The sequence below is a fragment of the Pecten maximus genome, chromosome 14 (assembly GCF_902652985.1).
Source record: "Pecten maximus chromosome 14, xPecMax1.1, whole genome shotgun sequence".
Lineage (NCBI taxonomy): Eukaryota > Metazoa > Mollusca > Bivalvia > Pectinida > Pectinidae > Pecten > Pecten maximus.
Genome location: NC_047028.1, coordinates 33,816,598 through 33,882,279, shown reverse-complemented (window position 1 = coordinate 33,882,279; position 65,682 = coordinate 33,816,598). Strand labels below are relative to the sequence as shown.

Genomic DNA, 65,682 nt, shown 5'->3' with positions numbered 1-65,682 from the left:
GTGGCAGGAAGGATTTCATGTAAAGACTTGTGCGACAAGGAGGAGGGCGAAAGTTATTTCCAACACGAGTATTGTGATCATGGATTCTATTATTACGTCGAGGAAGAATTTCTTGTAGATACTGAGGAAGGAGACCGTGAACCATTTTATGGAAATGAATTATTTTGTGGTGTTTACGTCTTTGCTCTAAGGGAAGCCAGCCTGTTTCAAGATAAAGTTTTACTCTACTTGTGAGTTTAGTTCCGCCAGTAACTATACGCGCTGCCTCTAATTGGAGATTTTCTAGCATGTCAGACTGAGTTTTTGTAAGGTTATCCCAAACAATGTTCCCATATTCAAAAATAGGTCGGATAAGAGTAAATTACAGAGTTTGAAGGGAAGTACGATCTAAAGTGAATTTGAATCTGCGTAAAATATTCAATTTTGGTCAAACCTTGGATATGATCAAGTTGATATGATCAGTCCAACCGCCATTGTTGGACAGAGTCAAACCGAGATGCCTATGTGAACTTACCTCAGAAAGCAAAATATTGTTCATATGTAGAGGGGGATGACTTGGGGAATTAGTCTTTTTGGATATTAATAAGGTTTCTGTTTTAGTAGGATTGAAGTTAACCAACCAATTCACTGACCATTGTTAATTAATTTTGTACGTATCTACTCATAACAAAGTCAAAAAATATTTTTGTTTTATTGACTTAATAAACTAGTCAATTGAAATGGCATGAATTGTTACAAAATACCTCTGGACACATGAAATATTTCTATTTACTTCCAAGAAGTATTACAGATGAGACACACTTTCAATTTAAAATGTTACATAGACTTGTATATACCAATACTAAACTAATAAAGAGTCGTTAGTAGATTAAGAGAGATGTACACTTATTTTGATTGCAGGGAAACCATTTTGTTTTGGTGGCAGGGAAACCATTTTGTTTCGATGGTAGGGAAACCATTTTGTTTCGATGGCAGGGAAACCATTTTGTTTTGATGGCAGGGAAATCATTTTGTTTTGATGGTAGGGAAATCATTTTGTTTTGATGGCAGAGAAACCATTTTGTTTCGATGGTAGGGAAACCATTTTGTTTTGATGGCAGGGAAATCATTTTGTTTTGATGGCAGGAAAACCATTTTGTTTTGATGACAGAAAAAAAACCCATTTTGTTTGATGACAGGGAAACCATTTCGTTTTGATGGCAGGGAAATCATTTCGTTTTGATGGCAGGGAAAACCATTTTGTTTTGATGGCAGGGAAACAATTTTGTTTTGATGGCAGGGCAACCACTTTGTTTTGATGGCAGGGAAATCATTTTGTTTTGATGGCAGGGAAATCATTTTGTTTTGATGGCATGGAAACTATTTCGTTTTTATGGCAGGGAAACCATTTTGTTTTGATGGCAGTGAAACCATTTCGTTTTGATGGCAGGAAAACCATTTTGTTTTGATGGCAGGAAAACCATTTTGTTTTGATGGCAGGGAAACCATTTTTGTTTTTTTTCTGGGAATGCTTCCATGTTAAGTCTGTTTGGTTTCCATCAACACAGAAAAATAGAAGAAGTCTATGGTATTATGGTTCCTCGTCATCCAATGTCTGTTATCATTGGTGTACATGGTATTGATAAGGACTATGAAATCAATTATGTAATATTAGTACTTAAAGAGTTTTCAAATATCATTTTAAATAGAGGAAAACTAGTCCAACAATTGATGTTAGAAAATTTTCTATCATACTTTTAAGATATAAAAAAAATTGTTTGATTTGATTTGAACACATGTTATTGTTCAGACACAATTGGATTGGGCACAAGTTTTTAAAAACTTATAAAAGCCCTCTCGATAGAATATATATTACAGCGATCTTAATAGCGACACGGTTTACTTATAATGATTATAAAGAAAGGAAAGCAAAGAAGAATGACAGGAAGAAAGACAAATCTAGAGATCTAAGAGTAAGATGAATGTTGCTACATTAGGATACTACAAATTAGGGTTAATAAACGACGTACACAATATATACATTTAGATACAATTTGTTTATACAGGAACTGCTTAAGGAAAAGAAATTACAAAATGAAAATGGAGAATTATTAATGTTGTACTGGACAAAATGTAATGCATGTCTTTATCATAAGATTACGACCACAATTGTCTAACAACCGGGTTTAATGATTTTCAACATTTTTCAAGTTCCTAGTTTTTTGGATTTTACTTCCGGAAATAGACGTTGTCCCATGGAGTGTAAAGGTATATGGTCACCCGCTCGACTACGTGCACGTGGGTTTCTCCCGGTTTCTCCAGATTCCTCCCGTCGCACCTCTCGTGCGCTCCCACATTCGGGCCAACAACGTTTAACATAACATATTGTCAAATAACTTAACTGCTCGCAAACAACACTGTGATTTATAACTGGAAATAGCTGCTCACAAACTACACGTTGATTTATAACTGGAAATAGCTGCTCACAAACTACACGTTGATTTATAACTGGAAATAACTGCTCACAAACTACACGGTGATTTATAACTGGAAATAACTGCTCACAAACTACGTGTGTACACGGTGATTTATAACTGGAAATAGCTGCTCACAAACTACACGGTGATTTATAACTGGAAATAACTGCTCACAAACTACACGTTGATTTATAACTGGAAATAACTGCTCACAAACTACACGGTTATTTATAACTTTAAATAACTGCTCACAAACTACTCGGTGATTTATAACTTTAAATAACTGCTCACAAACTACATGTACACGGTGATTTATAACTGGAAATAACTGCTCACAAACTACGTGTGTACACGGTGATTTATAACTGGAAATAACTGCTCACAAACAACACGGTGATTTATAACTGGAAATAGCTGCTCACAAACTACACGGTTATTTATAACTTTAAATAACTGCTCGCAAACAACACGGTGATTTATAACTGGAAATAGCTGCTCACAAACTACACGGTTATTTATAACTGGATATAACTGCTCACAAACTACAGTGTGAGATGGTTAAAGCAGTTAACAACTATCCAGATAAGGAAGGTTACATATGGAATGTTTAAAAAGAATATTAGAAATTTACATTTCTAAATATTTGGAACTCAATTAACGTACACGTAATAAAGTTTAAGTTACTGAGAAACTTCTTTATATTTTCTTGGAAATGTGCATACAAAAGATAAGACGTGCCTAGATGGCCTGAATTTGATTTCACTGTCGGGTGTGAAGGTCATGGGTCACCCGTCAGGCCTCGACGGTTTTCACACTACTGAAACACTTATTACTTACTCGGAAATTTGTGTGTATGGGTAAATATAAACAAGTTAAAAAAGACTTATGGTGGTAATTTTAGACGTGTGACAACTGACTGCAACGTGCCACTGGCGGCTTTAAGGGGGTAAGGGGTTGGTCGTATCGTGAAATACACTAGAATGAAGGATTTTGCATTTACCTGCTAAAAATGTTCCCGGTGAATACCCCCCGGACCCCACGTAATTTGGCACGCCCTCTTATGGAAAATCCTGTATCCATAGACATGGTGTCAGGGCCAGGGGAAACTCGGGGTATATTTCGGGTTGTTTGAGCGTCCATGCAGAACAAGGACCATGCCCATTATTATCATCTTAATTTCCTCCACAAAGAAGAGCATGATAATACAAATACAATCAATGTAACGTAGATAATACGTGACTATTTACAAAGTGATATCAAGCAAACAAAAGTGCATGCGAGTTCACAATATAATGTTATATACATATACATGTAGTTAATTATCGTAGATATAAGTTGAGTAGTATATATGTCTTATATTCCATGTACATAAATATATATATATATATATATATATATGATACTACATGTATTAATTATGTGTACAGATCAAACATTCGTTTTATGGCATATATGGACTCTAATCTAAATTCTTCATGATCAGATTCATTCACCTGATGGTTCATTGGACCACCTAGTAAAATATGTATTAATGAATAATCAGGTAGTGAATGCAGATATGTACTTAGTTCTATACTTGAAATGGATGCTATAATACACCATAGATTATCACGGATATTATCCGTTACAGAACACTGCAAAATAACATGAGTTACAAAATCTGTGTAGAAAAGGCCACAGTGGTGACATAAAAGCTGAACATTACTTACCCGAACAGTTACAATCAATTTCATTATGTATCCAATATTATAAAGAAAATTTGGATGACGCAAAGCTAATTGCCATAAATAATGAGGTTTAAGATCGTCATGTAGCAATAAAAATCGTGTGAAGTCTGCGTCATTAGACATTCTATGCAACCAAGCATTAGTTTCATAATTAGATACAGATTCATAAATCAATGACTTCCAGTGTATTTTGTTTGGAAAGCTACCATCATCAAGAAAAAGTACAATATATTCATATAAGTTATACTTCTTAAGTATTCTAACGATATCGGGTATAAAATCTTTTTGACTACAGTTGCTCACTATGTACATAAAAAATCTCGAAATGAATACTCTGCAGATTAAGTTATTTCTATTCATTCTGCAGATCCTACCTAAATACAAAAGTTTTTTAATATCAATGTACGCTTCTGTAGAGAGCCATCCAATCAAGGAAGTACACATATCAGTTCTTGTTCTTTTCCCAAAACCTTGAATTGACTTTACAATAAAGTGTTGAGCTCTTTCTAGCATCAATAATTCAGTATTTGAAAGTACCCACAGTTCACATCCGTAGAGTGCAGATGGGTATACTTTAATTTTTAAAATTTTAGCAATAGTTAAAGGGTTTAATGCGCATTGATGTACCCCAGAACGTAAAAGGGCCATAGTGCCACTTTTTAATTTAGTGCATGCTTGTTTTGTTAATTCAATGGAATTGTGTTTATCATTTAATAAGATGCCTACATGAGTAATCTCCGAAACAACTGGCAATATGTTATCATAGAGGTAAAGTACAGTTAATGGTTATGGTTCTTTTATTTGAAAATACAACAACTTTACTTTTTGAGGCTGAATACAAAAATCGCCATTTGCGACTGTATGATTCACAAATAGTTAACATTTTATTTAAGCTTGTAATATTTGTGCTTACTAAACATATATCGTCTGCATGGGTTGGAATATTTACAGTTTTATCGATAATCATAGCGCCCCTACCACATCTTTCTACTTCATCTAATAGGTCATTAATAAAAATTAAGTACATTTTGGCTGAGAGAGCCCCTCCTTGTAAGATCCCGCGCTCCATCTTTACTGGGGCGGAGATTAAACCATTAAAAAATACGGAACTGTTTATATCCGTGTACATAAACTTTAAAATATTCCACACTTTACCGGTAAGGCCAATGTCATATAATTTTGCAAGTAGACCGTCGTGCCAAACGGTATCAAACGCCTTTGAGCTGTCTAAAAACGATACATATATATCTGAACCATTTTCCATATTATAATAAATACATTCCTGTAAATTAAAAGCTGTACAAAGGCTACATAAATTCTTCTGGTATGCCGACTGCTGTTTATTTGGGAACACATCAGATTCTATTACATAGCTAATTCTTTTCGCAATAGCCACTTCAAACATTTTAAAAAATACTGGCAAAAGGGTTATTCCCCTATAACTATTAGGGTCATCTTTTGGCTTCCTACGGCCTTTATACATGTACATCGTTACTATAATACCATGTTTCCAACTTTTCGGGATATATTCATGTTTTACAACAAGATTAAATAAGTTTTGTATATGGTTAATTACGGAATGACCTGCATATTTAATATGTTCGTAGACAAGACCTTCGTGACCACCTGCTTTACCTGATTTAAGGTTTTTACAAATTAAATTTATTTCACTAAAAGTAAAATTATCACGTAAAAACAAATTTTCATCAGAATGTATACTAGATTTTAACATTTTGATTCTTTTTTCCATCTTATCTCGAAAATGACAATCAAATTCCTTATCGTCATGGTTTTTAAATATATGTTGAAAATGTAGACGCCACCCATTAATTATATCATGAGGATCTCTGAAAACTTTACCTTCATATTTCAGCTCAGTTTGTTTAGCCCTTGAGGCTGACTTTTTGCTTTTAAAAAGTTGCCAAAAAAGGTTCTGATCAAGATCACCCGATCTATCAATTTCAGCGAATTGATTCTTCATGTAAGATTCAAATGATTTCCTGAGTTGACGTCTAAATTTAGTTTTATATTTTTTATATTCCGAGAATGTTCGACAATCTTGTCTACGCTTTCCGGATTGTATCCACAAGTGTCTTTTGTGCAACATTTCATTATGTAATACCGTAAGACTTTCGTCCCAATAAGGTTTTTGATATTTTTTATACATAGTTTTTGGTATACACTTATCAGCTGCTTCAAGCAAGGCAGAACATATATTGTTATAATAACAATCTATATCATGGCAAGATGGATTTCCAGTAGGTACTCTGATACAATCCAGTAAACGTTTTACATAGCATTGGTAATTGCAAATTGAACCATCGCTTAACGCTTTTTTCCACTTATATTTGTTACACCTTGATGTATTGCCCGTAAAGGATTTGGGTACTCCTACTGAGCAGACAATAGGACAATGTTCTGAAACGTTTCCATCGTCGTCTAAAACTTTACAGTACATGGTAAGATCTATAGAATTTGACTCAATGAGTACATGATCAATTGCAGTAGAGTTATCTGTTTCAGGGTAAAATGTACAAATGGGACCTGTGCATTCAGATTGAACATTTAACGAGATCATGTTAGTTTTATCTAAAAATTGCTGGAATAACCGAGATCGATTGTTATCAGTAAACTGATAGCGGTCACCTCTTACTTTAACATTAAAGTCACCAATAATAAACACTTTACCCTTGTCTGAGTATACATCATATAAAGATTCTAAAATATCAACATGTTCTTGAAAAATTTCAAAAGGCCTCGAAGAAGCAGGCATATAAACTGAGAACCAATATGAGTATTCTCCACTAGCTGACTGTAATTCCAGGCCTACAATTCTAGGACTGTCTATAATAATTTCCTGTACATTAAGGAGCGATTTGTATAACAAGCATACGCCACCTCTAATACTACATTTGTAGCGGAAAGGATCTACTTCATAAACTGGTTTCACAAAACATTTATAACCAGAATGGTTAAAACTATTAAAAAATGACAACTGGTATTCCCTTACCCAGTGTTCTGATAATCCGCAAATATCTATATCATATGTGTCAAGACATTTAAGGAGATAAGGCATACCGGCCATTATCCCTTCACAGTTCCAACACATGGCATTGACTTTGTTACTTTCTGTCATTATGCTCGTTCCAGAAAACCTGTCTCGGCATCCATGGCCTTGCATATATACCCGGTGGCCAAAAGTCGGGATTTTCCAGAATAGCCGAGTCTGAATCAAGGACATTTAACTGTCTACCTTAAAATCTACCTTAATTCTTGCCGACAGTTTATCAACCGATAATAAACCATCTATGAAAAGTGTTTTACTTAATATGTGACCGATAAATGTAACTCAAATTTTTAATCTTCTTCTTAATTGACATCATTACCAATGATGACGTCATGACTGCTCAACAGGTGTCTGACAGGGAGTACCTTGTCTGCTAGACAAACTCCGGGTCTGTTTACGATATTGTGTAAGTGTTTGTATATATGTACGTACGTGTTTGTCATTGTCGGTCACGGATGAGTAATTTCCGTGTACTAATAAAGTTTTGTGAAACAGAGGTAAAACTGCATGAGTTAAAGTGGAGACAACTTAAAGGCCCCAAATATGTTTAAGATAAATCACAAACGACCTTCTTAAAGCCCTGAGGTAAAACCCATAATTTTGTCCTGAACGTGGGCGGGTGTCCCTTTAGTCCGACTGTTCAGGCCGAGATTGAGGTATTAATGATGGCTGAGAGGTCGAGGATGAAGCTTTCTCGATGTCCAGTTATGGCACTGACTGGCAGTCGATCTTCGCGATACAGTAAGTTATATACTATATAATCATATTTATTGGTAATGCTACATGACGTAAGGTTTCCACACAAGGACATTTTATATGTTAGAGATGTTACAGGGATGAGGCCATCAGGGCATATTTTATGAGTATGAAATACTTCCGCGAGTAACAGTAAGTTATAAAGAGATGGGGCCGTATAGAATATTATATAGGTACATCATATTGTAATCTTTTATAGGTACATCATATTGTAATCTATTATAGGTACATTATATTGTAATCTATTATAGGTACATCATATTGTAATCTATGATAGATACATTATATTGTAATATATTATAGGTACATTATATTGTAGTATATTATAGGTATATTATATTATAATATATTATATGTTCATTATATTGTAATATATTATAGGTACATTATATTGTAATATATTATAGGTACATTATATTGTAATATATTATAGGTATATTATATTCTAATCTATTATAGGTAAATTATATTGTAATATACTACAGGTACATCATATTGTAATATATTATAGGTACATCATATTGTAATCTATTATAGGTACATTATATTGTAATATATTATAGGTACATTATATTGTCATATATTATAGGTACATCATATTGTAATATATTATAGGTATATTATATTGTAATCTATTATAGGTACATTATATTGTAATATATTATAGGTACATCATATTGTAATCTATTATAGGTACATTATATTGTAATATATTATAGGTACATTATATTGTCATATATTATAGGTACATCATATTGTAATATATTATAGGTATATTATATTGTAATCTATTATAGGTACATTATATTGTAATATATTATAGGTACATTATATTGTAATATATTATAGGTATATTATAGTGTTATCTATTATATTTACATTATATTGTAATATATTATAGGTATATTATATTGTAATCTATTATAGGTACATTATATTGTAATATATTACAGGTAAATCATATTGTAATATATTATAGGTACATTATATTGTAATATATTATAGGTATATTATATTGTAATCTATTATATGTACATAATATTGTAATATATTACAGGTAAATCATATTGATATATATTATAGGTACATCATATTGTAATATATTATAGGTACATTATATTGTAATCTATTATAGGTACATTATATTGTAATATATTATAGGTACATTATATTGTAATTTATTATAGGTGCCTTATATTGTAATCTATTATAGGGACATTATATTGTAATCTATTATAGGCACATTATATTGTAATTTATTATAGGTACATCATATTGTAATTTATTATAGGTGCATAATATTGAAATCTATAAACGAGTAACAGTATAGACCTATATTTGAGCATTGAACAGTTACTACATGCTAGTATATACAGTTGATATTTTGGGTGACATCAATAGAATGTCGTCCGTTGTTAGAACGTAAAATTACATTCAAATAGGGATTTCCTCATTTGTTTGTTTGTTTGTTTGTTTGTGACACAGGCAAAACTATATTTGAATGTTCAGTTAATCATATAAATGACGTCAGTATGTTCAGAAGAAATAATTTTATTCCTAATGTCAACGTAAACGATAGACAAGCTTATAAAATTGTTTTAACACAAATTCAACTTTATTATATATTTCCCATACGTATGCAGATATTGCTAAATTGCAAACAGTTGTATAATTTCTTATTGTTTGAAATCAAAGCCGTTTTTACACATTGACAAGCCGTTAGTCATTCATAAGTGATGCGCCGTTGAACGAGTATTTCCTCGAAAACGCTAATCTTGTGTATGATTTTATCGACTGAATTTACGTTATTTTCAGAAATTAAGTCGTTGAAAGTAGATCACAAATATTTTAAGAATATTTTGTGTGAAACAGACTCCGTGTCTGAGGCGACAGTACATAATTCGGATAACCAAACAAACATTTTTTGCGCTTGCTAAAAATACAAATGTAGCTACATGTTTTACATATCGAAGAATCTAGAAGGGTGTTTCAAAAACGATTTTTTAGAGTGCTCTACTTAGCACTTCCGCGGTTTTTTTAAATGCCAGTCACGAACTGATTTTTCTTTCATACTGTGCACTTCAAAGAAAAAAAATGTAGTCTATATAGTCTATAGGCCTATAGCTAGTTTCAAAACATTTCGCGGCCATATTTGTAATGACCGCGGTCTTGTGACCTGGCGAGATCTCGCGTGACATGGTATTCTCCCACAGTTCACCATATCCATCTCTAGTTTTAGACGTGATATATTTCTCTGTCAACCCCTAACAGATACTTTCTAGACCGGAAGTACTTCTGGAACTACCTTTTAATTTGAGTGACGTAACTATAGTTCCCTCTCTCTTTACTGTATTGGTGATGCAGATAATGTTTTCTCAATATTTTTCTTAACTCATCTCTTTCGCTAATATATGAAGGGAAAGGACGTGTTCAAGGCGGTCTCGGATAAATAGCAATAACAGTTAACGGCTTTTTATAAAAGTATATTCGCTTCTTGGCCTCCTGTTTAAGGCCAATGAAATTAACTTCAGCAGGGATAGACAAGGGTTTATGAAAGGTTTTACGTAATTTTATAAAAAGAAGAATGGTTTCTTATAACAGCCTGCCATTTCGTTCTATCAGTGAGTCCACTTACCCACTTTTTGATATCACGATTAAATTCCTCTAACATAAAATGTATACCTTGATGAGAGTCAGGTCGTCCACTTCTGCTGATAACTCTACATCGTTTAAACAAATCATAATCAACTGATGGTATGACATGGCAGTATAACTGCGCATGCGTATATCAATCAATTAGTGGATATTTCGAATGGTTTCTGCCAAGTCATACAATTCCTGAAAAGTGACCGTCCTTTTTCAATCAGATTTCCATTATTAGTCCTGATCCCTCGCCGTGAAAATAAAATAAATACCTTCAAGATACCCCAAAGCATTGTTAATCAAGAAATCTATGATGGAATCATGGATTGATAACAGACGTGGCCCCGGGTAAACCTGGACACATTCCCGCATACCTGCTGTATACGTCATATAGATCTATAAGACATACAATTACACACTGTCCAAAGAAAGACAAAAATGGAGACTGCCAATGGGAGAGCTATGCGTAAATTGAAATGGATACATCGACTGATCTCAAACTTATTTTAAACTTTTGGTTAAAACCACGTCCCGCCGGGGCAGAGACCTATATACTAGGGATTCGCAACAAGCTCTTTGGCTTACCAAACGTCACCGCCGAGCGGAAGTTCGGGTAATTTATCCCATAGTGCATTGTTGCTCCTACTGTAACAGTGTTTAGACGCCATATTGAACGTACGCCTGAAACACGGTCAGCTTTATAACAGCTCATAGAAGACTATTGTCCGATAACAAATCACGGGAATCAAACGTAAGTGCAATTATTTTTATGTAAACTGGTGTTCCAAACGTATTCCGTCGTACTTTATGTTCGGAAGACTGCACATGTGACCGTTCTTTTCACGGCGATTACCACGCTGGTTAGCTTATGTATGGTGTTAAAGACGATGCTACATGGTGTTAGTTTACTTGTTAAACTCCTTTTTTTATTTATTGACCAATTTCAAAATGGTTTTCAAATAATTGTTGCTCGATAGTTACTGTATCGCGTTTAGTCACATTTGTTGTGTAATTCATTGTGAATATTTAGTTATTGCCCAGTGAAAATAAGTAAACAAAACAAATTATGGTTATACTGTAAATGGCTGGTGTTAAGGACAGTGCTACATGGTTTCAGTTTATATAATTAACTCCTTTTTTATTTCTTGACCAATTTCAAAATGGTTTTCAAATAATTGTTGCTCGATAGTTACTGTATCGCGTTTAGTCACATTTGTTGTGTAATTCATTGTGAATATTTAGTTATTGCCCAGTGAAAATAAGTAAACAAAACAAATTATGGTTAAACTGTGAATGGCTGGTGTTAAGGACAGTGCTACATGGTTTCAGTTTACATAATTAACTCCTTTTTTATTTATTGACCAATTTCAAAATGGTTTTCAAATAATTGTTGCTCGATAGTTACTGTATCGCGTTTAGTCAAATTTGTTGTGTAATTCATTGTGAATATTTAGTTATTGCCCGGTGAAAATTAGCTAGTAAACAAAACAAGAGAAAAAGATGGCTGGTATACTATCGTCTATTTGTTTTTAACTGGAAGGTGTATATAATCTAAACTATCCATTAATTATATTCAATTCAACTTTAATATCATATTTATAATTAGATTAGTGATTTGATAGCTATAATCTGTAGAATTTTATATAGTATAATCATGACTTCTGTTAACATTGATCTCATGAATAATAAAGCCATTATTGAAAGAAATGCATTAATTGAAACTAATTGAAAAAAGCATAAATCAGTCTAATGTAAATTAAACTAAATATTATACTTTTTGTAAATTATTTAGTGTTTCAAAACAGATATTTGATACAGAATTGCAGGGATTGATCGAGGAATGAGTGTGTTGGAATATAATAGCTATGATATCTTTTGCACATAGCAAAACATTAAATACTGCAGTATATATTTTATTGTATTGTGTGGGAAATTAATAAAATCAAAGGGTTATATATTTTTTTCCCCATTATGACCGACATATATCCCCCCCCCCCAACCTTTGGGGCATTGATCACACCTCACCTTTGATAAAAACATTAACACCTGGTCATGGGGCATCTCCTAATAAACTCAAAGGGGGGTCCATTCAGAACATATGTAGAGTATATACCTGTATGTACCTGTACTTCTGGGTCTACAGAAAAAAATATTGTCATGGTGATCACCTGGGCTCCCCGACTCCATCCAAACCATAGGGACATTGACCACACCTTTATTACCTTTGAGATATACATGAATCAACAAGTGTGTCTCATTGTCAACACCTGTCCTGAGGCTGGCCATGTCCATCTCCCCAAAATACTAGAGTTCACTAAAGGCATGCTGTGCAGTATACAATCTAAATATTTACCTGTACTCTGGAAGACAAAAATCCCTCAGGTGTGTCCCCATTCCCTAATTAAACTTAAATGGGTCCATTCATATTTAGATATATATGTTTTTAGGTTAATTTTGAATTTACGAATCTGTTTAATCAACATTTGGGGTATATGAATTTACTGCAGGGTATTTGAAATTTGAATGTTTCAAATTTAAATCTTATAGAAGCTTCTCTGCCTATTCTATACCATAATGTATCAATACTTATTAAACTTGATTTTTTTTTTCAGAAAGCCAAAGAAGAAAAGATCTACCATTGGTACATGCCCTAAGCACTATCAAAGTTTTCAATACTAAATAATAAAATATTATCAATCTTCAAACATGACAGTGTTTTTTTTTTCATTTTACTTAAGACTTTTGCTATAGCATTTGTCTAATAAACAAGAAATATCACAAAAACAAGATAAAAGGCATAGTTTTAATGCTGGTTTTTATACTGTAAAACTGCTGGTGAAATAAATCAACGAATCACTGGTCTAGTGGTGGGTGCAGATGAGCTCTAAGGCCTATAAGATATATAACATTAAACAACTTCAGATGTGTACAGGAGAGTGTTACATACATGTACATGAAAACTGTTCAATATAAAATTATCTACACTTTTGCAAGCCAAGTATAGATATTAACCTAAATTTGACAACTCTCTAACATTATTAACAGATAATAGTTGGATTAATTTAAAAACAGAATGTCTTTTGTAGTAATATTGTTTTATACATTTTACCCTCAGACCTGTATATAATGGACATATCAAAATAAAATGAAACTGATCCTCGATGTCACCCAAATCACAATTGTTACAGGTTCTATTTCTTTGGGTAATATTATTATGTCTACCTATTTCTATATTTAATTTGTGTGAGGATGCTCCACTTACATTTATACTAGTTGGGTGACACCTGAAGGATGTCACAGAAAGAATGAAGCGTAGTGAGGGGCGATAACTCTGTTTCAGCAGTTTTCATAAAAAAATCGCTCAATATCTAAATTTCAACCAATGAGAAGACTGTGTTAAAGGTTGGGCCGCGGGGCCGAGTGGTTAAGGTGTCCCAACATTTTATCACTAGCTGTCCATCTCAGGGATGCGAGTTCGAAACCGACGTGGGGCAGTTACCTGGTACTGACCGTAGGTCAGTGGTTTTCCTCCGGGTACTCCAGCTTTCCTCCACCACCAAAACCAACACGTCCTTACAAATATTGTAAATGACCCTGGCTTTTAATAGGACGTTAAACAAAAATAAGTAAAACTGTCTTATTGCCAAGGAAATGAAACCCATAAAGTTGAATTTGCTGTCCCATAATACCCCTATTTCATTGAAATCAGACAATATCTAAATTTGGACCAATCAGAGGCCAGGAAATGGCGACCATTTTGGTAAAATGTGAAAATGAGGTGACCAGAGGGACCGGTGTCCCATGATGTACCTACATATCAAATTTCATCAAAATTGGACAATATCTTATTTTGGACCAATCAGAGGCTGGGAAATAGCACAGGGGCTTGGCACGATTTTCCAAATGATAGTCTATATATATATGTATATAGTATCAAGCCCCTGTTGGAAATAGCAGTCATTCTGTTTAAAAAAAGTTAAAGTGAGGTTACAAGAGTAACCGGTGTCCAATGATGTACCTATATACTGTACCAAATTTCATTGCAATCAGACAATATCTAAATTTGGACAAATTTCCTCGAAAAAGATAGGATTAACTCTTTCAGATAGGAATATCCAAGATTTTATGGGAATTGGCTCGCCCCAATATTAATCTTGGAGAAAATTGTTAATAAATCACACTTGCACGAGGAAAATCCCATTTTTGTATGAATTCCCCAGTGGAACACAATGATACAAATGAGAGAAGGAAAATTGTTTGTTTGTTTGACATAGCCATTTCTTTAAATTGATATTTCGAGACTTTCCCCATAGTTTAAAGTCAGTATCAGTGTCTTTGTCAGTGGTCCGTGTCGAGCAAATTGGGAGATTACCAGGTATCTATTTTTTTTATTCGAAAATTTTGCAACTTCTTCAGTAGTGTTGGGAATCACTAATAAGTTCATGATCAATCATCATCATATCGATAATTGATCGATCATGAATAGAACTTTAGGGAAATATCTACAAAAGCATTAATATGAATTGTACATTATAATTACCCAGGTAATTTTATATCAAGAACAGGTGAGCAAGTTATCTCCCTTTTTCTATCACAGATGAAAATTAGGTAATTAGCAAGTTTTAAATTGTCTTATGTGAATTTGAACAATAATTCATGTAAAGGAAGCTTAACCATGCATAATAAAACATGTTTTTATTTTTAAATACCTTTTTTCAACCTTTTATCAGGTAGCAGTGTACACCAGTTTGCCAAGTTTCTGAAAATTAAGTGGCAATTATCTCTTACTCTTATATATATTTGCTTTGTTAGCTTTGTTTATCACCCTTTGAATAGCCAGCTGAGTCAGTTTGAGGCAGGGTCTCCTTGTAGAAGTTAGTGACTACCTCTGAACAACATGCAGGAGACCTGTCTGTCCACATGCCATCCAGGAAATGGTGCAATAATTTATGAAAATGAAGCTTACCAAGCAAAATAAATAATATTTTCTTTTCAAATAAATGATTTAAACTTCTTGTAAGGTAGCAGTGTAGACCAGCTTGTCCGGTTTCTGAAAAATAAGTAGCATCTTTAAGTCTGAGGCTGGGTCTCCTTGTAGTAGTTGGTGACTACCTGACTGAACAACATATAAGAGGCCCATTGCATGCCATCCAGAGCAATAAGGGTAAAATGGTTCTGCCCAAAGACACAACCACGACAGCACATACCGACCTGATTGTCAACTTCCCTTTTCTTCTGCAGGATAACTGTTCAAACTTTTCTATACTTCTTCTATATATATAATACTAATAAACTTTGTGTATTTGGTTTAACGTCCTATTAACAGCCAAGTTCATTTGAGGACGTGCCAGGTTTAGAGGTGGAGGAAAGCCGGAGTACCAGGAGAAACACTACCGGCCTACGATCAGTACCAGTTAACTTCCCCACGTAGGTTTCGAACTAGCAACCCAGAGGTGGAGGGCTAGTGATAAAGTGTCATGACATATCTTAACCACTCGGCCCCTCAATAATAAATAATTAATAAACTATCTTACAGTAAAAATTGTGGAAAATTTGTTTCTTAATATCTAAATGGCTTGAAATTGAGAGAATAGTTCTACTAAATGAAATGAAAACCATATTTCATACAAAGTCTCAAAAACATTTTAATGAAGTTTTTTTTTAAGTAGAACATAGAGGGTAATTACTTGCGGTCTAAGGCTTGCAATTACAGTAACTGTTTAAAACTTTTTAATTCTTATTTGTCACAGTTGCTATTGTAAAAGATGTGATAATTAAAGAAAATGGTGTCATCCCAATATCAAAATATTTGATATTGAGAGACTAGTTCTACAATATGAAATTAAAATCAGATTTTATGTAAAGTTTCAAAATTCTGAATTTGTTTCTTCAGTAGAATATAGAGGGAAATTAAGTGCGGTCTTTGGCCAACAATTTAGAACACCCCTCCTAATGTAAATATATGCATATGGTGGTGTTGGCCTAAAAAAGAAACATATAAACTATTTACATGTACACTAGTCCCTGTGTTACAGTATTTTACCTGTGTGGAGATGACATTATGAAGAAGACTATTTTGTAGAATGGTTATAAATTAAAATCCTGGTCATTGTTTGAATTTGTCGAATAATTTTCTATAATACCTTTATATAATTAAAGTTTAGATTCAAAAGATTTTACTAATTGCTACCTGTGTGCAGATGAAATTTGGGAGAAAAACTATTTTGTAAAATAGTGATAACAAAATATTGGTAATTCTTTAATTTTGACAAGTAGTTTTCTATAATACCTTTTGTAATAAGTTGAAACAGATTAAAAATTCAAAAGATAAAACAAAAATACAACATGGTCCCACACCCTACATTAGTTAATTAAATTAATGTGATATAACAATTGACATAATTTTAGTAAAATTTTGTCAGAACAGGTTTCTCGCACGTGGTTTTCTTTGGCACATGTACATGTAAGCAAAGAGTTGAAATATGTTGATATGGAATTGATAATAAAGCAACTTATAGATATTTGAAAATTGACTAATTCATGAAATTTCAAAGTCAACTATTTTGTAAAATTGTGATAGCTAAAACCTGGTAGCTCTTTGATTTTGTCAAATAATTTTCCATCTTATATTTTTTTTTGTAATAAGTCAAGAAATTAATTTAATTTTAAAAGATAAAAAAAAAAAAAATGCATGACACCCAAAGCAACATAATTTTACTTAATGCAACATAATAATTGACAATATTTTAGCTTAAATTTGTCAGAACAGCTTTCTTGCATATTGTTTTCTTTGGTGCATAAAAGTGAAGGGTTTAAATATATTTGAAAACTTATTTCATATATTTATTAATGCAAAAGATGATATAATTTGACACTGTCCTAAGAACCATCTCAATAAAGGGCAGGTCAGAGACTTTAATTTCAAAATTTAAAGCATTAGAATATAAATATTTCATTAGAAATTTGAAAAAAAACTTCTATTACTGAAAAAGAATTGTTCAATATACCAGAGACATATATACATGTCTCTGAATATACTGCTAGTGTGTACTGAAGTACGTGTACAGTAGTTCCTTGAAAGTTCGTGTCATCGTAAGCTAATATGTATGAGATATGATTCTCGAAACGTCGTTGCTCCTCAACATAAACAAATATCAGCTGATCAAGACATCAAAGCATCAACTAACGACACAGTAATTTCATTAAACAAACAAACAATAAAAATTAAATATTACATATTTAAACGTCGCCTGTCTCTAAAACGTTAATGAACACGTAACATTTACACTAGGCCTACTGCCAGTACTGGAAGCCTACGACTCGGTAGGCTACGAGTTTAGATTTGTTATCGAAAGAATTGAACGCTGGTCTGGGTTGACGATGAATACTGATCCTGGAAAGCAACAAATATGGTCATAGTAGAACAACTATAATCTCCAATGTCACTTTTAATATGACATAATATTAAAAAGTCCTGGTCCTGACGGGAAAATGTAATACAACTCACTTAGAATGCAGCTGAAGCCTGGGGTTAAACGAGTAAGCGGCGTGAAGTCTCCGGTGTTGTTCCATCCGGAACTCCTCGGAGAATCATTTCAGCGATAATACCCGATGAGTTCAGGATGGCGTTATCTATAGTTGTCCTTTATATATGCGGTCAAGCCGACCAAACCAAGTGTGTTAATAATTTCTATTAAATATAAACTTCATACGTCAATTTTAACGGACCTGTTGATGTTAATGCAGGCTTTAAAACACATCATCAAGATGACTCGCGCAAAACAAATATAAAACCAGTTGATTCGTAATGAATGTAATGCTGATAACTATGTATGCCGATCCGGCCCATCTGTTCTACCGTGCTAAACGGAAAGGAAACACCCGGTCTTGCGTCATCAAAACAGGCAGGAAAATACCCCAGTCGAATGGAAAAATACTGAGAAGGTCGAAAAAATAGGCCATTTTCAAAACAATCTTGTAACCGTTCTGCTAAAGATATCGAAAAACTAAACAGACTGTTTTCTTCAGGAAACATTTATCTCTTTGTATGTGCATTGTATATATCTCTGGATTTTTTTCTGAATTTTGAGGGCGATTTAAACAGAACCTCTTAGTCAAAGTGACGATTTTGGCATGTTTGACCCAAAATATCTCATAAATACGAATTTCCACAGGGATACCAGATACATCCAGACCTAGATCGAGCCGAGTTTTACAATGGTTCAACAGCCCATCAAAATTGTATGTGCCATTTTTTCCGCTCCCAAATCGCTACAATAGCCGGCAAAAATCGCGAATTAGCTCATACTATCATTACGTTCCGTAAGGAACGATAACTCTAATGAGTTATCGCCCCTCACTACACTTCATTCTTTATTTAGTTTCTATAGGTTTAAAACTGTACACAGTGGCTATCTATCAGATATCGATATATAATCTACCTTTCGACGAACTAGATATCTGTTAACATGTTTTGTTTTGTAACATCGGTCAATCTCTGCTCAATACTTTTAAAATCATAGTCTACTGGTGAATTAGAATAAAACATGTACTCAATACCTAAAGCGGCTAATTCGTTCTTAATGTCACATATCCACACGTCATTCTCATTTACCATTTCATCAAGACATGTTTTCAATACCAGATTATCCGACTGTTTCACCAATATTTGAACACTCTTAATTTTCTCATAATAGTTATAATCTACTCAATTCACAGTAAACGAAGTCATTGCAAGTTGATTTAGGCACCTTATTAAGTTAAGTATTTTTTTTACAGAATTTCTAATGTACACTTTCGACATCCGGTGCTTTGTGATATCCCCATATTTCCGATGCATAACGTAAAATACTATTTACATACGAATCAAAAATAGAACAATAAGTTTCTACATTCAAGCAATGATTTCTAAGAGAAGTTGTCAGAGAAAATAAAGCTTTTCTGCCTTGTTCTGCAAAATGTTTTTGTGTTTTGTAAAACTTCCCATTGTAGTTGAACAGCATACCCAAGTATTTAAAACTGTCAACAATTTATATATTGTCATTATTATTCATTATTATATTTCCATGGCTCATTATTTCTTTTTTGTCCACAATTTCTAAACATCATGATTTTAGTTATATCAACATTGACCTCCAGATTCCATTTTATGGTATATGCATATAAAGAATCCAACATATTTTGTAAATCTTCTGGGCAGTTAACAAATAAAGCCATGTCGTCGGTATACATTAGCAAGAAAAGATCAAGCATCTGTAATTCAATACTTGGACAGTTGTCATTAATAAAGTGTATTTAGATACAAAGAAAATAACACAGGTGAATATATTTCCCGTTGTAAGAGTCCGGTATAATTAGGGAAGCACTGACTGAAGTCAGTATCACTATCGAAAATATAAGAATCGTCGTCAGTATATTTCTCTATACATCTAGATTTAGATCATCGTCTAATGGCAGAAAATCGGACGACATTTTCCATATGTTTCTATATGAATCTTTAACGGAAAAATGGTGCTTTTTTCGGTTAGACACTACTTAAATATCGTTGCTCACATCTGCCGATATACATTACAGTGCATAGGTATAACTATCGCCAGTGTGAAGTTATCTCGGCCAAACGCGGTGACACATGTGCACAGACAGTCGTCGCCATCTCTTGGCACGGCACATGTCACTAATATAAACAACTCCGATATCCACCTATTGCGCAGCCGCAGCGCTTGGTCTCGCTAGATCTCGTGCTAAATATACCTCCGGTTATGAGAACAATAGGTGAGGTCGTGACTCTGCGAGAAAAGCGGTTGTTGCGAATCCCTAGTATATAGGTCTCTGGCCGGGGGTTTCCCCACAAACTGAACAAAACACGTGCATTTAATAGTGAAATACGTAATAAAACGGCTCTCGTGATCCAACTTCATTCATGCGGTTTGCTGAACAAAACAATTCATTTCGGGACAAATATGTCGCGTTATTTTCTGTTTACTTCCATAATGGTGATCTAGCCAACTTGTTGAAAGTCAGCGAGACATTAATCACGTGATTCACATTACGAATATGGCAGCGAAATATTTTGAAACCCGACGTTAGGTTAGAAAATGAGTGGATTGACCTGTATATGTATGTTGACATGTACATGTATATCTGAATAGTCAGGTACGATGAAAAAAAAAAAAAAAAAAACATACGCTGAAGTGGAAAACAATTTTTTTATTAACAGATTTTAAAAAGGAATGCCGTGTCTAGTTTTGAGAGATACATGTTAAAATTATTAAAAGTTCTACTATATATTTATTCCGTATTGATAACTTGAAAGTTATTTTGATTTAATTAATGTGCTTCCAAACTGAATAAGAAAAACGATACAGGTCCAATTGGCTTTTGTTTCAATCTACACAGAGCGCGAGAGACCAGAGAACCATACCGGATTTCCTCACACCAGTACATCTCTAGACGACTTCGGAAATATAGTTCTGGAAGATTCATTCCAAAGGGAGGTATGTTTGGATGAACACACATTGAAAAATTGGTACTAATAGCCGAAAAGTACCGAAATCAACTTTTCCGAAATAAGCCGAGTAAAGAGCATTTTAGCCTATTTTGAGAGCAGTCACATCAATATATAAGTATTCACATCAGTAAGTAATGTCAAAGTATATTTTATCAATATTAAGTTTCTTTGACTTCATTTTTTTTATTACAATGGATGATTACGAAGAATATATTTTAAATAATTACAGGTCGCAGAAAAGACGAATGTGTACCTGATAGGTAAACAGGATGCGGAGAACGAGGTGTATATAGACCACGCGATTGCGACGGAAGGGAGCAGAGACAAGGCCCTGTTGTATATTGTCGACGAACTAAAGAACGAGGAACGGGTAAATTCAAAATAAACATCTATGTCAATAGTACTCACGACCATCGGTAAATATTCATAAGGTGTTAGAATAGCAACAGGAAATCGACATTTATCAATAAAAACATAACTAGGGCAACATGTTCAGATAGTTTGCTACAGATACAGGTAAGAGAGATAGGGAGGGAGTTTATATTTAAAGCAAATTTATAATGGTATTTGTTTCTCTATTATTCTGGCTGTAAATGAATCTGTCTTGATGGATAATTAGCTCAAATACTTAAACATGTTGACCATTTCTCATTTCAAGGATAGAAACTTTTTGCTGACAGCTGTTGCTTGCGTTAAACACAAAGCATGGCAAGCAAATCCAAATATTGAATATCAATTGTTGCATCGAGTCGATCGAGAAGAAAGATGGAGGGATGAAGTGAATTGCTTCATAAACATTTAAACAATGTGATACTGTAAACGTGGCTATTTTCGCGGGTGGTTAATTTCGCGATTTCGATACATAATCTATACGCGTGGGTGTAATTTTCGCTATTGAGCCACCTTTGTTTGTAGTTAGAGTATACTCAAATTAATATCACAATAATAAAAGTGGGGTGAATTTTCGCGATCAAAAAGGATCCGCGTAATTAGCGTAAATTTCCCCCTCGCGTAAATTTCCACGTTTACAGTATAAAACTAAGACTTAGCAAATATAACCAAACATGTGGATTTGCCATTAGACTATAGGAAAATTACAAGGTTAATAAGACCAGGGTGGTATCCATGTACCCTGCGCTCGATCAAACTTTCCTTACACTTGAAAAAAAATCCCACATACATACTGAAAATAAAATTATAATAGAAGTCTTTCTGAAATTATTGACACATTTTAAATCATGTATCAGATTTATCACCTAAAGTATTTGAGCATGAGTTTCACGAATACGGGACCTTGTGTTCTGGAAGGCAAAGCGTCTTCCGTTTTATCGACGACATCCGCTATGTAGGAGAATTTATTTCGGGTAATATGTGTTACAGGTACAAGTCCTTCTCAGCTGCCTATTGAGTCGGGGCGCAAATCCGTCGGCACATAACGATGAAGGGGAGACACCATTACATATGGCCGTGAAGAACAATTTCAAAGGAGTCTGTAAGAAACTTTTAGAGAACGGTGCCTGGCCAAGCGTCAGAAACAGAAGAGGGCAGCTACCATTCTACACAGCTTTTGATAACAGAAATGATGAAATTGCGTCCATGCTTATACTTCACATGAAGAACTATGAGTAAGTGTTACCTTGAGAAGATAACACGTAATTTGCTTTTCATCCCTGGTTTTACTGAAAGAAACAAAATGTTTTCAATCTATAAAAAGTAGAGAAATCTCGCACATAAACATTATCATTGTTAAGCAACTTTATCTTATACACATATGTTGACATTGAATTTATAAACACGTTTGTTAACCTTGATTTTATATACACGTGTGTTGACATTGATTTTATACACGTGTGTTAACCTTGATTTTATATACACATGTGTTGACATTGATTTGATATGCACGTGTCTTTAAATTGATTTATTTAGATATATGTTGACATCGATTTTATACACAGATATGTTGACATTGATTTTATATACACGTGTGGAAACATTGATTTTATATACACACGTGTGTTGACATTAATTTTATATACACGTGTGTTGACATTGACTTTATATACACGTGTGTTGACATTGATTTTAGATACAGCGTGTGTTGACATTGCTTTTAAATGTAATATAAAAAATTAGGAATTTAATTGAATGCAGGGACTCTTGTATCGTCCCATCCAGATTTTGACATTTATTTCGTGCTCTTGTTGAATATCCTTCTTTGCCTTCTGGGTGTCAACAATTTATATCCTCGGCATCTCCGACGCCGAGTTGGTTCTAGAAGGACGATACAGCTGTGTGATGTCCCTAACTGCACTGACGAGTCCTAGAAGGATGCTACAGCTGTTTGATGTCTTTCAAGTCACAGACGAGTCCTAGAAAGACGATTCAGCTGTGTGATGTCCCTAACATCACTGACGAGACCTTGAAGGACGAAACAGCTGTTTGATGTCCTTAACATCACTGACGAGTCCTAAAAGGACCAAGCAGCTGTTTGATGTCCTTAACATCACTAACGAGTCCTAGAAGGACCAAGCAGCTGTTTGATGTCCCTAAAATCACTAACGAGTCCTTGAAGGACAAACCAGCTGTTTGATGTCCCTAACATCACTGACGAGTCCTAGAAGGATGCTACAGCTGTTTGATGTCTTTCAAGTCACAGACGAGTCCTATAAAGTCGATTCAGCTGTGTGATGTCCCTAACATCACTGACGAGACCTTGAAGGACGAAACAGCTGTTTGATATCCCTAACATCACTGACGAGTCGTAGAAGGACAAAACAGCTGTTTGATGTCCCTAACATCACTGACGAGTCCTAAAAGGACCAAGCAGCTGTTTGATGTCCTTAACATCACTAACGAGTCCTAGAAGGACCAAGCAGCTGTTTGATGTCCCTAAAATCACTAACGAGTCGTTGAAGGACAAAACAGCTGTTTGATGTCCCTAACATCAGCTGTATGATGTGGTTTCATTTTTTCTGTTTTCAATTCTCAATTTATGTTGAGTTATGTGTTTTTAAACCATCCTTGCTTAATATTTCACTTTTAATGAACTGATGATATGAAATTGTTCTTATTTAGGGTACGGGCGATGTTTTCAAGTTCTGGACAAAATAAATCAGAATTCAGCTTCCACGATCTGCTACGATCTGAAAAAATGGAGGTTTGTTAATAACATAAACAAAATATTTTTCACAGTTATATTTTGTTTTGAACAAGCTTCCAAGATAACATTCCGATTTGCATACTGTTACTCTATCTGTCTTTTGCTGCAAAACGCTTCTAGTCTGGATCAGCAGAGCATATTAATGCAATTGTAATTGATTTAATGACTTCAAGTTATGACCCTTTTGATACGATGAAGTAGGCCGGATCAAAAAAATACAGGTAGATTTTAATCTTACTTTGATATATAGGATTTTGCCCGTTTCTGATCTTTAATGGTACAGAAGGCCGTATTTAGTACCCCCCCCCCCCCCCCCCCTCCCCCCCCTTTTTTTTTAGTTTTAGAGAAAATGGGTTTGGCGTAACAAGAAAGTTCAAATTCCTTCTTGCAGGCATTCTTGAACTAAATTTTATCTGGAGGCAGACTTGAACTAAATTTGATCTCGAGGTATCTTAGAACTAAATTTGATCTCGAGGCGTGCTTGAACTAAATTTGATCTCGAGGCAGATTTGAACTAAATTTGATCTCGAGGCAGACTTGAACTAAATTTGATCTCGAGGCATTCAAGAACTAAATTTGATCTCGAGGCATACTTGAACTAGGTTTTTCCCGAGGCATTCTTGAACTAAATTTGATCTCGAGGCATACTTGAACTAAATTTTGTCTCCAGCATTAATGTCTAAAGGGAACTAATTATATAAATATTAAAATCAAACCTTTCAATGCGATTAAGGATTAAAAAACAACGAATGTGTCAATATTACTCCAGGCCCTTAAAGAGCAGTATAGTAGAACCCACTAGAGTGTTTTCCATCGACCTAAATAATTCTTGTTCAATACGGATAGACTGACTTAGTCCAAATTTGGCCAGGTGCATTAATGGGCAATTAGATTTCAATTTTCTATTAAGAGCGATGGTACCAAAAAGATGAAGTGGAAGTTAGTCTTACGAATTCTTCTAATTCTGTAGCATTCTAACAAAGTGGTGAACTGGGGGAAAGGATTGAATTTTATTATAAAGGACCAGCACGATGGGGGCATATTGTCATGATGAAGCTGAGAAACTAAAAAAAGAAACATGTAATAATGTATAGTAAATGTATTGTCTCCTTGGCACAGAAATATTTGTTATATTGCTAAAAAGGAAATCCTTTTCGCGGCAGTCGTTGATATACCCGTGTTAGTGAAGCAGACCTTCATGGCATGTATTCGTGGAGTTTATAACTTAACCGATAATAAAGTTTCGGAGTTAGTTTCTCAATTTCGTTTACAATACTTGATTAGTAGTCCTGGTTTATATGGTAAACTTTTGTTTTTTTCTTCATTGTTCTTAACAGAGGTCTGTGAAGGCAGTACTCTGAATTGTAGATTTGTTTTAGGTAATTTTTTTTCTGTTTCCTAACAGACGTCTCTGAGGTCTTTCTGAACTGAAGATTCGTTTTCGGTTATTTAATTGTTTTCTAACAGAACTCTGTGAGGGTCATTCTGAACTGTAGATTTGACATTTTCTTTCATTATTTCTTTACAGAAAACAGTAATGTCTGTCCTGAACTGTATGATAGATCTGATTGGTACAGACGGGAAAGCTAATGTCTTCTTCCACGTTCTAGAGAGCGATGAAAATGGGCATAGTCCAGTCCATCAGAACTTCGAAATAAAAGACAAATCACCCTTCCAAATAATTGCAAAAAGCGAGAACAAGGTGAGTTTACTAATATATACACAACTCGATATATTGGTTGAGAAAGCCAAACATGACTAATGTATTGAAAAAGTGACCACTATTTAAAATAGCTGTGGTGTATCTACAATGTATCAATGTCTCACAGATGTCTCACAGTGGTCTGACAGAGATAGCTGTGGTGTCTCTATGTATGTCTCACAGAGGTCTGACAGAGGATGGCTGTGGTGTATCTATGTATGTATCACAGAGGTCTGACAGAGGATAGCTGTGGTGTATCTATGTATGTATGTCTCACAGTGGTCTGACAGAGGATGGCTGTGGTGTATCTATGTATGTCTCACAGAGGTCTGACAGAGGATAGCTGTGGTGTATCTATGTATGTATGTATCACAGAGGTCTGACAGAGGATGGCTGTGGTGTTTCTATGTATGTATGTCTCACAGCGGTCTGACAGAGGATAGCTGTGGTGTATCTATGTATGTATGTCTCACAGTGGTCTGACAGAGGATGGCTGTGGTACATCTATGTATGTATGTCTCACAGAGGTCTGACAGAGGATAGCTGTGGTGTTTCTATGTATGTATGTCTCACAGTGGTCTTACAGAGGATAGCTGTGGTGTATCTATGTATGTATGTCTCACAGTGGTCTGACAGAGGATAGCTGTGGTGTTTCTATGTATGTATGTCTCACAGTGGTCTGACAGAGGATGGCTGTGGTGTATCTATGTATGTCTCACAGAGGTCTGACAGAGGATAGTTGTGGTGTATCTATGTATGTATGTCTCACAGTGGTTTGACAGAGGATAGCCGTGGAGTATCTATGTATGTCACGATGTTTGTACAATTTCAATGTTACGATGATTGTACAATTTCAATGTCATGATGTTTGAACATGTTAACGTTACGATGTTTATACAATGTTAATGTTACACGTTTGTAAAATGCTTATGTTACGATGTTTGGACAGTGTTAAAGGAAAGATGTTTGCACAATGTTAATGTTAAAATGTTTGTAAAATGTCAATGTATCGATGTTTGTACAATGTTAATATTACGACGTTTGTAAAATATTGATGTTACAATGTTTGAACAGTGTCAATGTTACGATGTTTGGACAGTGTTAATGTTACGTTGTTTGTGCAATGTCAATGTTACGATGATTATACAATGTTAACGTTACGATGTTTTGACATTTCAGACGATAGTTAACCACGACGTCATGAGACTACTTATACGAAGGAAATGGAAACACTTCGCGAGAATGCGCTTTCTGTGAGTACTGTCTAATACACTCCGTGAGAAAGATATTGAGGACTGCAATTAAGACTGTTTATAGTTACAGCAAAATCCATTAGTTTTACTGACGTCATAATGTGCAATGACAAAATATACCCGGTAGTTAAATTTCAGAGTTCAATTATGTTGACTTTCCTTGGAAGCCGACTTCTACAGGCGACATATAGGCATTACTATGTCGGCGGCGTCGTCAGAACAGAGGTTTCTATGCGATTACCATTGGGCCGATTAAATTCACACCTTTCTTACCAAAAGTGCTTGCTTGGTATTGTTGTTCAGGTACGAAGGTTAAAGGTCAAGGTCACTGTTGCTAAATATTGAAAAAAAGATTTCTTTGTTATTTGAGTTCATTAAACTCATTTTTTATGCATTTTTTTCTCATCACAAGTGCATGCATGGGATTTCTTTTAACTGGTCCAAAGGTTAAAGGTCAAAGTTACTTTAGATATAAATTATGTTTCATTGCAATAACTATTGTAATCACCCAACTTTCTGCGCAGGCGACACATTCACTAAGAATGTTGTCAGAGGGATGAAACCTTCTACCAACATTATATACCTTATGTTATAATCTATTTCAGAAGAGTACTTATATTTACCTGTTTTTCAACTTCACCTGTTACCTGTGCTACCTGAGAAATTTCAGGCTGGTGTCTGTTGATTTGTACTTATAGTAAGGTATCATATTTTCATGAAAATGTCCAGGTTATTGATTTCTACATTATTTTTTCATTATTTGTATCTTTTTTTAAATATTTATATTTAATTATATGTCTTTTATTGAAAGAGTAATATAACATGTCGTTTGGTTTAAACAGTATTTTATTATCAATGGTATATACAATACAATGTACATGGGTCAATATATACAATAATTGGAAATTTGGGATTTGGCAACAAGAGTATGCTCTTATTTAAAGCCATCTCCCTATAAGATTATTTGCAATCATGATATACAATATTTGATTATTATTTTAATAGAAGATACAATAGATATTAAGATCATTTAACAAGACCGACTATATATGATTTTACTGATAATATCAATACATTGATGGAGCAGAAAAAATTCAAGTGGGGAGGAGAGAGAGAGAGAGAGAGAGAGAGAGAGAGAGAGAGATTTGATGTGAAACCCAATTATTGTATTAAAATCTACCTGTTCTGATAATGTAGTTTTGAACTTGATAAAATATGAATTTATTTTCCTCATATGTCATAACATGTCGTTTGTCTATGCTTTACATGCATTGACCCAGGAATCTTAAAGATAGGGATAAGATAAAACTGGCTAACTGGTTTACTCTTGTTTTACTAAACAAAGACATTTCTTTATTCTATTGTTTGGGAAACATACCTTAACCATCACCTCGCTCAGGAGGTAGCTTTCTGAACTTACACGCTTTTCACTTTAAATTCTACTCTTTGAACCCCCTTCAATCATCCTCTCGTTTTCCTACATAAGATATACGAAACAAATCTAAACGAAGTCTATTGTCTTTTGTGTTATTTTAACGTCACCATATTCTATTTCCAGTATAAATGCTGTCTTCTTCATGTCCACGCTATTTTGTGTGGCTTTCTCTGCCATCACTGCGGCCAAGACTGCCAACCCCCTGGTATATGACGATCACCTGGACAGGGCACGGGCAGTATGTGAGGTTCTCAGTGTGATCGCCGCCATCATAACGCTTTTCCAGGAAATCCATCATATAATCAAGTAATATGTTAAACTGCTTCATTCGTCCAACAATCAATAACAAATCGTTTAAGAATTAATACATTGAAAGTATATTCTATATATCCGTCAAATAGTAATCATGATCAGGATTCAAAAGGATAGACTACATATTTTTCTGATTTCGAAAAGTTACAAATTTCAGCTTAAGATCACTACGTTGTGTATAAAAGAGATTCATTGATTAGATATTAACATATTATCTATTGAAAATATGTTTAAATTTGAAATTTAAATGGTAAGTGCATTTTTTTTCTCAAATTGATCCTTAGCCGCTTACGCAATCATTATGATGCTGATTTATCATATAAATCATGTCCTGTTTCTTCCTTTGTTTATACAGTCGAACCCAGTTATATTGAAATCCTCGGGGAATGGAAAATAATCCTCAAATTAACCGGTTTTCAATATAACCGGGATCCAGTCTGTGGCCGACATATTTCAGTACCGTGCTACGTTAAACAACACATCATTGTCCAATAAAGTTAATCGTCATATTATTTATTCACTATTTGGAATTGGTTCCCAAATGATAATATTTTCACAATTTATTAGAAATAATGTTAAATTCAAAAGAAGAAGTCTTCGACTGTTTTTGTTTATTTTAATTTCGCGGACACACGTGAAAACAGTTTACGGTACAACCGGGCTACTTTCCAAGGAACTACTGTCTGAAATCAGTCCTGTGCGTCGGTGATTAAGATGGATTTCCACGATTCGTTTGAGGGTCGTCGTCAATATCACTGTCCTGGTTACGTTGTTTTCAATGTCTGTCAAATCCCTAGGAATAGCCTCGTCATTTGTAATTGTCTCGCGTGTAGTTAAATGAGAGTCAATGTCGATGTATAAATGTATTGTTGTATCAGATGTTGATAATACATTGTTGTTAATGTTTAACAGACACAAACTTGAGTATTTCAAAGAGAAATTTAACTACCTGGAATTGGCGTCATCATTGTTCCTACTTATCCTGATTCCGCTCCGCTTCACAAACAACAGCAACCAATGGCAAATACACTCTGTGGTATTCCTCTTATGGACTCTTCGTATATTCAAATATGCATCGGTGTTCAGGTAAATTTGATATACTGTAAAAATGATTATCTTGGTGCACTGAAATTTTAGCATATCATTGAATAAAAATTATGTACATTTACTACTGATATTTTAAAAATGTTTATAATGTAGATAAACACTTTTGTAGAAAAATGTAGATAAATAGAACGACCTTTTCCGTCACTTTTGTAGACATACTGGAGCTTACGCGCAGATCCTGGTTCGAGTAATAATGAATGACTTCTTCCAGTTTATGGTGGTATTCGCTGTATTTCTAATGGTCTTCAGTGGGACGCTTCTCCTCGCCCTAAGAGGCGGCTCTCAATCAGCCGTAATAGATGATACAAGGTAAGTAAGTTAAGATATTCAATGGTTCTTGCTAAAATAACATTAGTAACTTTCAGTCAGTCAGTGGTTCTTGTTATATAAGGTTAAAACTTTCAATCAGTCAGTCGTCGTTGCCAAAAACAAAGTTAGTAATCTTTAATGCTGTTATATTGAATATATCTTCATGTTATATATATACATATGTAATTCTACTTCCTCCCTCCCCTCCCCACCCCCACACGCATACTCTAAAATGCCTCCAAACTTTATGATTCTCAGCACATAAAGCAACTGTTAAAAGAATTAATAGTGTCAAATTATTTATCTGTTCTACAATCGTTAGAGATTGCAAGTTGTAGACTCTACTGGTGGATTTTAACCCGAGTTTCCTCTGGCGCTGACAGAATTATGGGACATTCCGTCATAAGGTCCCTGTCCGGTGGCATAGCAAGAGGAAACGCGAGCTAGTGAGCGTTCTTTTGAAAATAAAAATAAAATAATTATGAAAGGTTTTATTAACATGTTAGGCCTGTAGATTCACTAACGTGTCTTAGAATGACGTCACAGATTCGTGATACAGTTTAGCTCTACCGCATCAAAAGGTGTTAATATTTGATTCTACCATTCCCATTAACACCCAAGAAGACAAACTTAACAACTTAAGCCTTGTTTCTTTTACAGTTCGTTCTGGGCAATCTTGTTTCTTGGCTTCCGGATACTGATAGAATCAGAGAAGGTCATAGAATACACAAGCATCGAGTATGTATTTCTTGTTTTCATTTTACTGTTTGGTGATACATATTCACGTGGATTCATTTTAAATCTTATTCTAAATGTGATATACCCTTTTGTGTCTTCACTAAAAATCATTTATGATTTGTCGTTTCCCTGCTGGTAGACTTTAATCGCCGAGATTTGTCGTTACCCTGCAGTAGGACTTACTTCCCCAATGTTTGGCGTTACCCTGCTGATGGACTGTAAGCCCCTAGCATTTTGAACGTAAAGACAAATATCGCGTGTTGGTCATGTGATTGTGCGGAGTACATTTATATTTGTGGATTGTTTTATAGGTGTTTCATCAAAAATTCATAACATGCAGTACAAGTTAACAAAATATTATCTTGCTGTACCTTATTTAGAGAGTTGTTGCCCTTTGTTTATGTCTGTAGATAGTCACTGTTCGTTGTTCTGCTTTAAGGAGTTATTGCCCAATGTTTATTTTGTTAGAGTTGGTACCATTTGTTTATGCATATAAAGAGTTATTGTCCTCTGTTTATTTCTCAAGACAGTAATTACCCTTTGTTTATGTGTACATTTTTTGTCCTTTGTGTTGAGGTACATGTATCTAGAGAGTCACATTCATTTGTTTATGTCTTTATTGTCCTTCGTTTATTTTTGTCTATATTCCAGAGAGTTATTGTCCGTTGTTCCTTAATCCAGAGAGTTGTTGACCTTTTATCTGAATCCAGAGAGTTAGTGACCTTTGTTTCTGAATCATCCAGAGAGTTATTTCCCTTTGTTTATGTATCCAGAGAGCATTGATAATTGTTTCTGAATCCAGAGAATTATTGACAATTGTTTGCTTCTGTGTCTAGAGAGTTATTTCCCTTTTTCTGTATCCAAAGAGTTATTGACTGCCGTTTCTGTATCTAGTGAGTAATTGACCGTTCTTTCTGTACTTAGAGAGTTTATGACCGTCGTATCTAGATCGTTATTGCCTTTTGTTTATTTCTGTATTCTGTGACGTCACCATTATGTCATCATCGATACTCGATCAGGGATTTTAGTCACTTCTGCTCTTTTACATCTGGAATGTGACATAATGGCAAAATCGATTCCAGGGGTGTTTAGAGGGGAAATGAACGTAACCCCAGGAGTGTTGAAGGTGACGTCCCATTATGATAAGATTATGTGTTTCAGTGGCTGGAGCTGTTTTGTCGTGGTGCTGTTCCTGTTTTGCTGTATCGTGTTACTATTAAACCTACTGATCGCCCAGTTAAGTGACACATACCAACATATACAGAATGATGCTCAAAGGGGACTGGAGGTCAACCGAGCTTGGATCGTGGCCAGGATAGAGCTCAGGAGCATGTTAATTAAACGTGTAAGCTTGAATTCAAGGAAGTTTGATGTCTACGATGTTTTTTGTGTCAAGTGTCTGTTTTGTTGACATAATCGTTATCACAATTTCGTAATTTTGATACTAGTCTTAACCTTTATTTGTGCATATCACAGTACCAGCTTTTCTCTTGATATTTCTTAACAGAAATTTGTCTTTTTAACTTTTTACTTAGAAACTGAGAGTAAAGTTTTTCCAAAAGAAAAAAGAAGTGAAGGATATCCACAAAGTACTGGAAAAATGGGAGTCACCTCCTTTACAAGAAATGAACAAGAATATGCAAAATATCGACGAATGCCTTGGAACTCATAAACTTAATCTGGTATCGGTGTCAGCTCGCCTGGCGAGACAAGAGCGAACTCTCATCAGAATACAGTAAGTGTATTTAACAATAATAGCCCTTTGATAAGGTTGATACGTGGTTTTATTAATCTGAGAAACATATCTATTCACGTGACAGTAGAGCCCGCTTGCTTACAGCTCCTGGCAGATCTAGAGTCTGAAATATTCCCGCGTAAATTTGTGTAACGATAAGGGGAGATGACTCTGAATCCTGCTATTGAGAAAGGGTGGCAACTCGTGATCAACATTTTATTGACTATCGGTCTATTTGCAATATTTTGTTCAGACGTTGCGTTTTAACTCTGTGACGTTTTTACTTACAGGGAAACGCTTGATTCGCTATCGAAGCGAATGGTTCCCGAATGGACAACTAACAATATCAACAATGAATTATCTGTTAATGAAGACGTCACTTCCTCGGGAATCAAAGACAACAAGCACGTTCAGGATGGCCATTCGTCAACGAAAGTCAACGAAAACGACAATGTTCAAAGTGATACAGGAGATGTAGAAATCAAAGACACTGACCAAGTGACATTTACGTTATCATCAACACCATTGGCTGTCTAAAGAATTGCCACCCTAGAAATGGAGAGAGAGAGAGAGAGAGAGAGAGAGAGAGAGAGAGAGAGAGAGAGAGAGGTATATGTGCATACTGCTTATGTGAGTTAAAGAAAAGAAAGAATAAAGGTCAAAGGTCTGGGATTCATTAAAAAAGTACAGCTTTTTGTATATTGTAAATATTATAATATGACAGGTTATATTTCCAGGATAGGTTTCCAATCTCTCCAGTTATTTTCAAGCTTTCATCTTATGTTGACGTTTTATTTTACTGTTGCTTATATGTTCTGGACAAGTAAATCGTTTTTGATGACTTGATATGTGTATTGAGACTCAAAGGGACTAGAAATTATATTTGTTTTGAAATGAAAAGTGCTAGTTACTGGAATAGTGGTAACAATTATAGTATTCTAATATTTTCTGACATTTATCAATACACTGCATCAAACTCAAACTCCTCATTCCATTTCTTCACACCAGTACGTAGGTGATCGTGCTATAATGATGTTAAGTCTTTTGATACGTCCTCACTATTGGGAAATGATAAAAAAAAGAACAAATGAAAAAGGCTGTGATGGTCTTTCTATCTGAAAATGAAAGAAAACGCTCGGGTGATGAGACCAGCCCTTAGTGTATGGGTTTGGCAAGGTAAGGAAAGGGTTAGGAAGTTGAGGATTTAAAACAACAAGAATGTGCTCTGTAAAGATGTGGTACATTGGTATAACCCTGGGAGCAGCATGCAAAACGCACATATTTTGCAGCCATATGTTCACACTACCAAATAAGGAAAGTTTATTACTGGGGGTATAACAGGGTAAGAGACTCGGGGAGGGGAGCATGAACGGCAGAGGCAAGTATGAATTGGCAGCACATGCCAATAGTTGCTTAGTTAAGAAATAATTAACGATGATTCGTGTATTGTTGCAGGATATACAACGATGACGAGGATGTTTTGCAATTAAATTAATAACGAAGGCCGCAGAGTTATTAATTAAAATTGCAAAATATCCGAGTCTGAGTTGTATATCCTGTAACAATACACTAGTCAAAGTTGATCATTTCTATTCTATTTAGTTCTGAGATCTACCTCTTCCTAATAGAAAAACGGCAACGAAATCCCGGGAAATGTGTCGCTACATGGATGTTACAATTCACATGAAACGATAAGGCGCGGGTGCTAATTAAAATTCAAAAGGTGACGTCAATAACAAACCGTTTCGATAACTTTCCGGGATGTCGGCTAGCAATTCATGTAGAAATGCTCCCTAAATGTTGCCGGTGAATATAGACCTTGCAACATAGTGTTCAGCAAAGTCTGCTCTGGTTGGATAGAAATTAACACTCTGCTAAATTTCTCCTTTGTAAAATACACGGTGTCCGACGTTCAAACGTTTTGGCGCAGCCATGTTTGTTTACAAACGCACGATTTCGGAGGGGAAAGATTGTAACAGGCGTGACTCACGAGCGTGTATTATTGACACGAGCGTGTATTATTGGTAACAATACAAAATGTACATGGTTATAAACCAATCAAAACTGTCGTTGCATAACAAACATGGTATAATGTCGCATAATGTATGGCTGGAGATGAATAATTATATGCGTCTAAAGCAACACTTTGTAAAATTTCTGAAATTTCAAAAATTCAGAGTCGTCAAGAGATGGAGACCTGGTGAAACAAATCGTCTACAAATGGAGACTTGGTGACACCAGTGGTCAACAGATGGGGATTTGGTGATATAAATCGTCAACAGATAGAAACTTGGTGATACCAGTCGTCCACAGATAGAGACTTGGTGATACCAGTCGTCCACAGACGGAGACTTGGTGAAACCAGTCGTTTACAGATCGAGACCTAGTGATACCAGTCGTAAAACAGACTGAGACTTGGTGATATAAATCGTCAACAGATAGAGACTTGGTGATACCAGTCGTCAACAGATGGAGACTTGGTAATACCAGTCGTCCACAGATGGAGACTTGGTAATACCAGTCACACACATGGAGACTTGGTGACACCAGTCGTCCACAGATAGAGACCTGGTGACACCAGTGGTCAACAGATGGAGACTTGGTGATACCAGTCGTCTACAGATGGAGACTTGGTGATACCAGTCGTCTACAGATATTGACTTGGTGATACCAGTCGTCCACAGATGGAGACTTGGTGACACCAGTCGTCCACAGATGGAGACTTGGTGATACCAGTCGTCCACAGATGGAGACTTGGTGACACCAGTCGTACACAGATGGAGACTTGATGATACTAGACGTCCACAGATGGAGACTTGGTGATACCACTCGCGAATGAGACAAGAGGAAAGTTTAAACAGAATAATTGTCTCACAGGATATGACACGTGATTAGCGAAGTATGCTGAAGGAGGAAGCTATATCGCGCAATGACAATGGTCAATCGGGGGCGGGGAAGTAGCATACGTAGTCCGCGGCCCTCCGTAGGACATTCATATTGTAAAGGTAAAGAGGACGCGCAAAACATCATTGAAGTAAAACCAGACATTGTAGCAATTACTGGAGTCAAACCAAAACATTTTAAAAAATATGTTCGGAATACAATATAAAAGGTTATGATACGGTATCTTTACATGTCTCAAATTAATCGACAGGGCGTGGTATAATTATGTACATAAATGATTCTCTAGAACACTCGCATATTTCGTTCAGCATCGTAACACATCGAGGTACATATGTGTGAAATTGAGATCAACGATAAGGGAAAAAGTCGGGTCTTAATACAGAAGTCCAAACGCATCGAACGATAATTTCAAACATTTGTGTGAACTATTTCGTGAATTGTCAAAACGAAAATATGCTATAAAATCAATGTTCGCGAATATGAACTTCTCAGACATCGACTGGTTATAATACAATACAACATCTAGCGAGGTTACAAAATAATTATAGAGACGGTGAGCGACTATTTCATGTACCAGTATAAGAGACAACCGACCTGGGAGAGAGGTACCGATACTTCCAAATGTTATATACGTAGTCTTTACTGGCAAAGAAGACTTTATTGACTCAACACAAATAAGCTTTCCATCGGACACAATTGATCAACCGGTTATCAATATCCGTTGCAATTTCATATGGAAATAGATTCAGTTAAGAAATCGTGATATATGTACTATAAATGAAATTACAGTGAACCCTCTGCGAAATTTAACATGAGCTAGTAAGAGTATTTCTTAAATTGTAATATGGATGTCGAAGCCCAACAATCCTTTTTGACGGGGAAAACTGGAGCAGTGTGTAACAAACTATTCCAAATAAACGTATTAAACCATAACGGAAACCAGTAGACCTTAAATTTAAATCTACTCTTGATTAAATAGCACTATCAAAAGTTAAAATAAAAGGCAAGTTATGCAGAAAATGCTTCTAGGCTGTTAAATTGTACGATTAGCAAATTGTACAACTTAAAGAAAACCCAACAGACGTTCTGAAGATATATAAAATCTTAAACCTCAACAAACGCAAACATTTGAAATCTTTACACTGATCCAAACTAGGAAGACATAACTGTTTCTGATCTAGAAAAGGCTTATGTTCTCGCGGTCTACTTTCAAACTTTACCAAAGAATCAAACGAACCAATGCCCGATATAGGAAAACTAATAATGGAACCTAAAACCAGACTCGATATTCCTCCGGAAAAGTGCGAAAAAACTGTTTATATTGAAACCTCCCAGACCAGTATGACTCATTCAAGAGTGTTAAAAGAAACGTGCGATGTCATATGTAAGCCGGCATCATTTACATTCCAAACATCATTAAGTACCGGAAAACAACGAGAAGTATAACTGAAACCAGCTATTTAACGGTATACTACAAGGATCGGTTTTATGACCTGTTTCATTTGTCATTTTTTTTTAAAATAAATGACGTACAGGAAGTCACTAGCCCTGGAATGAAAACATTTTTTTCGCGAACGATATATATTAATTACAACCTCAAGGAAGATGCAGGAGTACAAGAAATTGTGAAATACGAAAAAAAACATCGGCATCACAATACACATTGAATTATCATTTGATAAACATATATATTAAAAAATTAATAAAGCTAACTCGATAATAGAAATTTTAAGGACAACAATAGTTGTCGTACAATGCTTTGGTTACATCACATATCGAAATTGCGAATCAAGTTTGGAAGTCTCATCTCGAAATTCACATCTAGACGATAGAAAATGTTCAACGTTGAGCATTAAAACAAGTACCTGGCCTGAAGGATTACCATATTCCGAAAGGGTACAAAAACTGAATCTATCAACACTAGTATATAGGAGATCACATGGCGATATGATAGAAGATGTAAAATTCTATCAAGGAAATGCCATTGTGAAGTGTCAGCTATTTTTAAAATCAAGCCCTCAAGAGCTATGAAAACCTTTCTAGATTAAAGGTTAGAAAATATTCGTTTACAAAATGAACTGTCGACGCATGGAACATTGTTCCGTCGAATATAATAAATGCAAACATTGTCAAGACATTTGAATATACATTCACAGAAATGAACGAACATACGGACAGTCCACAGGGGTGGAGTCAGATATCTGGGCTAGTGACGAACATACGGACAGTCCACAGATAGAGACTTGGTGAAACCAGTCGTTTACAGATCGAGACCTAGTGATACCAGTCGTAAAACAGACTGAGACTTGGTGATATAAATCGTCAACAGATAGAGACTTGGTGATACCAGTCGTCAACAGATGGAGACTTGGTAATACCAGTCGTCCACAGATGGAGACTTGGTAATACCAGTCACACACATGGAGACTTGGTGACACCAGTCGTCCACAGATTGAGACCTGGTGACACCAGTAGTCTACAGATGGAGACTTGGTGATACCAGTCGTCTACAGATGGAGACTTGGTGATACCAGTCGTCCACAAATATAGACTTGGTGATACCAGTCGTCCACAGATGGAGACTTGGTGACACCAGTCGTCCACAGATGGAGACTTGGTGATACCAGTCGTCCACAGATGGAGACTTGGTGACACCAGTCGTACACAGATGGAGACTTGATGATACTAGACGTCCACAGATGGAGACTTGGTGATACAAATCGCGAATGAGACAAGAGGAAAGTTTAAAAAGAATAATTGTCTCACAGGATATGACACGTGATTAGTGAAGTATGCTGAAGGAGAAAGCTATATCGCGCAATGACAATGGTCAATCGGGGAGGGGGGGGGGGGGGGGGGGGTGTATCATACGTAGTCCGCGGCCCTCCGTAGGACATTTATATTGTAAAGGTAAAGAGGACGCACAAAACATCATTGAAATAGAACCAGACATTGTAGCAATTACTTGAGTCAAACCAAAGCATTAAAAAAAATGTTCAGAATACAATATAAAAGGTTATGATACGGTATCTTTACATGTCTCAAATTAATCGACAGGGCGTGGTATAATTATGTACATACATGATTCTCTAGAACACTCGCATATTTCGTTCAGCATCGTAACACATCGAGGTACATATGTGTGAAATTGAGATCAACGATGAGGGAAAAAGTCGGGTCTTAATACAGAAGTCCAAACGCATCGAACGATAATTTCAAACATTTGTGTGAACTATTTCGTGAATTGTCAAAACGAAAATATGCTATAAAATCAATGTTCGCGAATATGAACTTCTCAGACATCGACTGGTTATAATACAATACAACATCTAGCGAGGTTATAAAATAATATATACAGACGGTGAGCGACTATTTCATGTGCCAGTATAAGAGACAAACGACCAGGGATAGAGGTACCGATACTTCCAAATGTTATATACGTAGTCTTTACTGGCAAAGAAGACTTTATTGACTCGACACAAATAAGCTTTCCATCGGACACAATTGATCAACCGGTTATCAATAGCCGTTGCAATTCTAAAAGGAAATAGATTCAGTTAAGAAATCGCGATATATGTACTATAAATGAAATTACAGTGAACTCTCTGCGAAATTTAATATGAGCTGGTAAGAGTATTTCTTAAATTGTAATATGGATGTCGAAGCCCAACAATCCTTTTTGACGGGGAAAACTGGAGCAGTGTGTAACAAATTATTCCAAATAACATATTAAACCATAACGGAAACCAGTAGACCTTAGATTTAAATCTACTCTTGATTAAATAACACTATCAAACGTTAAAAGAAAGGGCAAGTTATGCAGAAAATGCTTCTAGGCTGTTAAATTGTACGATTAGCAAATTGTACAACAGGTTAAAGAAAATCCAAAAGACATCCTGGCGATATGTAAAATCTTAAACCTCAACAAACGCAAACATTTGAAATTTTTACACTGATCCAAACTAGGCAGACATAACTGTTTCTGATTTAGAAAAAGCTTATGTTCTCGCGGTCTACTTTCAAATTGTGTTTACCAGAGAATCACACGAACCAATGCCCGATATAGGAAAACTAATAATGGAACCTAAAACCAGACTCGATATTCCTCCGGAAAAGTGCGAACACAACTGTTTATATTGAAAACACCAAGAGCATATATGACTGATTCAAGAGTGTTAAAAGAAACGTGCGATGTCATATGTGAGTCGGCATCATTTATATTCCAAACACTAGCTCCGGAATTAATACAATCTTTTCGTGAATGATACATAGGCATTTAGGGCAATCGGTGAAGAAGAAGAATGTAGGAATTTACTTAAAGACATATTTGCACTACAAACGTGGTCCAAAGTCTAGCAACTCCGTTTTCATACAGAAAAATGTAAAATGTTGCGATTAATTACAGCCTCAAGGAAGATACAGGAGTACTAGAATTTGTGAAATTTGAAAAGGACATAGGCGTCACAGTAGACGATAAATTATCATTTGATAAACATAGAAATTTTATGGACACCAATAGTTGTCGTAAGATGCTTTGGTTAGACCACATATCGAAATTACAAATCAAGTTTGGAACTCTCATCTCGAAATTCACATCTAAACGATAGAAAATGTTCAACGTTGATCATAAAAACAAGTACCTGGGCTGAAGAAGTAACCATATTCCGTAAGATTACAAAAAATGAATTTATCGACAGTAGCATATAGGAAATCACGTGGCGATATAACAGAGGCCTGTAAAATTCTAACCTGGAAATATGATTGTGAAGTGGCAGATATTTTTAAAGTCAACGCCTCAAGAGCTATGAAAAACTTTCGAGATTAAAGGTTAAACAATATTCGTTTACACAATGAACTGTCGATGCATTGAACACTGTCCCGTCGAATGTAATAATGCAAACACAGTCAAGGCATTTGAATATACATTCACAGAAATTTTGTTTTAAAGGAAAAAAATGAACTGTGAAATGTTTTATTTCAATATATTATTATTACAGAGCTGACTCTCAAAGGAATGTAATTTCCTACTTCTATCCTAATAGAATCTATGTATCTATGTAACTCATGACGGATACAATTTTCTATCGAATGTCAAGGTTAAGGCACTTAAAGAAAGTCAACAAAGCAACAGTACGACATTTTGTTTAAAGATAAAGTTTTCATTATAATAGAATGTAATGAGAATATTGCATCAATTGTACTAAATTATGTATGTAATCCAAATTCTCTACCGGTAATATGGAAGCTGTGGTCATAGAGCGTCCCGGGCCATTGTTTTATCCTAGACAGCACTCGGCCTCGCATTCTGTTTACTGATGTAGTCTCCAGCTTCTACAATGGGATCCAAACTCCTTGTTGGGCAACTGGTCGAGAGTTTTCTCTTAACCTACTGGTCGAGAGTTGTTTCTCTACCTACTGGTCTGGAGTTTTCTAATTACCTACTGGTTTTCATAACACACGCAAAAAAGTAAGTCATATGTGATTCTAAGGAACTGAATTCGGAAATATGAACAGTATGACAGATATCTGGCTAGCGATAAAAATCAAGACAGTCCGCCTTGGTGGGGTCAGATATTTGGTTAAGTCACGAACATACTAGTGAGAAACATACAGATACTCAACAGGAGGGTTGGGGTTGGGTATGGGGGAGTTGGGCAGATATCATCAAAAGGACATTCCACATGGTTAAGGTCGGGTAGTTGGGCTGGCCACGACATACGGTCAATCAACAGGAGTGGTGTCAGATATCCTGGCTAGCCACTAAGATACGGGGTCGGGATCAGATAACAGGTCTTCTCTAGGACATACGGACAGTTTAAAAGGGTCAGGTAATATATTTGGGCTAATCACGAACATACTGAAATTCCTTAGGGATGGGGTAAGATATTTGGGCTAGTCGCGAACATACTGAAATTCCTAAGGGACGAGGTAAGCTATTTGGGCTAATCACGAACATACTGAAATTCCTAAGGGACGAGGTAAGATATTTGGGCTAGTCGCGAACATACGGACAGTCCATAGGGGTGATGGCAGATATTTGGGCTAGTCGCGAACATACGGGTTTGGTCGGATATCTGTACTAGTCACGGAAATGCGGGCAGTCCACGGGGATGGGATCAGATATCCGGGCTAATCACGAACATACGGACAGTCCGCAAGGGTGGAACAGATATCTGGACTAGTGACGAACATAAAGACAGTCCACATTCGGGTTAGTCACGAACACACGGACAGTGATGTGAACAGACATCCGGGCTAGCCACACGAATACACGGACAGTCCACAGTGATGTGATCAGATATCCGGGATAGCCACACGAATACACGGACAGTCCACAGTGATGTGATCAGACATCCGGGCTAGCCACACGAACACACGGACAGTCCACAGTGATGTGAACAGACATCCGGGCTAGCCACACGGACAGTCCACAGTGATGTGATCAGACATCCGGGCTAGCCACACGAACACATGGACAGTCCACAGTGATGTGAACAGACATCCGGGCTAGCCACATGAACACACAGACAGTCCAAAATGATGTGAACAGACACCCGGGCTAGCCACACGAACCCACAGACATTCCACGGTGATGGGAACAAACATCTAGGCTAGCCACACGAAAACACAGACAGTCCACAGTGATGTAATCAGACATCCGGGCTAGCCACACGAACATACGGACAGTCCACAGTGATGTGAACAGACATCCGGGCTTGCCACACGGACAGTCCACAGTGATGTGATCAGACATCCGGACTAGTCACATGAACACACGGAGAGTCCACATGGGCCATATTAGGACTATAAGGTAAACCGAGTTTCAAAGATATCGGTCGAAAAATGTAGGGGTTATCTCCGGAGAAAAAGGACCAGACGACCCTTCAAATTTGACGGGCGTATAAAAAGTCGTTATAACGAGATTTAAAGGTCGAAACTAGATATGACCATTTTTCTTCAATTATCTCTGAATAATGGCGGAACATTTCAGAAATACCGATTTAATTTTGTGATGATGACGTCAAATATCATTATGACGTCATTACCCAGTGGCTGAATAATATGCAATTACATCCTTTTGTAAACAAATGTATCCTTAAATGTAAATACATACAAATTCTTTAATGTTGATATCGTCCATAATTGACAGATATTACGAGAAAAATTCAATATTATGAAATTAAAATGAATATGATAAAGACGGGTGGAAATAGTATGAGACTAGAAATCCTTGTAACGAGAAAGCAAATTCTCTATCTTCTTCTTTTTCTGGGTCCTTTACAGCTTCCGTAACTTACAGTGATTAAAATGACGTGAAATTTAATTGTCCTTTCTATGAAAATCCGACAAGTGAAATTATTCCGTGGAATTTCAAGGCCAGTTCATAATTGTTTTGTAATTTTCAAACCATTTTAAACCAAGGAAGATCTTACTACTGACAAACCATCAAACCTCGTCTGAGATTAATCGACATCTTACACCTGTAGGTAATAGAATGTCAAACCTCGTCTGAGATTAATCGACCTCTTACACCTGTAGGTAATAGACAGTCAAACCTCGTCTGAGATTAATCGACCTCTTACACCTGTAGGTAATAGACTTTTTAAAACTTAACTCTGATATTTATATTTCGTCAAATTACCGTATTGTAGTAGACTTACGTTATTTTAAGTTGGTTGTCAAGAGGATGATAGAATATGATAGTTGCGAAAGATTCGACGTTCCCTGACGTCATTTAGAATGATATCAGTTTGTTTGTGTTACTAGGGACGTACATGTACATAATGTATGAACAGATTAACAATGGAGCCCTGTAGGACTGAGAATTTTAATTTTATTACGGTTTAGCATTTTAAAGATTATTTTGGAGCATTTCGATGTAAATTGCCGCAGTAGTTACATGCTCTTCGGCATTTTTGCTTGAAATATGTTTTAAGTGATAACGCAGGGATTTTTTCAAACCAAGCGGAAAGTATGAGCATTAACATCTTGGTTGATATTATATCTTCTTATGACACGGACATACCAGGTATGTTATCAAAGAAGGTTTTAAATGTTTTAATACGACTAGTACTGTCACACTCATCACGCATTAACAGATATCGGTACAATATGTATTATTGTTGGCCAACCGCTTTATAATGTAATGTTATATTGCAAAAATATCACAACCGAAGTATTTTCGACAGTCTGACAGTGAATATTAGTTTTTGTTGCTTTAATGCAAGGATTTAATGATATTTGATAATAGGATATGTCCAATCTAATTAAAATCTAGGTGGTCATTCTCACTACGTTACATGAACATCTAACAACGTCCCATAAGGGGTCACGTTTTTATGACCTTTGAGATGTGCGTATTTCACATTCAGGGCGAATTGTCCATTTGTTGATGTCATCGAGGCAAACCATTTCGGTACAGCATGCATCTGAAGCAAACCATTTCGGTACAACATATACTATATTTTTTGTTTTGGACGAAATGACTTGAAATAAATTGACAGATTATGCAAGTTATGAACTTTAGTCATGCTAATTCGGACATATAAAAATCACTTCCAAGATTCTGGAAGTAGTCATTTGATTGGCTAATCCAAAAGGTCACCCTGACGTGACCCCTATTGGGATGTTGTTAGATGTTAACGTAGTGAACATGACCATCTAGATTTTAATTAGATTGGTATATGTCAGGTATAATCTCTACCGAATTCCTGTATTTCATATACTGTCAACTTACAAATGTAGGTTACCGAGTTCCTTTATCTCATATATTGTCAACTCAGTCTATCGAATTCCTGTACCTCATATATTGTCAATTCAGTCTATCGAATTCCTGTACCTCATATATTGTCAACTCAGTCTATCGAATTCCTGTACCTCATATATTGTCAACTCAGTCTATCGAATTCCTGTACCTCATATATTGTCAATTCAGTCTATCGAATTCCTGTACCTCATATATTGTCAATTCAGGCTACCGAATTCCTGTATCTCATATACAATGTACTGTCAACTTAGGTTACCGAGTTCCTGTATCTCATAAACTGTCAACTTAGGTTACCGAATTCCTGTATCTCATATACTGTCAACTTAGGCTATCGAATTCCTATATCTCATATGCACGTGTACAGGTGACAGCTCCAGCGTCTGACCGGGTCCACCCAGCCAAGCTCGGTCAGTCGTCACTGATGTGTGTTTGTGTCCATGTTTCTGGTAACATACAGGTAATGTGTACATGTGTATATGACCGGTCTTCCTGAAGAAGTCGCGCCGTGGGAAGTTTGGTTAGGGGATACACTTCACTGTTTAAAATGATAATCTCAAAGAAAACAGTAAGCACGGGTGTCCATGTAATTAACAATGGGTGACTGGACAGGTGTGAAAGAAGACTGGAACTTTCGGAGTGAAACGGAGGAAAGCAACTCTTAAAGATGATAATTACGGTATATTTTAGGAAATCCAAAGGAAGAACGCTGATATTTTTATATAGTTTTTATTATTACCGTATATAACACCTCCGAAGGCAATTGTTGAATAAATATTTTCTTTCTCTGTATACCACTTTCGGTAAAGATAAGATGAATCGGGATAAGTACAAACTCACACATGTTATCCCCATATAACAAGTGTTACCGAAACCAGGGACATATAATTTTCTGTTATAACGGGCCATATATAACATGTAGCATCTTACTAATTTTCTATTATAACGGGCTAAATACAGCGTATTCATCTTAGTAATTTTCTATTAGAACGTGTCGTTAACATTAAAAATTTGAATAATTTTCTATTTCAACGGGTCTTTGTTACATGTATAATGAATAACGGGCCGTTTATAACATGTAACGACTTGCATCATAATTATAGCAAATCCACTTGAAGATACCACTATTTGTGATTTTCTGATAATTGTCCGAAACTGATGACACGTGTTCATGAAAGATTAGTAACTCCCAGACAGGATTCATAGAGTAAATTTTCAACATCGTGGGTATGTGAATGAGCCAACTATGGTTAATTATTCTATAGGCAAAATGTTGAGATACAAATTTGTTTTACTTGTAGGGAAAACGAAACTCACTGAATTCCAAAAATAATGTGTTCGATTTCAACAACTTGAAAATGTATTCCCTATAGTATACATGTAAACGCAATTCTTGACAAAATCTAAGCTCAATTTACGTAAAACCTGTAAAAGCATATCTTGGGAACTGTTTTGAAGTGCATGGAAACCAAACGCGTGAACTCACAAGTAATTATCGGCTTGTGCCGATTAGAGGGCCAGAAATCACAGACACCTGTGGTGCAGTAACAGGTGTTATAAGCTTGTGGACCGTAATTTCTCACCTGGCAATTGCTTAGCGGTATACCAACCCACTCAAACTTGAGGATTCGTAATCCTCCGAACATGCTGGTATATTTTTTTTTCTAATTCCTGTTTTAAGAGAAGACATGACTTGCGACACACGAATGGAAAGTAAAATCACAAGGATCTCAATCACTTCACGATAATTACACAAATACAAAAAGAAAAGAAAAAAATAACCGAAAAAATGAAAGAAAGAAAAAATACACTTAAATTATTGCGAGTTTAATAAGTTTTACTATTAATTATGATAAGTCACGATGAACTTAATTGTATGTTTTTTTATCACAAAAAAAAAACCGGAACTAAAATTATGGTTTAAATAATTTCCTGTGATATGTACCTGTACGTAAACGATCAATAATATTATAATTGTTGCGAAGCACTTTTATATAATTTCAATGACAACGATCGTATATAAATTATATCTTTCTCAAACATTTAATCATCTTGTCTCACAAACCAGAATATCCAGAACTGTTGTATTGTTGGTATGTTTATAAATATTAATTTGCGGAGAAAATGGCACATTATCTTATTTTTAAAATGTTGATGCCGTGTTCCTTTTTATAGCAATGAGTAAGAAATGGTAAACACATAACTAATATACATTTATTGATGATTGACCGATTATTGGATCGTGTATAACATCTGTATGTCCCTGGTATAACACATCAGTCTGTATTGCCCAAGCGGTCATTTCAGAGTCCGTTTCACTAAAATTAATCTTTTGAAAGCTCAAATTGATATTGTTGGATTCCAACATCTTGTCAGCAATATTCGCCAAAGTCATCAACCTTAAATCTCATATCCAGATCATATGTGGAAAGAGAATAAAATTAATTTGAATTAAATCTTCAGACTTGTCTGTGTTGCTACTGTCCACACTGTCGTCTATACTGCTGGCCCCCATTTCAGTTACTCCGTTAAACCTGTACATGTGAAGTCATACCCTGATTAGCAGTCGACCAACAGGTGCAAATCGCGTACTACGATGCGCGATATCTCGGCACTCGACCAACCAATTTTGATGCGGTTTGCTACATTCTTCTTTGATGGTTACCTAGAATAACATATTCTTATTCCGGGTACACTTTAAGTACTAGTAATTTTTATGCGAAGTCCTATCCATCTAACTTTCTTCAAACTTCTTTTATTTTTTTTATGACAGTGTAATTGTTACTGTTAGTTTAAGTTCAAGATAGCTATGACTCCGACCGAAACGAGCTAACATTTTGTTTTTCAAATCATGTTGAAGATGCTACATTAATGTTATATATCGAGAGGGAGTATGAGGCGAGTACAATCAGCGACGTATTAATGTGTTCCTTTAGTGTAGTTGTTGTGCCGGGTGGATCGCTGTGATTTCCCACCCTTAAATTGTTACAGAGAACCTACTTGATTTAAACTTTTGTAAAAAGTACTTGGTGTTTAAAAAGTACTCGTAATTATTTAGTATATTGTGAACTCAGAAGAGTACTATTGTTAACCAGAGACATATATACAGAGAGATTAGTAACATCGCTATTTCCCCGTACACATAGTGGCTCCCTTTATTCGTGACCACTCAAGCATATCCCTTATCGAGAGCGTCCTGTCTCCTATCAAACACACGCGAGCGCAGGTAAATCGGGCTATGCGCATGTGTGTATCGTAGTATTGGAACTTATTCGACATGTTCTGGTTAATCCGCCATTACGTCAGACCAAAACATCGTCATTTTAAATACACACAGAAAGCACATCGTTTTATTTTGGCCACTACAAAAGTTACCACATTAACCAAAAACTATCAAACTTATGGGATATAGTCTTATTGATCATGCATATTGTTGTCATTTATCCGTATTTTCTAAAATCCATTGGGTCCTATTCGACATGTCCAAGTTTGTAAATAGCCGCCATTACGTCAGACCAAAACATCGTCAATTTTAAACGCACACAAAAAGCACATCGTTTTATTTAGGCCACTACAAAAGTTACCACATTAACCAAAAACTATCATACTTATGGAATGTGGTCTTGATTATCATGCACATTGTTGTCATTTATCCGTATTCTCGAAAACCCCATAGGGACTTTTCGAAAATTGGAGATTCCCGCCGATCTTTCCTGCGTTGTGCTTGACTTTCATACTCAAAATACAAACACTTGGACAGCAAATTGTGATATATTTCATATTGATGCGCTTCTGCACTTTGATATTAATAAAATTAAAGCACATAATTGGATCTTGGTGATGATTTCAAATAGAAATTATCGATAATTATGTGTCTGGTTTTCAAGTTTTCTCCAATATGGCGTCTAGTGAAGACTGAACCGAGCGACCGCAAAGGATTGTGGGAAGGTCAGGGGCCACTATGTAAACACAAGGGCAAATAGAGAGCTGCCAATCTCTCTGTATATATGTCTCTGTGTTAACATACAGAAAACTTCGCATATTTAAGTACTGGTTGGAACTGCGGAATTCAGATAATTGTATTTTAAGAAATTGCTATGAGGAAAGGATAACATCAAATGACAGTTGGATTTTAAACGTACGAACCGAATTAGATAAATTAGGATTAACTTATCTTTGGATCGATATAACACCCAATGATAGGACGGCTTATAGAATTATTCAAAAATAGATTTAACGACGTTCATCGTGACTAACTCTTATTAAACATACAAGCAATTCCAAAGGGTTTTCTATACAGACGTAGATAATCTTACACAACAATTTTATTTAACCAAACCTATAAGTAGTTCTTACAAATAGAATATAGCACCTTTTAAGACTAAGTTTACACAATTTAAATATTGAACATGGACGGTATAGAAACCGTCCAAGAGATCATATGATATGTGAAGTGTGTAATTCTAATGACATTGAAGTTGAATTTCATTTTCTTCTAAGGTACATCTGTTATACTGATTTAAGGCAAAGTACATCAAGCCATATTATTACAGACGTCTTCAAGTTGTAAGTCGGCAAATCGACGGCAGAAATATGCCACCTTATTATATGTCAATTCAATACCATTCATTTAATTTATTGACTTTAAGCTTTACAGCTAATCAGTACCACAGGTGTTTGCATAGAAAATGTGATTTTTTTTTTTTTTTTATTTGACAGTGGTATGTGTTATTAAGGTCTGCGCCTCGGGCGTTAAAAATAGGCCGTCATATTTGCAGACGTTCAAAGCGTCTCCGGACAGATAATTTTTTTACAGTGACAAAGTTTAGATAATCTTTTTTATATCATTCTTAAGTGTGTCTTATCTAAATATCACAAACATGTACATAAACCAAGGTAGGATCTTTCTCCAACTACTTACAAGCATAGTTTTTCCTGGTTATAATTTTCCTGAAAAGTTTTATGATCCTTATATATAAGTGATATATGTCGCTGCTTGATTATACCTCCTGAAATTGGTTATAGACAATTGTACAAATATCAGATTATTAGGAACGTGTGAGTATGCTTGTGTACTCATCACTGTTTGTCAACATGTCATCCGATTACAGGTAAGTTGTGAATTAAAGTTATCACAGGTGATCTGTATAGGGGGTCATCGGCAGATGCCAAGTCTCAACCAGGAGGACGTCCTACACGTGACAGTAAATAGGACCACTCAGAGAATGGTCAGATAAGGATTATATCATGGAACATTAATGGTGGTTTAAATACCAAAACTTCTGATAAAATATTTACACAATTTATTACAACATATGATGTAATTATTCTAACAGAATGTTGGATACCGAACAATTATAATATAGATATTGATGGTTTTGTTTCTACATGTATACCAAGAACACTGTCAAGCCACACACAAGGTGGTGGTATTTTAGTATTAATACGACATAAATTTAAAGAACATATTACAATAAGCGATGTTTTGTTTGATTCAGTTGTATGGTTAAAATTTGACCAGGCATTGTTTGATCATGGCAAAGATGTTTTTGTTGCGGGAGTGTATATCCCACCTACTCGATCACATTATTACACACAATATAATTGTGATTTATTTGTTGAAATAGAATCGGCTATAGCAAAGTACTCAAGCCTTGGTGAAGTAATGTTGATAGGAGATTTTAACAGTAGAACTCGAAATGAGGCTGATTTTATTGAAAACGATGACTTAGCTAAAGTTTTGCAACAAAATGTACGTAATTTTTTTCAATTATGAGAATGATGTGAGTTTTGATGTGCGCAGTAACCCAGACAATGTCCTGAACGAATACGGTTCAAGATTGTTAAATTTATGTAAGGCTACAGGGCTGAGAATCTTAAATGGTAGAGGCCTAAATGATTTTTCAAATGATTTTACATTTAATGGTACAAATGGTATGAGCACAATTGACTATCTTATTGCGAACCCTGTACTTTTTCCATATATTAAGAATTTAATTGTATGTAGTTTCACTGAATACTCTGACCACGCCCCTTTACACGTTGAACTACGAATTACATCTTCACAGGATGTGCCAGTTAACGAGGCTACATGTGTTGACAGACCAACATATAAATGGAACAAATGCTATAAAGAACAATGTTTAGATGCAATTGGAGAAAATATTGACATGATCAACCAGTCAGTAACTATTTCCCGAGAATCTACACAAGAGTCTATAAACTCCAGTGTGTACAATTTCACGCATGAACTCCTACAAATACTATCATCGTTTACTACGAGGTCACACAGGCCAGCACATGTTGTTAGCAGGTCAAGGTCACCGGACGTGTTCAACCTACCTTATCCGCATCCCAGACAAGAAAGTAAACCCTGGTTTGACGACCATTTACATGCCTTGAGGAGACAATACCTATTGGCACTGAACAATTTTAATAGAGTTAAAAGTAATGAAAATCACGAGCAATTAGTGAGACGTAAGCGGGAGTACAAACGTGCTGAGGTGAGATGTAAAAGGCAATATAGTATGTTAGAGGGCGATATGTTGGAGCACCTACGGAAAACCAACCCACGTTATTTTTACAATAAATTTACAAGTGTAAAATACCATACATCAACTGTATCATTGGATGATTTTTACAATCACTTCAAGGGCTTAGCAACCAACCCTGACCAAGTTGATAATCTCCAGCAGGAGTGTGCTGATTTACATGCTGATAGGGACCCTGTGTTTTTGGAACTTGACCGTGATATATCTGTTGATGAAATCAAAAGTGCTATAAAGCGTCTGAAACGTGACAAGGCACATGGAATCGATGGCCTCTTAAATGAATATTTCATCGAAGCTGGTGACATTATGATTCAACCTTTGCATACTATTTTTAACAATGTATTTAACTCTGGGTATTTTCCTGAAGACTGGTCCACTGCAGTGATAGTTCCAGTTCATAAAAAAGGTGATAAAAGTGATGTGAATAATTATCGCGAAATTAGCCTTCTGAGCTGTATGGCGAAGCTCTTCACGTCTATTTTGAATAAAAGACTTATAGAGTGGTCAGAGTCAAATGACATTTTAATTGATGCTCAGTTTGGATTTCGACCCGGATATAGCACAGTTGATGCTATTTTTGCGCTCCATGCCATTATTACAAAATCTTTAAATTTAAGTAAACGATTATATTGTTGCTTTGTTGACTATAAGAAAGCATTCGATTCAGTTGATCGTTGCAAACTGTGGCAAAAATTGTCTAAATTAGGAATTGGAGGGAAATTGTTATTAATCTAAAAGGCATGTATAAAAAGGTGAAGACCTGTGTCTCATCTAATGGTAAATGTTCTGATTTTTTTTACTAATAATCTGGGCCTCGCCCAAGGGGAAATTTTATCCCCAATAATGTTCTCTATGTACGTTAACGACTTTGAAAATGATTTCATAATTAATGGTATTATTACGAATTTGGTGAACTTAGCCTCTTTTTATTAATGTATGCTGATGATCTGGTGCTTCTTGCTGAATCAGCTAAAGAGCTGCAAAACATGCTGAATAGGTTATTTGTTTATGCAAGTGCATGGAAACTGACAGTAAATACTGATAAAAGTAAAATTGTGGTTTTTAGAAATGGGGGTCGGTTAAGAAATGAGGAGAGTTGGCTTTTTGATGGAAAGCAACTTGAAGTTGTTGAACATTTGACTTACCTGGGGGTTATCTTTAAATATAATAATAAATTCAATATTGTACAAAAACAACTTTCAGTGCAAGGTCGAAAGGCTGTGTTTGCATTACTTAAAAGGTGTAAAAACATGAATTTAAATTGTCATGCATTAATTAAACTTTTCGATACCTATGTGTCCAGTATATTGTGTTATGCATCCGAAGTTTGGGGTTCATGCAAGGGTCATGATATTGAAAAAGTACACTTGGAGTTTTGTAAAAAGATTTTATGTGTTAAAAAATCCACATGTAAGGTAATGATTTATTTTGAATTGGGTAGATTTCCAATTGTGTATCCCCAGTGTTATAATGTAAATAAGTACTGGTTCAAGCTATTAAGTTCTAAGAATTGTATCCTTAGAGCTGCACACGATGAATTAATGTATATGCCAAAGCGAAATAGTATATTCAATTGGTTAACTTTTGTAAAAGATAAACTTTTTTCACTCGGTCTTGGTGATATGTGGACAAATCAAAGTAATTTAAATATTTCTGTAGACTTGCCATATATTAAGCAAAGAATTTTTGACGCTGCACGACAAGACATGTTCGCAATATTGGAGAATTCCTCAAAATGTAATTTGTATAGACTTGTAGTAGATGATATATCACTACAACATTATTGAAGTAAATATATAACAAAAGGCAATATAATTGCTTTTAGTAGATTACGTCTCTCAGCACATACTCTGTACATTGAAACTGGTCGATATCAGAATATTGGAAGAAGTGAACGTTTGTGTAAAGTTTGTCAATCTGGTGACATAGAAGATGAATATCACTTCCTCTTCATTTGTCCAAACTTTCAAGCCTTAAGATCAAGATGCATTAAGACGTATTATTGGAAAAAAAACATCAGTATTTAAGATGATACAATTAATTAGTACATCTAACTTCAAAGATTTAACAATGTTATGTAAATATGTATATGATGCCACACAATTAAGGAAAAACTTGATATAATTTAAAACAATTTCACAGATGTCCATTATCTACAGGTATTGTTATGTCACTGCTATATCGCTGTGACCGCCAATTTATTGTATATATGTGACATGTACTGATGAGCTGTAAAGCTTAAAGTCAATAAAATGAATTGAATTGAAAAAAGATGCAGGGTTCCTCTAGTATTTCCTGTACTGGTATTGAAGATATATGTATAAGTTAGAGGTAAAGCCGTCCATGGCCGGAGAGAGGTATCATATACATGTAATAGTAAGATCAAATCATATAATGAACAATTATCATATAAGGCAGCTTTGGCGTTCCATATCCGGGCGTGCGTGTTATTTGGTAAGATATATGAACTGTTTCCTGTCTCTGTGCTATGCGAGTACAGTGTACTAATAATACACGTACATATTCATTCGGCTTATCCATAAAGTTTTTTAATTCTTTACATAACACAAGAACAGAATGATTTATCTTAAAAAATCATAGACGTGTATTTCACATATAAAATGCTCTGTCACATTGGGGTGGAAGAAAATACCATTCACACGGATCGACCAATCAGCTGCGTATATCTGTGTGATTGACAGGTTACCGTCAGACATCCGTCAATGAAATGTAAACACCCCGTTTGATTGACAGCTGTACTTAACATTATACTCATTCTCTGTATTGCCTCAAAAAATGAAGAGTACATAGGAATACAGAACATATATGCAAAGCATTCAGTACAATAACATAATAAACATTACATATAAACACATTATATGTATGAATTTGTTTATAAAGTGCAAAATAAATAGATTATTAGGGTACAGTGGACCCGCGATAATCCGGACGCCGATAGTACGGAAAACCAGGGAAAACTCAGTCTGGACGGAATAGCACGGGAACGGTTTCTGTAACGTTGTTTGTACTCACCACTACGGAAATTCGGATTCCGAAAGCCCATTTTGGGAACGGAACGTACTTTTTATTAGTAAATTCCCGCAATAATCCGGACGATTTTTGCATCACGATGAGAAAAAAATGTCGGGGCAAGTCACCCGTGTCGAGTCGACAGCTGTACAGATTCTCGCTTGACACTGTGCGAAAAATACTACAAATGCAATGGTTTATTTTGAACTTGGTAGAGTCCCATTGTTAATAGTTAGAAAAATTAGAATATTCTCGTATTGGATGAAGCTCAAAAATACTAATAATTGCATTTTAAAGGAGTGTCTTGAAGATATGGTAGCGAATAATGATAACTGGATAGTAAATTTAAGACACGAGTTAGACAAAATTGGAATCGTTCACTACAGAAAACCCTCGATACCTCAAACTGGTGTGCAATTCAAATGTGGACTAGTTGATATTGGAATCACTGACTCCTACAAATACCTAGGAATTTGGCTTGATGAGCATTTGAAAATGCATAAAGCGGTGTCTGAACTGTGTAAGTCGGCGAGTCGAGCCCTAGGAGCACTTATCGGTAAATTCATCGCCTGTGGTGGAATGACGTATGACGTTTTTACGCGATTATATAACTCCGTTGTTGAACCTATTTTATTGTACGGCAGTGCTATATGGGGAACAAAACAGTTCTCAATGATCAACACAGTACAAAACAAGGCTTGTCGATTTTTCTTAGGGGTTGGAAAGTACACATCAAATATAGCCACAAGAGGCGATATGGGGTGGAAGTCTTCTGTTTATAAACAAAACGTAGCTTGTGTGAAACTTTTATGTAAAATTCGCCGTCTTCGAAGAAATCGTTTGTCAAATAAAATTCTCATGTGGACAACAAATCAAAGGAAAGGTTGGTTTAGCACAGTACAACGTCTATGTAACGCCATTGACCCGGACAATTTGGTATCCGACGTCGAATTATCTACGAATTACGTCATGAGACATTTGTCTACCAACCTAGCCAATAACGACAAGCTGGAATAGTATAATGCCCTATATGACGATAGGAACAACGCTAACGGTAACAAACTTCGTACATACAGAACTTTTAAAAACGACGTTAACACTGAGCGGTACGTCAGACTTGACATACCCATGGCAGAATCCATAGACGTAACTTAGCCCTTTTTCGCGCGGGATCGCTACCATTGGCCGTTGAGACAGGTCGGTACGCCAGGCCGCCCATACCCCTGGCAGATAGACTATGTAACTTTTGTAAACTGCAAAAAATTGAAGACGAGGAACACTTCTTAGTAGAATGTGAACTTTTCTCTGATTTAAGACACACTCTTTTTCTCAAATGTGCTCAGCATATTGACGGTTTTCATGATATGAACAATAAAAATAAATTCATAAGTATGATGTCAAACGATGATCTCCAGCCAACTGTAGCAAGTAATATTGCATCCTTCTTCAATAGGCGAAAAGTATTTAATTGATTATTTGAATATATGTAGGGTAGATAGTGAGCGATTGTAGGTTTGGGTTGCCTCATCACTTTCGCCCATTTCCTCTCTTGATATTGTCAAGGATATAAAAAATAATACATGTAATAACTTTGATTAAGTATATGTGTTCTAGAATACATACTGTAATAATTGAGTTAATTAAATATGCGTGGTCTCGTTACTTCCACTTACTGAACTTTGAACATTTGAACTTTCAACAGTTGTAGGGGTCATAATTGAAATTTCACTCATTCATGTATTCGTACAATAGTGCAGCCTCAGTTTGTGATAATTTTATATACATGTATGTACATATTTTTCTTGACCATACTATAGCTAGCGCAATGTTGGACGCCGGGGACCAACCTATACACAGTGAAGGGCACGCTAATAATTAACCTTATTGTATCGGTTTGACCTTGGCGGTACTTGGCCACCGACATTAGTGTACATTTAGCTATATATAACTCTTATGCTATAATGCTATAAGCAAAATTGTGATATTGACTTTTAGGTGATAAACTTTTATCATAACATATGTGATAATTTTTACTGTTTTAAGTGTCTCATAAGTCAACCATACTGGCTGGGTGTTGATCATTGTACTATGTATATTTTATATTGTATAATGTATTTTATGTTGATCAATGCGTGACACTTTAATAAACTAATTTATTATTATTATTATTATTACAAGCTAACCGGTAATAAGTATTTATATATTTAAAAAAAACTACTGTATATATCACCTGTGTTCATTGAAGAATAAAACAATCTGTGTAAGATAGTGTTTTATTCGGGGAAAATAAAGTATTTATGCGATAAAGCACTCGACAAAGTCTGAGTGCATAGAATCCAACCAAAAAGTGATGTACATGATCTTTTTGAATTTTTTTTCTATTTATAGTAACATTATCCTTGACCTTTGACTTTCAAGCCTGAAGCTACATGTAGTATTCTAAGCAAATACTTTCTTTAGTAGCAGTGATCTTGACCATCGGCCCTTATAAGTTATCCTTGAAAGCAGGCACAAGGTAGAACTTGATAACTTCTAATAAGCATAATCATCTCAGCTGAAATCATAATATATTGTACTTCAACTGATTTTCAATTTATAGAAATAGTGACATTGACCATTGACCTGCAGACCTGAAAGAGTAATTAAGGTATTGTGCAGCAACCAAACAAGATGCCCTATGGACCTGTATCAATGACCTGCTTCTCTGGACCTCTTGCCTATTTGAGAAAAAAGTGTTTCAATATTTTAGCATGTTTGACTCCTGTGACTGTGAATGTATGTCAAGGTCATTCATTTTAACAAACTTTGCATAACTTTACCACAGCATACTACAGGCCCAATATCGGGTCACTTGGCCTCTGGGTTATTGAGTAGAAGATTTTCAAATGTTTGCATGTTTGGCCCCTGTGCCCTATAATAAGTAATGCTCCAGAACAAGTTTGAAAACATTGTGATCTGACAAATCAGCAAATTCAAGATGTCCAACACCATCAGTATGGGAATTTTTAAAGAAACTCAAACATTCAACATAAAAGGAAGTGACAGAGCATGTCTATATTTATTATAGCCATGCAAAATATGGATGTATTGCAAAACAAAAAGGAATTCTGCAAAACAACCAATTTTCAAAATTCACCTAAATATGACCATATTTTACCCAAAGGAAACTGGGAAGGTAAAGAAATGAGAAGAAAATATTTAACAGAAAGAAATATAAAGAACCTTTTGAGGGACTTTAACTAGAGAGATATTATGAGAAAAAAATTAATCAGAAATATACAAATAAGAAAGTGGGAACCTTACTATATACAAGTTATATCGGATTGATATGAATAAGTCCCCTACCCCCACAATGGAAAGTAAAACAACCACAATTAAACATGGAAACAGAAATGACATTGTAAAGTTTTGAATCTTCTGTAACTTTAAGATTTCTTGAACTTGATAAATTTGAGAAATGAAGTCAATGACACTAAACAAAATAAACACTTCCAGATGCATATGTATCATCAGATGTATATTAATTATGAAGTGCAAAACAATGGGGGAAAATGAATTATAAACTGCTAGAATAGCTAGAACCCTATAAGACATATATAGGAAAGAAAATAAAGGGAAACAACTCTTCAAGTTATTGGAAATACAGCCCTGAATTTAATATGTGATGATTGTCTTTTGAGAATGTGTTCCTAAACCAAAGTCAAGAGAGCTTGTATGTGTCTAACCTCCGGTGTTTGGGCCAGAGGAAACTCTGGCTACTCATTCTCATCAAGGGTCTTTGACGTGTTAGAAGGTGAGATTGCCAGATCTAATAAGAAAATCTGATAAAAAAGTATTGCAGTGTTTTTGGATGGATCCACCAATGTTTAACAGAATTGTTTTCGTATTATTAAAGCAAACTTATATATTTTCTGTAATTATTTTCATTACAGATTTCAGAATTGAAGGAAATGCTTATGTTTGAGTTGATCCAAGAGATATAACACAGTATTCTAAAAAATATGTGTATTAATCATAATTGTCACAGAAAATGTCAACACACAATATGATGTGGAGTGCATTGGATGTTGAAAGCTTAATTCCTGCTCTGTAGTAAAGTTGTCGAGAATCATATCCTTTTACATACAATGTATTTCTAAAACCATATTTTCATGACTTAGACTTGATAGGCCAAATAGAATAAAAGCTTTGTTTCTACTAACCCATCATAACCTTAAAAAGATTTCCCCCAAATCAGTATTTTTTTCCTAAATTGCAAATATTTGTTACCTTTGTGTAGTTGATTCCTGTTTAACTGTCAGTAATACAAATTTACAATGTATATGTAGATCAATTACACTTAAAATATAGATATCTCCAGGTTTTCCATCCATAGGTTATATCTGTTGCTTAAACATTTCAATGAACTGTTACATTGTACTATTTCAGATTTTCCTGTGTTGAATTGTTTCACTATTTCAAATTTTCCTGTGCTTAATTGTTTTTGCGAAATTAAAAAAAAAAAATCCTACCCACCATTAACTGGGTACCCTCTTTTCCATTTACCTGTTCGTAGAAACAAACAAGCTTTCCAATACGTGCGTGTCTTTATTAAGAGTATCTAATGAAATTGTGTATTACATATGGGTAGACCATGGGTTCAAATTCATGGCAAGTCTCTGGAAGTGTAAATAGTAATGACAGCACACAGTACTGAGGTGATTTGTGCAACATGTCAGATTTTTTGCTGAAATTATTCGGGGAAAATTTTCTGTATTTATATCAATTGGGAAAGATTAAATTGACTATATTCTTAATGTAAATGGCAACAAAGGAAAAGACTAGGTGGCCAGTGCTGAAACAATCATAAGTTTCAAAGTTTTTTTATAGTAAAAAGTTACACTATTATGTGGCGGATGAGGGGAATTAAATGCAAGGCTAAATCTGCTAAGGTTGAATACAAAATAATCATTAAATAATTTAGGTTCGCTTTAGTGACTTAATCTTAAAGTTGGCATCAGATCCACAGTTCCACACTACCAAAAGGAGACAAACATGAACACTGCAGACTCCCAAAAACATGTATTAATAACCAGACATTTATTTTGACTCAGTGGTAGAGTGTCCGTCTTAAGTTCGGAGGGTCCCGGGTTCGAACCCTAATCTGGCTGCTACATTTTCTCCTTCTCCTAGCCTGTAACAGTAATTTTCCTGAGGTCCCAACTTCAATCCGTACTTACAGTGGAGGCATTGAAATAAATTTAATTGATCTTGTAATACAAAATAACTTTTCCCAATATAGCTATGTGTTATCAACACCAACCCCTGTGCTTAGTGCATTAAGCAATGTCAGTCGGGGCACAGGGCCTCGTCACAATCTTTTCGTTTTGTAAACACTTGAGGAATTTTACTTCCCCTGCCATAACAATTTATTGCATATAAGTTATAAGAGGATGTCAGCCGGTATATATCATTTCGTCGCATGTATATGCATGCATTTAAACGATGTATACCGTTACCAGTTCTTGCCACGTGGAGGCCTCCTCTTTCAAGAACCAAAATGTTTTTTTGTTTTTTTTATTGTGTGTGTGACCTGCCTGGGTGTGGCATGGCCTTGTTCGACTGTGAACTGGTCGGCGCGGAGATGTTGGTATACTCCTGAAATGGAAACGAATTAAATTAAAATAACATAAGATAATGGTATATTTCCAATTTAATGTCATTATACGAGGAAACATTCGCATGGCGGTATTTTGACCGATATGTATAACTTAAGTATTGTTTTATATGTATAACTTTAGTATTGTTTTATGTATATCGTTGATATCTATCCTTACCTCATTCGTCGTCTGGTGTTGGTCGGACCGTCGCTGGGCAGTAGATCTTGCCGACGGTCTTCAGGAAGGTCGAGCTCGAGATCTCCTGCTCAGCATACTAGAAATAAAGACATAGAAGTGATTACATTTAAAAAAAAATACATTTAAAAAAAACATATTGATAATAAATGTACAATGTACGCATTTCCTTTTATATATTCTTTTATATATTATGGAAGTATATGCTTATCTTAAGTGGATAACAATGATTCTCATTTCAATTCAATAAGTTTTACATACCTGGTCCAACAACGTCTGGATCCTCCCCTGGATGCGGCGGTACACTGTAGTCTGCTGGCGACGCAGGGCCTGCTCGGCTACCAGCCTCATCTGGAGGGTGACGAGGCGGCCTTCCTGGTGAAGCAATGGGACGAGCATGTAGAACGGGAGGTTCGCCCGGCGAGCCTTGGTGTTGATCCTGCGATGCCAACCTATAAACAAAATGAATGATTAATCATGTGATCATAAAACAATTTAACAAATATATAATCAGATATGACTTATTTTAATGAATAAGAACTTTTATTATGACAATATATCAGGCATCGCTTTGCTTTCAATCTGTATTGTGACACCCATTAATATGTACAACGTATACCCTCTACGTCGTTGTTGGTGCGGACGGACTGTCGATGGACGCACCAGTTCGCAGTCGACCAGACACCGCTCCTGAACCAGTATCTAAAAAGTACAAAGGAACAATGCATAAGAGTTTCAATGTATGAACACTGCTTATAAAATAAGAGTATAAATGGAATGACACGTGTAATGTCAGGAAATCGTATGCTTCAGGACATTTTTATCGGTAAATTCTTTCAACGATTAGAAAAACTGTTGAAAAATAAGATTGATTCACAACAAACACATATTTAGAAGTTTTACCTGTCGAGGTAATCGACCAGCTGAGTCAGCTCTGGGGTGTTGGCCAGACGCTTCAGCTTCACAAAGGCGTCGTAAATCTGAGGCGACGGGAGGAACGGCAACGCCATCAACTTCCGGATGTATTCCGCAACACCTGAAAAATTGAAATAAAGTTCAATATTTACAATGCTTATTGTAATAAGATATTACTAGTATATATTTTAAGCATGGTTTTAAATAACTGTTATACACTATGTAATTTTATTATTTTGTAATTGTGATATATGACACTATAATAAACAAATACATTGGTTGATAGATTGTAACTTCTAACGTTTTCGTTAAACGTCTTATATGTGTAAATACAATGTACCTTGACGCTTCCTGAAGGAGGCCCTAAGTCCAAGACTGTCGACCTTGCGGAGTACAGCTTGGGCCCAGTGAAAACTGCAGCCCTTCAGGTCCACACCCGGGAACACGCTCCGGACGGCTCGCCAACATCCTAAAATAGCAAAAAGAAGTTTTCATGATATCACATTTTATAACAATAGCTAATAATAATAGCATTTATATTCATCGCACCATTTGCGTATATATGATCTTTTATATATTTTACTATTGCAACACTTTTATTCTATTTGCAAGCGTGTTTAAGTTGTCGTAGTACATGTTGATTATATCAAATAATTATATCGATCAATTCATATACGTACCAGCCTCGAAGTCCAGCATGAAGCCTTCTACCTCTGGTGGGGATTCCAAACATCATATACGTACCAGCCTCGAAGTCCAGCATGAAGCCTTCTACCTCTGGTGGGGATTCAAAACAGGTGAGTAGGTGTCGCAGAACCTGTGGAATGAAATAATATAATGAATACTACATAAATATAAAAAAGAAATATTAGCATTGCAACTGAAATTCCAAATTATCGCTTTAAAGCCTTGTGACGCTCTCGGGAAAATGCTGTATCAATCTTCTGTCATAAATTTACAGATATTGTCATTACTCACTGCTTCGTAATCCTCAGCTGTCCGACGTGACATCAGTACGAAGCACAGAGGGACCTGCTTCGTACATCCGTCCTGCTGCAGGAAGGCGTGGATTGACCAGAGCTGCTGGAACGGCTCCCGGCGGATCTTGAAGGTCCCGTCACAGTACCATCGTCTCGCCTGCTGCAGAAGCCGAAGCTGGGTAGGTGTGGCAAACATCAGATGACGGTGGCTGCCGACACGGACGTCACCAACGATGAAGTCATCGCAGTCCAGGAACTCGCGATTCACCTGATAATCAAAATAACAATAAAGTTAATACAGAATAGTTTACATGGCTTTAACAACTTTAAGAAATGTACGTCGTAATATTCTACCATGCCATTTTGGCCTTTATCTTCATATAGTAAATACCTCAAAGTCCAAGTCAACCGGCTCTGCGGGCCGAATGTGCTGCCGACATCGGTTGGCGAACCGGATCAGGTTGGCGGGCTTCGGCTCAGCAAGCGGACACTGCTATTTCGCAATGACTGTTCGTTTTATTTGATACGATAGCTATGAATTAAATAAGTGTTACCTTTCGTTGTATTCTAGCACATTGGTGTCTCAACAAATACGGAAAAAATCCAGTCATATTCGATAATCTTCTATTTTTATTATCGTCAAGTTTCTGTCGTTTACAGGTGAACATATCTTCCGGGTCACGTTCTGAAAGCATGCGCTTCCGGTTACGTCATCAAATTCATTTCCCGCGAATATATCTGGGAATCTAATTTTCCTTTTAAAATGAAATGAAATGAAATGAAAGAAATAAAGATTATCTAAATAAAAGAAAAGTTATCAGTTTTGAGTAGAAAATTAAATTCCCTTTGTAAATAATTATCTCAATTTGCTCACCTAAATCTTAACCAATCAAAATGAAAATGATTTAAAATTAACTTTTCGTTTCTTTGATAATCCAAAATTCAAAATTCAAAAGTAAATTTGAACAAGCATTCTGATTGGTTAAATAAATTTCTATAACCAATCAGAATGCTTGTTCAAATTTACCGCGGCTAGCACAACATGGCTACTCAAGGAGAAAATCTTCTATCAGTATGCATAAACAGTCCCGGGGCCGTCGATAGGGTGCTCGTATACATAAAGTAAGCGTATGTAATAGTTGTATTCGGTGATCTGATGAAGCGTACCTCTTGATTAACCCGTGGACTTCGTATTTAAAGCTATGTCCAATAGAGTCAAAGTGTGGTGACCCCGATACGTCAACTTGTCCGACTAAACAAAATCGAGGGGATTTTGAAGTTTCACGCCCGATTTCGTAAACTAATATCGAGAAATCGACAACATGTTATGGCTTATTTTAAAGATTGACCATTTCTCTTCAATTTAAGTCCTACTTCGAAAAAATCAACCCAATACAACCGAAGCTACGGTACTTAGAAATAAATACATCAGATTTCAAGCCTGGGGGAGTTCAGAACCTTTCTCATTTATATGTACCTAAAATTTATGATCACAATATCATTTAGAAGCTTTGCAGTGCTAACTGTTTCAAACGCACAGATGCTTTGATTTGAACAAAGATGGCGACCTGAAGCTGTCAGGCGGTTTGGATTGGAATTAAATTGCGTATATTTCGGCAAGTAAGCATCGTACAATGTTCCCGTGTGGTCAGATCATCTAGTTTTTTCAATACGTATTCAGAACAGTTGTTGTTTAGTCGCTACGGTTATTAACATAAAAATTCGGATTATTATATAAATACTTATTTAATTATCATATTCAATTTACCCACAGTTCAGAAGGTTGATTTAGAGATTTTTAAGTTAAGGTTAAAAGATATGTTCCAGCAAGAATGTTTAACAATAGTAAATAATTCTCCTAAAGGAAATTTGTATAAATATTTAACTTTAGTATGTGTTTCTGTTTGCAACCATATTTACATAAACCCATTAATACTAGATGTTTGAGAAATATTGCCAAAATACGATTATTGGCACATTATTTGCTTATTGAAAAGAGGGAGATATAGAAATTTACAGAGAAATGAACGAATATGCACATTATGTAATAATAACGACATAGAAGATGAATTTCATTTCATAATTAAATGTAATTTTTATAGTGATATTAGATACAAATATTTGAAACCATATTACAGAAGGAACCCGAGTATGTTCAAATTTGTTAAGTTATTAACTACAGAAAGTGTAAAAGAATTGTGTAAGTTAGGGAAATATATCGGTCTAGCCCTTGATAGAAGAAAGTCAAATTTGATTTAAGACCAGATGTATCTTTTGTACTCTCACTCTATCTCATATGTGTATATTGGGTTTGTATGTGGCTGGGGAGGGGTAGGGGATACATGTGAGATTGAATGAATGGTGAGTATGGGCGTAATCTGATTGAAGTTATGCGTAATTAAGTTTCCATCAAACACACTAATTACATATAATTTCAAATAGATTGAATGGGCGAGAGGCGTATGGTGAAAGTTGTGTGCCAGGTAGATACTTGTGCTGTTGTTTGCCTTTGTATATAATGTATCATGTCTTGTGTTATTGTGATAAGTTGTAAAACTTAAGCAATTAAACAATCTGAATCTGAGTCAAAGCGACCGCTGCCAGGTCATAGCCCCGAGTGTTTACCTGTGTTACAATGAAGCTCTGTTTTTATAATAAGACTTCATGCACTAACATACTGTCCGTGATACGATAATTAATCAATCTCAAATACATGTAATAAATTTATGATCGGTATTTAACATCATTAACACTTGTATTGGGTAAAACCGTTACGTGAAACGAAGACTCATTGAAAGGTGCATGTTATTAATTACACACATGATACATTTACGTATTAGGCAGTGATCACAAGAACTTGGTTAATTACACACAGATTAGTTAATAGTGTCTGATACCTCTGATCCACTTAATTAAGCGTCACATTGTTAAGTGAATACGGGTTTAATAATTATCGGACAGCTTGGGTAGATCTCACTTGGGGGTTCTGGTACAGCAAAGTGCATAACGATTCAACACATTAATTGATTATTTCAGATTTTTAACTTACGTATAAATCATTAAAAAAAATCATGAACTGATGGTAAGTTGTACAGACCGCGGGTCTAAGTTACGTAAAAAACGTACATTGCACATAATGGGTCTTTCATTTTAGGGTTTTTAAAACTTTCGCAAAATCCGGGTCTTTTATTTTAGGTATTTAACGTTTGTAATTTCTACTTGTTTTTGAGCCTCCGGGACATGACACGGAAAACTCGTAATCCGGACGGTTTGGGCTGGGAACGAACTTGTAATATATTGATACGTGATACATACCCGGTAATACTTATGCATAACTATATAGGCATACATTCAATAAAGGTGTCTCTATGTAATATAATATAATCTTATACAGACCGCTTTCCTCCACCTTGAAAACCTGGCACGTCCTTAAATGACCCTGGCTGTTAATAGGACGTTAAATAAAAACAAACAAATCAAACCGCAGACCGGAGAATACCTATATGGTCTTGGTCACACAAGGGTGGAGGAGATTCCCCCTCGCGACATGATATCTTCCCACACGCGTATACTCCTATAAATTGAATCTCTTGTATAGCTGATACTGGTATATCATGTTATATCAGTACATTTAACTACGTGTGCATAGCTTATACAAAATTTTTAATTATATACGTTTTTTTAAACAAAACTATTGTATACTTCAGGCAAAGTATAGTTTACACATTTTGTACACAAAAATGGCTGATTTTGTTCTGAACTTATTCATCTCGTCTTCACTAATTTCGAAGGTAATA

At 35.5% G+C, this 65,682-nt stretch overlaps 3 protein-coding genes across 4 annotated transcripts; 2 read left to right on the top strand and 1 right to left on the bottom strand.

The window, feature by feature from the left end:
* The first annotated feature begins 7,802 nt into the window (after nucleotides 1–7,802).
* LOC117342463 (transient receptor potential cation channel subfamily V member 2-like) lies at nucleotides 7,803–33,889 on the top strand. 2 transcript variants are annotated; one of them, XM_033904624.1, is made up of 14 exons: nucleotides 7,803–7,991; nucleotides 21,045–21,142; nucleotides 21,386–21,526; nucleotides 22,537–22,781; nucleotides 24,232–24,313; nucleotides 25,845–26,018; nucleotides 27,198–27,271; nucleotides 28,830–29,012; nucleotides 29,931–30,104; nucleotides 30,279–30,434; nucleotides 31,095–31,172; nucleotides 32,334–32,517; nucleotides 32,708–32,907; nucleotides 33,198–33,889. In XM_033904624.1, exons 1-14 carry the CDS (start codon nucleotides 7,913–7,915, stop codon nucleotides 33,442–33,444), a joined length of 2,115 nt encoding a protein of 704 aa, XP_033760515.1. In that variant the 5' UTR covers nucleotides 7,803–7,912; the 3' UTR covers nucleotides 33,445–33,889. The 2 variants fall into 2 exon arrangements, with proteins under 2 accessions (XP_033760515.1, XP_033760516.1); XM_033904625.1 differs by lacking the exon at nucleotides 31,095–31,172.
* Nucleotides 33,890–60,233: 26,344 nt separating this feature from the next.
* Nucleotides 60,234–61,373, bottom strand: LOC117341870. Its single transcript, XM_033903731.1, has 4 exons — nucleotides 61,301–61,373; nucleotides 60,894–61,026; nucleotides 60,610–60,692; nucleotides 60,234–60,442 (listed from the first exon to the last, which is right to left on the bottom strand). Exons 1-4 carry the CDS (start codon nucleotides 61,371–61,373, stop codon nucleotides 60,234–60,236), a joined length of 498 nt encoding a protein of 165 aa, XP_033759622.1.
* LOC117341661 lies at nucleotides 61,319–62,157 on the top strand. Its single transcript, XM_033903523.1, has 2 exons — nucleotides 61,319–61,702; nucleotides 61,901–62,157. The coding sequence occupies exons 1-2, from the start codon at nucleotides 61,540–61,542 to the stop codon at nucleotides 62,086–62,088; spliced, it is 351 nt and encodes a 116-aa protein (XP_033759414.1). The 5' UTR covers nucleotides 61,319–61,539; the 3' UTR covers nucleotides 62,089–62,157.
* The last annotated feature ends 3,525 nt before the right edge of the window (nucleotides 62,158–65,682 follow it).

Bases quoted from the DNA above. Each gene is read 5' to 3' on its own strand.
- LOC117342463 (XM_033904624.1), top strand. From the start codon at position 7,913: ATGATGGCTGAGAGGTCGAGGATGAAGCTTTCTCGATGTCCAGTTATG. The intron at 21,527-22,536 runs GTAAATTCAAAA...TATGTGTTACAG, and splicing joins AACTAAAGAACGAGGAACGG to GTACAAGTCCTTCTCAGCTG. The intron at 32,518-32,707 runs GTAAGCTTGAAT...CTTTTTACTTAG, and splicing joins GGAGCATGTTAATTAAACGT to AAACTGAGAGTAAAGTTTTT.
- LOC117341870 (XM_033903731.1), bottom strand. From the start codon at position 61,373: ATGTTGGCGAGCCGTCCGGAGCGTGTTCCCGGGTGTGGACCTGAAGGG. The intron at 61,027-61,300 runs GTACTCCGCAAG...TCAATTTTTCAG, and splicing joins GTTTTCACTGGGCCCAAGCT to GTGTTGCGGAATACATCCGG. The intron at 60,693-60,893 runs GTAAAACTTCTA...TGTACTTTTTAG, and splicing joins CTGGTCGATTACCTCGACAG to ATACTGGTTCAGGAGCGGTG.
- LOC117341661 (XM_033903523.1), top strand. From the start codon at position 61,540: ATGTTGATTATATCAAATAATTATATCGATCAATTCATATACGTACCA. The intron at 61,703-61,900 runs GTGAGTAGGTGT...CGTAATCCTCAG, and splicing joins CTGGTGGGGATTCAAAACAG to CTGTCCGACGTGACATCAGT.